At 40.5% G+C, this 72,089-nt stretch overlaps 1 protein-coding gene across 4 annotated transcripts; it reads right to left on the bottom strand.

Moving 5' to 3' along the window:
• Positions 1-15,896: 15,896 nt before the first annotated feature.
• Positions 15,897-62,319, bottom strand: LHX2 (LIM homeobox 2). 4 transcript variants are annotated; one of them, XM_073590700.1, is made up of 5 exons: positions 62,209-62,319; positions 51,196-51,398; positions 49,705-50,084; positions 20,082-20,287; positions 15,897-18,802 (listed from the first exon to the last, which is right to left on the bottom strand). In XM_073590700.1, the coding sequence occupies exons 2-5, from the start codon at positions 51,393-51,395 to the stop codon at positions 18,515-18,517; spliced, it is 1,074 nt and encodes a 357-aa protein (XP_073446801.1). In that variant the 5' UTR covers positions 51,396-51,398; positions 62,209-62,319; the 3' UTR covers positions 15,897-18,514. The 4 variants fall into 4 exon arrangements, with proteins under 4 accessions (XP_073446801.1, XP_073446799.1, XP_073446800.1 ...); XM_073590698.1 differs by lacking the exon at positions 62,209-62,319 and adding an exon at positions 54,065-54,975; XM_073590699.1 differs by lacking the exon at positions 62,209-62,319 and adding an exon at positions 54,140-54,974.
• Between the last annotated feature and the right edge of the window lie 9,770 nt (positions 62,320-72,089).

The raw sequence follows: 72,089 nt of genomic DNA, 5'->3' as shown, positions 1-72,089 counted from the left end.
TTCCAGTGGGTGAGGGGGGGTTCAGCACTGGAGTGCTGCTTCCAATGAAAGGTCCCTGGCCCTACTCTTATACTCACCCTCTTCACCTTTAATCGGTGCCGCTCTAGACCAGGTGAGACATCTTTTGACCGCAACTTCTCACTGGCCAAAAGTCTGAAGTTACATCACAAGCTCTCAATGCAAGTCTATGAGAGCCAGAACAAGGCTTTCATAGACTTGTAGTGTCCAAATTGCCTCTTCGGAGAGGAAAGGTCATGAACTCTATAGCGCCACTGTTACAGAACCCCCCAGCACCCCGGATAGGAGATGCATATATGATAGGTGCAATGTGAGATGCATACCCCTAATGCAGCAACCGACCGGCTGCGACCCCTGGGCAGAGGTAAACGAGATATCCCACTTCTGACCTCCCCCCACCTTTGTAAATCCCACGGTAAATGATCGGGGGGTCGCCGGCCACCTGCGGCTATTGTAATGTACGTCTGGCGTCTTAATTGGAGCCTGTTATCTACTGGCCCGCCACATATTGATTGTCCTGTTCTCTGTATGTATATATATTCTGAGACCGGTGAGTAAAATGTTGTCACACTGGAAATACATGGAGAAGCAGTGATCTTTTATATGTTCCCATGTTACAAAGCCTTTCGAGCCAGCGTCCTTCATCCAGAAGTGAGGAAAAGCAGAGTGGACCTCCTGAAACATGGGGTGGTAATGTAAAGAGGTATTACATCACAGAAGACCCCGTTACACTGGTGGCAGCGGCAGGATATGATACCCCGTCTATAGGAGGAAAGGACTGAATGGAAAACAACTACCAGAAGTTAAAGAGGAATACTTTAAAAGACCTGGTGGAAGCTCGAGGGATAATCACCAGCAGCAAAACAAAAGTGGATTTGATAGGGGCCATCATGGAACACGACAGTGCAGCGCCTCCTAATGTGATCGTGGAAGAGACTGAATTCCAGAGGGAGGTAAAGAGCAGTTCTATGGCCCAAACCCTGCAGTAGAGATCGTACGAGAGGTGATGGCTGATGTGCGTACTGATCTGAAGGAAAAGATGGCAGAGTGGACCAGGAACCAGGATAGAGCTAGCCAAGATGGAGATGGCAGAGCGGATCAAAATAGAGCTAGCCAAGATAGAGCTAGCCAAGATGGAGATGGCAGAGCGGAGAGAGGAGAGTCAGCGAGCAGGGAGAGCTCTGGCCTCCGCCCAGGTACCGTCAGCAGTAAGCCACAAAAAAATCCAGTATAATGCCTTCCGACAGTTGGGGGAGGCAGAGGAAGACATTGATGGCTTTCTGCAGGACTTTGAGCGGCAGTGTGCCCTTCATCAAGTGAAGCCGGAGGATTGGGTTTAGGTTCTGGCCAGCAAGCTGACAGGCCGGGCAGCGGACGCCAATCGCACGGTACCTGATGAGAACTGCATGGACTATGAGCGAGTCAAAGAAGTGATCTTGGCCCGGTATGCGCTGACACCAGAGGCATACCGCCAAAAGTTCCGCTGACTTATAAAACAGGTAACAGATACCCATGCTGAATGGGCCTGTAAACTACGGCAGTCACTACTACAGTGGGTACAAGGGAGCCAAGCAACCACTAAGGAGGACGTCCTCCAGCTCTTCTTGTTAGAGCGATTCTTTACTGGACTAAACCCGAGACACAAGAATGGCTTCGGGACAGAGGGCTAATGACTCTTGAGGAAGCCGCTCGTCTGGCCGATGAACATCATGATGCCAGGAGGTCTCAGTTGCCAGGATCAAAGACTGTCACTAGGGGCCCTCCCATGGGTCTGGAGGCCCCTAAACCACAGAAGATTGTCAGGGGACCAGCTAAAACACCGGCCTACCAGACTCCCCCTGGGGCGCGATGCTACACCTGCCATCAGCTGGGGCAACTGCAAAGACAATGTCCCAACCGGACTCAGCGTACCCAGTGGCCCAAGGCGGGAGCGGCTACCATCAACCGGGCCGCTGTACACTACTACCAAGGCGAAGCTGACCCGGCATTGGGGGCTAGGACTAATCTGGGGATCCAAGAGATGGAGGAAGTGCTGCATGAAGTAGACCCCGTGCAGGCAGACTGGGCAGATAATCGACAACAGCATCGACAGGTGGTGTGGGTTAATGGGAAACGTATGCAGGGACTAAGAGATTCCGGAGCAACTTTGACCCTTGTGAAGCCTCATCTCGTCCGGGACCAAGAGAAGACGGACCGGACAGTGGCCGTCCGTGTAGCCGGGGATGCCATACATAGACTGCCCACTGCCAGGATTCACCTGAACTGGGGAGTCGGGGATGGCCTTGTTGAGGTCGGCCTGATGGAGGATTTGCCTGCGGACATCTTGCTGGGAAATGACTTGGGGCCCATGTTATCTGGATTCTCAGTTGCCCCTCTGGCTGAGACCTATACTCTGACCACCCGGAGACAAGCTCGAGCTGCGGAGACGGAATCACTCTCAGAGGAGGCCCAGGTAAGACACCCCAGCCATACACGCATTCCCATAGCCAGACACATTTCTTGGGCCACCCCAGCTGAGTTTAAAAGGGAGGTACATGAGGATCCCTCATTACAGGGGTATCGTGGAAAGGCACAGGAGGGGTGAGGAGTACTGGAAGGGGAACAGTTTGTATGGCATCAGGGACTCCTCTCCCGGGTTACAGAGCAGCACCACACAGGGACGAGCCCCACTATAAAACGACAGCTGGTAGTGCCCAAGAAGTATAGGCAAGAGCTACTGTGAATCTCTCATGACATACCCTTGGCCGGGCACCTCGGCGTCAGTCGCACCAGGCATCATCTGACTCAAAAGTTCTTTTGGCCGGGAGTAACCTATGATGTTCGTCAGTACTGCCAGACCTGTGACAGTTGCCAATGCATTGGCAAGAGGGGAGATCGCTGCAAGGCCAAATTACACCCCCTGCCCATTGTGGAGGAGCCATTTAGCCGAGTAGCGGTCAATCTGATAGGGCCGTTAGCCAAATCCAGTCCGTCAGGGAAAAAGTATATATTGACAGTGGTAGATTATGCCACACGGTATCCAGAGGTCGTTGCATTACCTAACATACTGGCAGAGACAGTGGCGGTTGCCCTGCTCTAGGTTTTCTCACGGGTTGGATTTCCCCGGGAGGTTATCTCGGACCAGGGTACCCAGTTTACAGCAGAGGTGACCAATCAACTGTGGAAGCTGCGCGGCGTAAAGTCCATTAGAAACGCCCCATACCACCCACAAACCAATGAGTTGTGTGAACATTTTAAGGGAACATTACAACAACTCATTGGGACTTTTACCAGGACCTACAGGAACTGGGAGAAATTCTTGCCACACCTCCTGTTTGCCTATCAGGAGGTGCCCCAAGAATCCACAGGGTTCTCCCCATTTGAACTGTTATACGGGAGGCGGGTAAGGGGACCCCTAGACTTAGTGTGAGAACACGGAAGGGGAGGGAACCATAGAAGGGATACCTATTGTGCTCTATGTGCTGGAACTCCCAACAGCGCCAGTGCGTGTGGTACGATTGAAGGGCCAGAGAACGCACCTTTGAGATAGGACAGAAGGTCCTGGTGTTAGAACCAACTAGGCAGAACAAGTTCAAAGCTGCATGGCAGGGGCCCCACCAGGTAGTGGGGAAAATAGCCGACACCACCTACAATGTCGCCGATTGTGACGACCCCAGGGTTATCCACGTGTTCCACGTGAATATGCTGAAGCCCTACCGGGAGCGCCCTGAAGAGGTAGTGGTCATCTGTGCACCCGAAGCAGAGGATTTAGCAGGACTTGCCTTATGTCTTAGGGAAGAGGACTCAGTCTAAAACATGGGACCAGGAACACTTTGGAGAAAACCTAGGGCCCCGGGAGAGACAGCAGGCGGAGGCGTTGTTGAGGCAGCGACAGAGGATGTTTTCAGAGAGACCGCGATAAACCCGCCTGGCACAACACAAGGTTGAGACCCAAGATCAGGCCCCCCCTGAGACAACCCCCCTTCTGCGTCCCTGAGTCTGTACGAGAAGGGATGCGACAAGAGATACAAGAGATGTTTCATTTAGGGGTTATTTAAGAGTCAGATGTCCCTGGGCATCCCCCGTAGTGTTAGTACCCAAGAAGGATGGGACTACCCGGTTTTGTGTAGACTATCGCAAGCTAAATGAGAAAATGATGACGGATATGTATCCCATGCCGCGTGTGGATGAGTTGTTAGACCGGCTGGCGGGGGCAAAGTATTTGACCACCATTGATCTATGCAAAGGCTATTGGCAGATCCCCCTAAGTCCTGACGCTATTTCCAAGTCTGCATTTGTCATCCCGTTGGGCTTATTCCAGTTTTGTGTTATGCCATTCGGGATGAAGAATGCCCCTGCGACCTACCAGAGGCTGGCTGACCGGCTTCTGGATGGTCTCTAGGACTATGCTTGTGCCTACCTGGATGACATTGCCATCTACAGCGTGACATGGGATGAGCATCTAAATCACCTAGAGACAGTATTGGACAGGATCCAAAAGGCCGGAATCACCTTGAACCCCAACAAGTGTCACGTGGGCAAAAAGCAGAGGTTCAGTATTTAGTACATTAGGTGGGAAGTGGGAAACAGCGACCAGTACCAGCCAAGATTGAGGCCATAGCCAAATGGCCCACCCCACGCACTAAAACCCAGGTCATGGCGTTTCTAGGGACAGCAGGGTATTATAGGAAATTTGTCCACAATTATAGCAGCATAGCCAAGCCCCTCACTGATCTGACCCGTAAGAACCTCCCCCGCCAGGTAACCTGGACCCCTGAGTGTGAGGAAGCCTTCCGCCAGCTAAAGGACGCCCTCACAAATACCCCGGTATTGGCCGCACCCAATCCAACTAAACGTTTCCTTGTTCACACAGACGCTTCTATGTTTGGACTGGGGGCAGTGCTGGGCCAAGTCGGGCCGGACGGTCAAGACCACCCGGTAGCTTACCTGAGTCGGAAACTACTGCCCTGCGAAGTAAGCTATGAGGCCATCGAGAAGGAGTGCCTGGCAGTAGTATGGGCAATCAAGAAGTTACAACCATATTTGTATGGATGACAGTTTTCCTTCCTAACAGACCATAATCCCCTATTGTGGCTTAATCGGGTCTCTGGAGACAACGCCAGATTACTGCAGTGGAGTTTAGCCCTACAACCTCTAGACTTCACCATCCACTACAGACTCGGCAAACAAAATGGTAACACCGATGGACTAAGTCAACAAACGGAACTTGTACCAACCCCATAGACTTCTGTCTTCTCCAAGCCGATCTGTTAAGGATCAGACTGTGTATGCCGATCGCGTCGCTGAAAAGGGGGAGCCGTGTTACAGAACCCCCCAGCACCCCGAATAGGAGATGCATGTATGATAGGTGCAATGTGAGATGCATACCCCTAATGCAGCAACCGACCGGCTGCGACCCCTGGGCAGAGGTACCCGAGATATCGCACTTCTGACCTCCCCCCACCTTTGTAAATCCCACGGTAAATGATCGGGGGATCGCCAGCCACCTGCGGCTATTGTAATGTACGTCTGGCGCCTTAATTGGAGCCTGTTATCTACTGGCCTGCCACATATTGATTGTCCTGTCCTCTGTATATATATAAATATTCTGAGACCGGTGAGTAAAATGTTGTCATACTGGAAATACATGGAGAAGCAGTGATCTTTTATATGTTCCCATGTTACAAAGCCTTTTGAGCCAGCGTCCTTCATCCAGAAGTGAGGAAAAGCAGAGTGGACCTCCTGAAACACGGGGTGGTAATGTAACAGGTATTACAGCACAGAAGACCCCGTTACAGCCACCTCTCTGAATACACAATTTGCATATTAAATTTCCCAGAGAAGCATTGCACGGCGAATAAGCCTCCTTACCTTGGCATGCCAGAGCTGGTATGGCACTATCCACAAGGAGAAACGTTACCCCTTAGATCAGGGGTCCTCAAACTACGGCCAGCTGGCCACATGTGGCCTGCCAAGGACTTTTATCCGGCCCCCGCCAGGCCGACATTGAACTCATGAACTGCACTGCACTGCATCACGCCGCCTGTGTGCCTGTGCAGGAAGAAGACTGAGATGAGCAGCGGGGGACATAGGTGAGTACTTTTTTTTTAACGCCAGGTCCTATTGGGGTCATTTACCTGCCTAATAAGGACATTTACCTGCCTATTGGGGACCTGTGCTGCCTAATGGGGACCTGTGCTGCCTAATGGGGACATTTACCTGCCTATTGGGGACCTGTGCTGCCTAATGGGGACCTGTGCTGCCTAATTAGGACATTTACCTGCCTAATGGGGACATCTACCTGCCTAATGGGGACTGTGCTGCCTATTGGGGACATTTACTTGCCTAATGGGGACCTGTGCTGCCAATTGGAGACATTTACCTGCCTATTGGGGACATTTACCTGCCTATTGGGGACCTGTGCTGCCTAATGGGGACCTGTGCTGCCTAATTAGGACATTTATCTGCCTAATGGGGACATCTACCTGCCTAATGGGGACTGTGCTGCCTATTGGGGACATTTACCTGCCTATCGGGGACCTGTGCTGCCTAATGGGGACCTGTGCTTCCAATTGGAGACATTTACCTGGCTATTGGGGACCTGTGCTGCCTATTGGGGACATTTACCTGCCTAATGGGGACATATACCTGCCTATTGGGGACTTGTGCTGCCTAATGGGGACCTGTGCTGCCTATTGGGGACATTTATCTGCCTATTGGGGACCTGTGCTGTCTAATGGGGACCTGTGCTGCCTATTGGGGACATTTACCTGCCTAATGGGGACCTGTGCTGCCTATTGGGGACATTTACCTGCCTAATGGGGACATTTACCTGCCTATTGGGAACATGTGCTGCCTATTGGGCACATTTACCTGCCTATTGGGGACCTGTGCTGCCTAATCGGGACCTGTGCTGCCTATTGGAGACATTTACCTGCCTATTGGGGACCTGTGCTGCCTATTGGGGACATTTATCTGCCTAATGGGGACATCTACCTGCCTATTGGGGACTTGTGCTGCCTAATGGGGACCTATGCTGCCTAATGGGGACATTTACCTGCCTATTGGGGACCTGTGCTGCCTAATGGGGACCTGTGCTGCCTATTGGGGATATTTACCTGCCTATTGGGGACCTGTGCTGCCTAATGGGGACCTGTTCTGCCTATTGGGGACATTTACTTGCCTAATGGGGAGATTTACCTGCCTATTGGGGACCTGTGCTGCCTATTAGGGACATTTACCTGCCTATTGGGGACCTGTGCTGCCTAATGGGGACCTGTGCTGCCTATTGGGGACATTTACCTGCCTATTATGGACCTGTGCTGCCTAATGGGGACCTTTGCTGCTTATTGGGGACATTTACCTGCCTATTGGGGACCTGAGCTGCCTATTGGGGACATTTACCTGCCTATTGGGGACCTATGCTGCCTATTGGGGACATTTACCTGCCTATTGGAGATGTATGCTGCCTATTGGGGACATTTACCTGCCTTTTAGGGACCAATGCTGCCTATTGGGGATTCTTGCACCACACCAGTCTGAGCCTGAGGTAAAAGTGGAGTTCCACCAATATGGGCACTGATCAGGCTGCGCTGATGGGCACTGATCAGGCTGCATTGATGGCCACTGATCAGGCTGCATTGATGGGCACTGATCAGGCTGCATTGATGGGCACTGATCAGGCTGCGCTGATGGGCACTGATCAGGCTGCATTGATGGGCACTGATCAGGCTGCATTGATGTGCACTGATCAGGCTGCATTGATGGGCACTCATCAGACTGCATTGATGGGCACTCATCAGGCTGCATTGATGGGCACTGATCTGGCTGCATTGATGGTCAGTGCAGTCTGTATGTCTCTGTGTGGGCAATTTTATTGCTGGTATATTGTTTTTGAAGTGCTGTATATATGTTGGTATTTTACTAATAGCAATTTTGAATCCCTAGGAAACAATGATATCAAGAAAGAGAAAAAATTTACTCGAATTTTATGATATTCGAAGAACCCAAAAATTCGGTAAGTTTGATGATTTAACTTCATTTTTAATATTGTATTTGTTCCTATTTTGTTTTATTACTTCTAAATAGGATATGTGCAGTGTGCACAAGAATTTATTCATAATTTTTTTTAAACTATATTCCGGCCCTCCAATGGTCCGAGGGACCGTGATCTGGCCCCCTGTTTAAAAAGTTTGAGGACCCCTGCCTTAGATCATAGACTTGTAGTGAATTGTGACTTTCGGCTTGCTCCTTGAAAGACTGGAGCGATCCGGCAGGTCACAACTTGCTAGAGACTGGCTTCGCCAATGCAATCTTCATTTTTATAGGACTCCTGGCAGTTTAAACGCTTGCATGAAATTTCCAGCAGTCCTACCAAGGTGGGAATTACATCAAGAATGTCAATCACACTGAAGGAGGCATTATTAGAAGTTCCGAGGCAGGACTAGTCCTGGGAAAGTGTTGCAATTCTGGACTAGTCCTGCCTCTAAAGCATATATGATGCTGCAGATTGTAACTTCATGTTTAAATGATACAGACTTCTACCTCTTTCCAACAGTGACGTTATTTTTGAAAGGCAAGCATTTTCCAGATGATGAGACTCTGATTTCCGAACTCACAACGTGGCTTTTGGAGCAACCTGTCGACTTCTACAAGTGAGGTGGTTACAGATGCTTAAAGAGATGGGAGAAGTGTGTGGTACCTATGTAGAGAAGGACTAATAACTGTGCCAAGTTTCATTGCGCTCAGTCCACAGGAAGAGGGTCAGGGGAAATCTTTAATGAATGCCCCTCGTAGTACCAGTATGGTGCCACTTAAAAAGCTAGACGATTTGGCATAAGTACCAATATAATAGTGGTTGTGAACAGTTATGAGACCTGACAGATTCCCTTTAAGTGCAGATGAGAAATGCATCAATCTGTAGCATGAAAAAGAGAAAAAACAGTAATAATGGTGACCCTTAGAAATATGCCGAATGGGGATTTAATTTGTGGTGCCTCTAGTATATGTACTTAGATTCAAAATGTTGCACACATACTGTATATGCATAAACACATCGCTAAGGAGCACAGCTAAGGATTAGTAATCAGGATATACAGTTCTGGACGAAAGTGTGGGCATCGTTGAAATTGTCCCAGAAAATGAAGTATTTCTACAAGAAAATTATTGCAATTACACTTGTTTTGTTATACACATGTTTATTTCCTTTGTGTGTATTGGAACAATACAAAATACCAGAAAAAAAGACAAATTATACATAATTTCGCACAAAATGTGCCAGATAAAATTGTTGGTACCCTCAACTTAATATTTGGTTACACTCTTTGGAATAATGAGCTGCAATCAATCGCTTCCTATAACCATCCACAAGCTTCTTACACCTCTCAAATGGAATTTTGAACACTCTTCTTTTGCAGGTGCTCCAGGTCTCTCATATTTGAAGGCACCTTCTCTCAACAGCAATTTTAAAATCTCCTCCCACGTGTTCAATAGGATTTAGATCCAGACTCATTGCTGCCACTTCAGAATTCTCTAGCACATTGTTTCCTTCCATTTTTGGGTGCTTCTTGAAGTATGTTTGGGGTCATTTTTCTGCTGGAAGACCCATGACCTAGGATGCAAACCCATCTTTCTTACACTGGACACTACATTGTGACCCAAAATTTTTTGGTAATCTTCAGATTTCACGATGCCTTGCACAGAGGCAAGGCATCCAGTGCCAGAGGCACCAAAACAACCCCAAAAACTTCATCATGTAGGTACTGTGTTCTTTTCTTTGTAGGCCTCATTCTGGTTTTGGTAAACAGTAGAATGATGTGCTTCACCAAAAAGTCTCTCTTGGTCTCATCTGTCCACAGGATGCTTTCCCAGAAGGATTTTGGCTTACTCACATACATTTTTGAAAACTGCAGTCTAGCTTTTTTATGTCTCTGTGTCAGCAGTGGGGTCCTCATGAGTCTCCTGCCATACCGTTTCATTTCATTCAAATGTCAACAGATAGTTCGTGCTGACACTGATGCACCCTGAGCTGGCAGAACCGCTTTAGTTTCTTTGGAACTGGATTGAGACTGTTTATCTACCATCCAAACTATCCTGCGTTGCAACCTTTCATCAATTTTTCTCTGCCATCCACATCCAGGAAGATTAGCTACAGTGAAATGGGTTGTAAACTTCTTGATTATGGAACATCAAGATCTCTGGATATGGACTTGTAACCTTGAGATTGTTGATATTATTCAACAATTTTGGTTCTCAAGTCCTCAGACAGTTCTCTTCTCCTCTTTCTGTTCATGCTTAGTGGGGCACAGACAGACACACAATGCAAAGACTGAGTCAGCTTCTCCCCTTTTCATCTGGCTTCAGGTGGAATTTTCACATTGCCCACACATATTAATTGCCACAAGTCAGTGTGAATGAACATCACATGTTTGAAACAAAGTTGTTTACCCACAATTTTGGAAAAGTGCCAACAATTTTGTCCAATTAATTTTTGTGGTCTTGTGTGAAATGATATCCAGTTTGCCTTTTTTTCTCTGCTTTTTTGTGTTGTTCCAATACACACAAAGGAAAGAAATATGTGTATAACAAAACAGGTGTAATTGCAATAATTTTCTGGGAGAAATACTTTTCGGCCATAACTACATTCCCTGGCACAGCTAGGATTGAAAAGAGGACAATCATATAGGAAGACCTGTACAAATAAGGTCACCACCACAGATAGGGAAGATGTACATAATTAGATTACATAACCATATCTGTGCAGGTCCTAATGCTAGCAAATTTGGGTAACTGTCACGCCCTTTTCCCCAGGATACCTTAGATGGCGAAGATGCCGGGGCCTCAGGCCTTTCCTTATCTCATAAGTTAGCCCTCTGACTGTTCTCTTCCCCCTGCCAGGGAAGAGGGGTGTTACTGTGCCCCGCAGTACACCAACTCGTCAAACAGGGCAATAAAGACAAGGGGAACCTGAAAACTACACACACAAAAAATATACACACACATATGACAGAGGAATTCACCGGGGTGTGCAGGAGGGGGAAGAAAGCAAAACAAGGAAGGATAAAGAATTACCAAGCCTACAAACCAAAGAACAGTTGCCTATAAATCCTCCAGCACTCCTCATACGAACTTCTCTCCCTCCTTTTGTCATGCAGCATGTGCTAACTCTGACAAGGACTTGGTAATAGAGCCCAGATTTTATAGGGAAAAGGAGTGGCTAACTGAGCACAGCTGAACACAGGGATTTCCAACATGGCCGATTAACCCCTGTTCTGCTGGAAGAAATAAACATGCTTAATAAGCCGGAGAAGGGCGTCTTCTCAGCGGCGGAGTAGGAGCAAGCAGAGGATGCGGTCTTCTGGCTCCACTCTGTTTCGGTAACCCCGTGACAGTAACAGCCCACAGTCTATTTTCTCTTACATATCACTGACCTACCCATTGAATAGGGCATCAGTATGAGATTTGTGGGGGTCCACAGCTCCATACATTGCTTAATGGCCGCTGCCAAGTACTGCTTATCTCCCATTCATTGGAATTGGAGATAGTATTTAGTGCTCTGCAGTAGACACTAAAGAAGGTACAGAGCTGCAGACCCCCACAAATCTCATACTAATAACCTATATGTTATCCATAAATACGTCCAGGACAACCACTGTAAGATGACTATTGCCCATAAGCTGTCACCCACATTTACTATTGTTTGGATCTCTGCAAACACTTGAATGAGATATACTGTAAGCTGCACTACTAAAAAATGCACAGAGCTGCTACGTAAATTGCTTTCATCCGGCTGTTGTGCTTACAGAATAGACATCAAATTTGTATTCTTTTTAGCTAGCTAAATCAAATTATTAGGATTGGTTGTATTAGATTTGACTGGTGAATAAATATTTTCTGTGGGTTTGAGACCCCCAAAAGCAATCAACAAGGAATTATTGGCAACAGCCACAATTTTAATGAAAGAAGTTCCTTGTCTGCCTAAAATGGGTACGGAGTGGAGTTGAGCATCCCATATTTGTTGGTGTTTTTCCATTCTATCCCCAATTTCCATCCTCTTTTCCTTTGTCCTGCCCATCCCCAGCCTTTAGAAATATATGGCCAACATGTGAAGTATCTTTTCTACAATACAGCTTTTTTAACACTGGCTTTATTCATTGAAAAGCAGCGGATTACAACAGTCTTGTACTAAAACCTTATTCAAATTGACATTGTATGTTATGTTTGCATTCACACTGAATAACTGAAGTAGGTCTGAAACAAATGCACTGAGTGTGAAAAGTGTTATAGCAGACTTTTCTTGTTCCCTAAAACTTTCGAATGGAAAAGGAACACGTAAATTCATTTCACTGTATGAAAATAACATTGTATATGACAAATACAAGCCGGTATTAACAAACATCTAAAAGGAGAGAAGACAAATAGACAATGAGACTCATAGAAGAAAAGGAAATGTATGAATCCTCATTAGCAACTTTCTCTGTCATGCTTTTAATATCAAGTTTTAAGGACTTTGACATAAATGGATCTCCTTTTTATGAGAAATAGCACCACTCATGTCCACTGGCATTGTTGGGTATTGCAGCTTTGCCTCATCCGAGTGAATTGACAGACTAAATATTAAATATTAAATATTTTGAAGAACATGTCGGGCAGTTTTACTCAAAAAATTTACTACTGTTCTCTGGTTTAAATAAATTGGGCCCTTATTAATAAAAAAACATTATTTTTTAAATCCCAGACAAATATTTTAATTATTGAAGGAAGATATAAATATATGTTTATTAAATCAATGAATACAGTATATATTGAAATACTAATTGCAATTTTGCAAATAGTAGTAAAGATGTTCTAACGTAGAAAATATCTATATTTTATTTGATATTTCATACCCTAGTGCCCTATCTGATCCCCCAGGCCATCTAGAGAACAATACTTATGTATTATACGTTTAATGCCTATAGGTGCAATTAGAAATTTGATTAATGTGTTCAGCAACATGAGAGAAATTTCATGCTCGAGTGGTGACACTGGTGTAGCACACAATATAGATCACTTTATGAAAAGGTGAAGATTCAACATTTTAGGTTATAGGTAAGCTGTGCTTAAAGGGGTCATATCTAATATATAAAGCTCAAAGTGTGTTTGTATGTATGTATGTGTGTATGTATGTGTGTGTGTATGTGTATGTGTGTATGTATGTGTGTGTGTATGTCCGGGTTAGGCATCCGCACCGTCGCAGCTACAGTCACAAAATTTGGCACAGTCACACGTCTGGACCCCGAGAGCGTCCTAAGCTATGTTGTGAGGCGAAATTTTAACCCCGCGCGTTCCAATTCACCAAGCACTTTTGCCCCTATCTACATACTGGGGAAAAAGTGTATGCGCGTCAAGCCCCGCCCCTCATTATGATGTCATAATGCCCCTATCTACATAATGGGGAAACAGTGTGTGCGTACCAAGCCCCACCCCTCATTATGATGTCACAATGGTTGCCATAGCAACCCTGATGTCAAGCCCCGCCGCTCATTATGATGTCATAATGGTTGACTATGGGATGAAGGATGTGTGATGAGTATATGGGCACTGGACTGTGGGATGGAGGATATGTATGACGGGTATATGGGCACGGGCCTATGGGATGGTGGATATGTATAATGGGTATATGGGCACGGGACTATGGGATGGAGGATGTGTGATGGGTATATGGGCACTGGACTATGGGATGGAGGATATGTATAATGGGTATATGGGCACAGGACTATGGGATGGAGAATATGTATGACAGGTATATGGGCACGGGACTATGGGATGGAGGATATGTATGACGGGTATATGGGCACTCGACTATGGGATGGCGATTATGTATGATGGGTATATGGGCATGGGACTATGGGATGGAGAATATGTATGATGGGTATATGGGCACAGGCCTATAGGATGGTGGATATGTATGATGGGTATATGGGCAATGGACTATGGGATGGAGGATTATTAAAATTTGTTATAACTAACCACAGTTAGTTACTATGCCCGGGCAGTAAGTATGATGGGTATATGGGCACGGGACTATGGGATGGTGGATATGTATGATGGGCATATGGGCACGGGACTATGGGATGGAGGATAATTATAATTTGTTATAACTAACCACAGTTAGTTACTATGCCCGGGCAGCGCCGGGCTCTTCAGCTAGTTGTATATAAAAAACATTTTCTAATACCCTATCAAATAGCTGTCAATTGTACCGGTTATACTTGGAATCATAGGTTAATGTTGGGTTGGTTTCAGATAGGCATCAACTGGCTCACAGGGGAGGAAGTAAATCCCCAGGTAGGCTCCTATGCAGCAGTGGGTCCCACACATGAACAGTGCTTGGCACATTACACTTGATAGAGTATACCGTATGCAGACAAAGGCCAATAATATTTGCATGTAGCTAAAGAGTGGGCTCCCAGAGTCAATGTTACTGTTGGACCCTTGGTACACCAATCTGACACTGTCTAGAGATCTCCCATTTAGGACCATGATCTAATAGCCAGACTTAGGAGAGACTACAAAGAGCATCTCTTACTCTGAAGATCATCTGCAGCCAGGACTACTTTTTCATGGTCAATTTGACAAAAGGTGGGGACAGTGGCGGCAGCGCTGATTGGACTCTAGCCTCATGTGTCACAACAACGGCATGCAAGTGCCGGGACCGCGAGTGCCGCCACTTCTGGAAATGCACCGGCACAGGAGGTGAGTATAAGCTCTCTTATTTTATCAGGGCTAAACATTTAGATCAATAAGATGTTGTCATTGTAGTGGACAACCTCTTTAATTTGAATGCACCTGAAATGTGTAGTGTCATTAAATATCAATTCTTTCTGCAAACAGGCTGGTCTCCTCCATCGCAGTGCCTGGATCAGATCCACCCCTTTCTTTTCTCTTTTTCCTTTCCTATGTTGGATTGGCACTCTCCAAAAGCAGAAGAGTTCCCACTTAGACCCCATGTCGAAGGCCAAATAAGATCTCCTGCTTTGCATTGAAGAAGGGCAAGCACCCTGAAACAAGTGCCTGCAAATGGCGCTTCAGGTTTGGCTTTTTATTCTGCATGGGGTAAGGCTCATTAAAGGGTTGATATTGACTTTTAGGGTTGCTATCCCAACAGGTATTACTAGAGTTCATGTCCTCTTCCGCTCTGAAGAGGATATTTCACCTTATCACCTCAAGTAGTGCAGCAAAAAAATTGTACACTTGCTGCTCAGTTCCTCAAAAATAAAAACTAAAAGTTATGGGTCCCAGAAACCTGACATTCTTGGATGCATTAATTTTCATTGAATCCATTCAACAGATAGCCTATTTAAAGCACCACTCTAGTGGGGAGGTTATTTCACTGCCGGAGTGGTATCACTAATGTTTGCTACGTACATGTTAAATACTTACCAGCTGCCGTCTTCTGCTTTTCCTCACGCTGCTCCAGCCCCATTCTTCCATCTCATGAGCGCAGATTCAGACTGACCAGAAGTAGGAGGTTGCGGTCACAAGCTCTCATAAGTTTACAAGAGCCTAGTTCTGGTTCTCGTAAAAGTACATTGAGAAACTACCTCCACCAAACACACAACCAGCAGAAGACAACCAGAGAGGTGCCGAGAACAGAAGAAGACTACGGTTGGTAAGTATATTATGAGGAGCAGGGAACTTCCATTAAAGATACCACTAGAATGGTGCTTTAAAAGATTTCTAAAACATTATCATATACAATATTTCTAAAAATTCTGAGCTATATAATAAAGTGTGTAACCAACAAATTTGAAGACCATAAGTTTTCCAGCATTTCTTTATAAGTTACAAGTTTTGTAAAATTATATAAAATGAAAATGGGTGAAATAATAGTAAATCCACTTCCTTGCAACAATGAATTATGTCACGGACAAAATTTATTCTTCATATCAAGAACACTAACGTTTCTGTATTAAACAAGAACAAAAAAGGCATACGTTCATTCTATCTTAAAAATTACGCATTGCTGAGGTAAAGTTATCCATCCAAAAGATGCAACAACATCTCAGAATTGTTCTGACCTTATCCAACATTACAAATAAGGGGAGAATTTTCACAATATTCTAAAGCAGCTGTACTGTAGTCTTGGCTCACGTCGTTGTTGGTCTACAGTCTCCACCATTTATTTTTTATTGAACCACTTGCCAATCAGGTGGTAAACAATTTTAATGAAGACGATAGATCAACATCTGAAAGTAAGCCAAACTCAGAGTACCTCTGTGCTAAGAAATGGAATGGGCCCAAAACAAAATAAATGAAGCAGCTTTTATTTATTAATATATTTTTTCCTGCTTTATACCTTTTTTTTAGAGACCAAACATAACTTTACAAAAAATTACACACAGGTCATCAATTTATACAAAGTTGGTTTGAATTGACTTTCTCAATATTATTAATGAACACTAACTAGGAGTTTAGTCATAAAGGGCATCATTTCTAAATACTTCTGGAGACTCTCAGAGTCAGAGTTGGCCTGTAACATATTCCAAAGTGTTTCGGGCACTGAACGGGATTTGTTTTAAGTTGAGGAGTGGTATTATGTGCCTATTTTTAATTTCCACATCTGCATTCTAGGAAATTTTGTGGGGTGGTTGTACGCAGTTACTACTTGATTTGTTCAAAGTCCGAAAATTTACAGGTCATGTATTCTTAAAAGTGCTGTAAAATGACCAAGTGCAATTTTTTGCATGATGTCGCTTAGCTGAGCATGTCAGACAGGTTTACTGGAAAATATAGCTATTGCATTCTGGTTTAGCCCGTAATGTTGCTTAATGAGGATTGTAGACAATATAATGTTCTTCAAATCAATATGTGGGTTTCTTATCAAGGCCTCAAGGAGGAATCCCTGAAAAAAAATCTCAAAGGGGTCTTTCAGGATTAGAATGACATAGCTGCTTTTCTTTTTTTACCAAAAACTCCTCCAAATCTGTCTACAGGTTGTGAGCTGTATCATGCTTGTTTCCATTGAAGTGAATTCTGTTCCACAATCAATCTGGATATTAGTTGCACTATTTTTGGGAGAGAAAAAGCATCCCAGTTTTTCTAAATACTGAGCAACGGTTTTAGTCTGAGATGAGCAATTCGAATTGTCCACATCCTATGGCCTGTCCTTCATGGCAGCTGATCTTCAATTTTGTGCATGGCATCCTTGGCCAGGCAACCTGGGTGCCTGTGGCGCTTAGTAGGACCTGACATCACATGAAGCCTAGTAAGTGCACCAGCCTTTACTAGGTTATGCTACCTATTGACTTGAAGTGCTGGACCTAGTAAGATCCAGAGGCACACAAAATGCAAAACCAATGTCAGGTGCAGATAAGAAGACCATGCCGCAGAGGACCGGACATAAAGCCAGAACAGGGCAGTGCCAATCAAATGTTCATCTTTAGTTGTAAGGGAGACTTTAGTGGATCCTCGAGTGGTCGGTTTTATGGTGGTTTGAAGATTAACTTTCTTGCAGTCATGACCAACACATTCCTAACTCATGGGTGGATTTCTATTCTGAAATGTATGTAAACAACTAATACTGTATAGCTTGACAGCTCATTTGTAGATCACTGGTGGCCTGGATATATTTCAATAAATGCAGAAAATAACTTGGTTTAATCCAATTAGAAAAAAAAAATTTCACAGTGAACAATGTTGCTAATCTTAAAAGCAAAATAAGTGAACTTCCAATAATAATGGGACAACTCATTTTCATTGGGCTTTTAGGTTTTTTTTTCACTACCGGTAATTTGTTCTCTTTTATCAGTGTTCATCATGTTTAATATATCTCTCCAACTAGCTGATTATCTTCTGTCATGTATTCTGCATGTTATATAAGATTATGTACTGGACTGGAAACAGGTGGGGTCAAACCAATGACTTGAACATCATAGAAATGCCTTCTAAGATGTTCTAGGAAACATTTCAAACCTCAAAAATTCAAAAAGCTCTATGAAAACCCTTTTTCCCCCTTAACTAATGTTGTCCCCCAAAATCCCATCTGGATGTAGGTACCAGTGCAAACTTTGCAAGTCATTGACAGAAACCACCACATCATCTATAAACGCTGAAATTTTACACTACTCACTCAGAGCAAAGTTCTGTCCAAAAATGTCTAAAACAAAGTAACTTTTTTTTAGGACTAATTGAAAAGTAACAAACTTTTAACAATTTTGTTCTGGTCATAAATATACAGAGAGAAAATGTATGTTGATAAGACAGTATATAAGGCACGTAACAGTCTTTGAGAATACAGAAGATTCAGCCAACTTAAATTAATGGTTCTTTCCCTTGTTTAGTCCACAAAACTGTATAGAGACACAAATGTTGTGTTGCAGATACATCTTCCAAGCAATCCTTCAGTTTATCAAAACATCAGTACAATGAATTCTTCTCCACCAAAAATGTAAATTATTCATTGAACAAAGTCTCTAATAAAATACACTTGGAAATCGACTAAAAATATTTTTTTCTTTAAAGAAACAAAGAGTCATCAGAAGAGATTTGTGAGTGTGGTCTGTGGAGGGCTTCGAGATTCATGTATGTCCAAGCTGCCAGGCACCGAAGTCAGTACGGAGGTCACAGTTGGCATGGTGGGGTTAGTTAAGTCTGTTAATGTGGTTGGGGTAGTAGAGGGACTCATTGAGGCATTTGAAATTTCAGAGGCTGGTCCTGATGGAGTCCCGGCTTGAAGAGTAGAATCTGATGTTTTGTCCACACCATTATTTTCTTGCCGCAAAAGGTTCCTTCTGAATTTGGCTCTTGCATTTTGAAACCATACCTAGAAAAAAAAAAAAAAACATTAATATATGTAGGTCTTGGCTAAGAATCATTATTATAATACACCAAATCGCCACATTATTAGAGACACTAAAGAGGAGTGAATACATTTTCAGGACTCTTGTCCAGCAGCCAGGTCAGCATCTAGTGGTCACTACTCACCTCCTACCTGCCAGCATCTCCAGCTAATCTTTTGATTAGCTGGACTCGCGCGGTCAGGTGTTGGTCATGTCGCATCACTAACATTGCTCCAGGTCAGCTAATCAAAAGAAAAGCTGAAGATGCCGGCAGAAAGAAGGTGGTTCACAATGTTCCTGTCCAACAGTCATGAAATAATGACCTGGCCGCTGGATTCGGATCCTGTCATTCGATTTGCTCATCTCTAAGAGAGAACCTTCTTAAAGGCTGTTAGACTGCTTTTGGCCTTCAGAATCGCAGCAATAATTTTATTCTCATGTGACCTGCTTTGTTCATCAGCTGTTTACTCAACAAGATCCTTTCCTATGGATGTTGTTCCTTGGTAACATTACTTTTATGATCGTATCGTCAGAGTTTCATGAGAAAATATCCAAGATTATCATGGTTGATAGACTAGCCTCCACTAGTCTTGTACCAATGATGATGCCTCATTTGAAGTTGCTTAGAAAGCTCGATTTTCTCATTCTTATGTGGATTCATACTGTGACAAACCCAAACCTTGCTCACCTGTCTAATTTCTATACAGAGAAGATCTACTCAGAAAAGGGCAAGTGTCTCTAATAAAGTGACCAGTCAATGTTAATTGTGTTGGACAACTGGAATGACCAAAGGAGTAAAGCAAATAAGAATACTGTAGATCAATAGACCATATTGTACAGTAAGAGCACCCATTCATTCATACGATATAATAAATATATATATAGAGAGAGATATATAAAAGTAGAACTTACAAAATGGGGGCTGCACTTCAAAATCTGTTTTCTCACCATCTGACTTTGATCAGCCCATTTGACATTTTGGATCTAAATGGCACAGCCTTTCTCAAGTCTTCCTTTCTTGAGCCAAAACATCGCATGGGTTGATTCAAATCCATTTTCTCACCATCTGACATTAGGATATTCAATTCCAATATATACGAAAGGTGGTCCAAAATTCTAATTTAACATTTATCACCAGTATATATATATATATATATATATATATATATATATATATATATATATATAATTTATTTTTGCTGGTTGTACTATTTCTATATAAGAATTACATATCATGGTATTTTGTATATATTCTATATATACCTGTAAAACTCTTTTGGTTAAGCCTGTCTTCTGTGCTAGTTGCTTTAAGTCCTTGGCATCTGGATTGTGGTTAATAGCAAAGTAAGATTTCATTGTCCGCAGCTGATGGTGTTTGAAAGAGGTCCTCATGCGTTTGGTTTTCTGGTTGGGGGTGTACTGTTGGTCTCTGTCCATGTGGTCTCCATCATTTTCATTGCAGCTTAGAGCTAGCAAGAAATAAGAGAGGGGATGTTATTAACTGCAGTAACAAAACAATACTGTAGTTCTCTTACAATTCATTGCACCACTAATGTGAATTGGAAAGAAGGAAAATCTTGGAAAGTTTTGGTTGGGTAATTATCTGCATACGCTTCAGTTCATCCACCTGTGACACATGAGGAATAAATATCATGTGACCATAGTAATCAAACTAACTACGCAGGACACATCCAGGGAGTAGGAAACCACAACAGTGGAAAATCAGCAACGATACAACATCTTGGACTTTTGCTTTAAAACACCTTTGGTGGATAATGAAATTCATAAATACATAATGACATTTCAATAGTCACTCTTCAGATTACAGTTCCCACCCAATTTCCATATGCCTAACCTTGCAAAGATGCCAGGCCATGAAAGGCCGAAACTGGTTAAAATACAAAAATCTACACAGAAAATACAGCCTGAGAAATGTTATCCTCAAATTCTGCCCTCTATCTCCTGTAGAGCTAGGACACTTTTGCTTGAGAACCTTCCTGCAACTAGATTCTACAGTCAATTAAGGTTTACTTTCAATGCCGGATCATTGTTTTGTTTTATAATTTTTTATTCTATTTCTATTGTTTCTTTCATAATTATCCCCATAATATATAAAATTAAGTATACTAATTGGGCTGTGGAAGAGGAAGGCGGTGGGCGGTGGGGGCATTACATGTTGCGTTTACTTCAGGTTCTATTATTTCTAATGATGTCCTATATTGATGACCTTTTATTGATCGTGTTTCCAAAAATTAACTATAGGTCATAATGCTCTGTCCACAAAATATAAAATTATAACTGCCTTCTACCTTTTGTGAGCTATAAATTGATAAAATATAAAATACTGGAACAGCACCAAATATGCCATTGAAGGTTGCAAAGCCTCCCAGACAATTATCCCATTATCAGATAAATGTAATATAGGAAAAGCAAGCAGCACTTCAAAAATAAAGTGAAAGAGGGACTTTATTAGCCCATCAGGTGGGAGTGCTGCCTGCTTTTCTTAGATGATAGATAGACGGATAGATAGATAGATAGATAGATAGATAGATAGATAGATAGATAGATAATAGGTAGGTAGATAGAGGGATAGATAATAGATAGATAATAGGTAGGTAGATAGATAGATAGATAGATAGATAGATAGATAGATAATAGACATATAACTAGAGATACTATTATACTATATGATACACATAAACCCTTAATAAAAATAAAGCAGTAAATGAAATGGCCTTCATTGTTACTAGGGCTTTGTACTGAGGTAGACATGCTCCAGTACTATCACGGTAAATTTCTCGCTCAGTATCTAGGACGCTGGCCTGTAAGATCTGTACATCATTATCATTTCTCGAAGCAACGAATCTCATTGTTTTTTGAATTATGCAAAAGAAATGGGGCAACGTCATTACTGCAGAGGTAACACCAACAGAGACTGGGAACGCTGCATACTTGAGAAGAAGCTGTTTCACGTTGTAAAAAGATCCTATAGTGTGATATGTAAATGCTGCTGGCATAGCTCTCCAGCAAAATGCAGAATAATCTTCTAATTCTCTATGCCAGTGCCAAAAGCGTTTTACGTTAGTTAGGACCAACATGCCAAATCAGAAAAGGGATGTGGCGTTTACTATGTGCACATGCATACTCAGATTAAAGTCAAAATCGGAGCGGCTCGTTAGATGATTACTGGATGTGCATTATTACTATTCATCCGACATAACCGTTTCTTCCCCAATAGAAGATGATACTGAGAAGACTATAAAGTGTAACATGGTAGCAAATGGTCATTTTAATTCAGATGTAGCAGAGCTGAAGTCGCCATTGTTTGTTCATAATACATCCAGTAAAACTACAAGTTGGCATTACAGTGAATTTACATTAAGGGACAAACTCAACAATTGCCAAGAAAATAGGTAAAAAGGTTATGAGATGGCAGCCATCAGCTTTGCTGGGCCTCGTTTACTAAAATTATCAGAAATAAGAAGAAAAGGTCTCGTTGTCCATAGCAACCAATCAGAACTCAGCTCTTATTGCTAAAGTGTTGTGGAAAAATGAAAGCTATAATCTGATTGGTTACTATGGGTAACAATAACAGATCACTTTTCAATTATCTGAGGTGACTAAAGCCAGTCAATCTGGGGACTAGTAAAGGTTGGACCCCTAAGAGACAGACACTTAACATTCCGTTAACCACTCTACACACCCTGCTGTACTTGTGCGTCACAGCTAGTGTGTGTGGGGCAGGTTCTGGAGCTGTATACTCTCCATATGGGGCAGATGCCGGCTGTAAAACACTGCTGCTGTTTAGCTAATTAAATGCTGACTTCAATCAGCCTGGGACCTGATGATGGCCTAATCCACCACCAGCTTCAGAGGAGGCTGCGATACATACTATATACTGCAATACCACACCATCAAAAAAAAAATCACGGGTTAAAGTCCCCCAATTGGACCTAAAACATAAAGTAAAAATTAAATGTGTGTGTGTATATATATATATATATATATATATATATATATATATATATAGTTAAATGACCACCACCTTTTTCACGATTTTAAATTAAATAAATAAAAGAATAATAATATTTGCTATCGTCACATCCATAAGAGTAGTCTATCAAAATGTTGAATTGTTTAACACATGCATTGTACACCAAGAAAAAAATCAAAATGCCAGATTTGTATTTCTTTAGTCAACACAATCCCCCCCACACCAAAATGCAATGAAAGTGATCAATATGTAGTTTTTGGGGTTTTTTTCTTTTAAGGGGCCTTCATTTCAATCTTGAGCCATGGTGACTTGATGGATGAATGCTCTGTGGGAAGATCGATCTTGGGTAAACCTAGATAAGTCCAGTGTCTTCTCCGCCATTCAATACAATATGTAGTATATATGCCAAAATGTGATCAATGAATAATACAGCTTGGTGCGTAAAAAGAAAAGCCCTCGACCAGCTCCATTGATGTAAAAATTGTAAAAAAAAATTAGGGGTCTCAGAAAAATGGTGACGCAAACGATTTTTTTTTTTTTTTTAATTTCTGAATTTTTCTTTCACTCCTAAAATTAAAAAAAAAAAAAACAATACAAGTTTGGTATCACCAAATGTACCTGGATAATCTTCTAGCCAAGTCATTTTTACTACAAAATGGACACAATGGCAGAAAAAAATGCATTTCTTCACAATTTCACTCCACTAGGATTTTGTTTCCCCATTTTTCAGTACATGATACGGTAAAATGAACGGTGTCATTTTTTGTGCCAGGAGAAAAAACAAGACCACATGGCTATATCGATAGAAAACCAAAACTGTTATGACTCTTGGAAGAGTCATTAAAGCGCAAAAATTAAAAAGCAGCCGGTCCTGGAAGGGTTAACATGTAACTATAAATAAAGAAAAATAAAATGGATTATCCATTGGGCGACCTGTCAAAAGCCAACTTTTATTTTCCATAAAATTGTGAAATAATAATCAAATTGAATGTTGTGGGCAATGGTTTCCACTTTTTAACCTTCTCTCTATTTTCTAAGCTTGGCCCTTTATATTTAGAAGCCCTTACTAATCATTACTAATCAATTGAATTACTAGCTAAATCCTCATTTCTTTGTTTCCATAGTAAAGACTGTACAGGGTTCCTCTGCTGCACAGATTGGTTACATATAACTGACTACTATTGATAATGTGATAATAGCTCTTTTGACTGAAGATCTTCATAATGGGAATATTATAGAATTTGCTAAATAGTAATGCTGAAAAAGTTTTCATTGTAGAAATCCAAATAATACATCTACGCTAACTGCTGCAATTTCTCTCTCTGCTTGGTTTGTTTTCATTCACATGTGATCCATAAGTCTGATGAAGGTCTGTGTTGTAGAACCAAAACTTTGTATATATCTTGTTTCGGATTGCTACAACTTTCTCAGTAATCTTATTTGGAGTGTATTTTGGACTTGCACCCTACCACAGTGCCCCTACATTAGCATTATCATGGTCTTATATATAGTCATAATGATGAGATACCAGAGTAGACCCAGAGTTTCATCTCACCCCATTGTGTGATTTGTTAAGGGGGACTCTAGGAAAATGATATCGTCACGGATCATAGATGAGCTAACCTGAACTTAAAAGTTCAAGGTTCATACTTGACAGTTAGGGTACCGTTACACCTAGCGACTCACCAGCGATCCCGACCAGCGATATGACGCGGTCAGGATCGCTGGTGAATCGCTGGGTGGTCGCTAGTGAGCTGCCACTCAGGCAGCTCTCACCAGCGACATCGCAGGGGACGGGGATCGCTACTTACCTGTCAGACGCGGCGATCCTGCGTCCTCCCGCCCGGCTCCACGCGTCGCTCGTCGTCACAGCAGGAAGCGCCGCAGGAAGTGGACGACGAGAAATGGTCCAGCAGCTTCTCGCGCGATCAGCGATAACCAGCGGGGGAGCCAGTCGGAGGTAAGTATCACATGCAGTGATATCGCTAGCAATATCGCTGCAACGTCACAAAATCGGTGACTTTACAGCGATATTGCTAGCGATATCGCAGTGTGTAACGGGGGCTTTAGTGTCCGATGCTAATCACCTCCCTGAAGTTCTGGGGTAAGGGTCCTGTTACACTAAACGATGCAACAGCGATCCCGACAATGATAGGACCTGGTCAGGATCACTGGTGCGTCGCTACAGGATCGCTGGTGAGCCCTCAAACAGGCAGACTCACCAGGACCAGTGAGGACGCTGGTAACCAGGGTAAATAGTGTGTAACTAAGCGCATTCGTCGCTTAGTTACCCGCTGTTTACCCTGGATACCAGCGTGCTCGTGCTGGGAGCTGGTATCTAAGGTAAACAGCGGGTAACTAAGTGCACGCGGACATTCCTGCACCCAGGACATTCCTGCATGATCAGCGATACCTGGCGGGGGGGCGGTGACTGATGCATGCCACACACAGCGAGATCGCTGGCGAGATCACTGATGCATCACAAATCAGTGACGCATCAGCGATCTCGTTAGCGATCTCGCTTAGTGTGAAGTACCCCTAAGTCTAGGAGGAGAGAGAGAATTTTCCATCTCAACAGTTCGGGTCCCTATTCTTTTCAATGCGGACTGAGTTCAAGTTCAGGTACAGTCCTGGTCCCCAAACTGAACTTTGGAATAAAGGTTGGGTCAGGTAACAGAACCCGAAATGCATTTGGTCTGCTCATCCCTATTGTTAATCTCTTATCCTTAGGTAAAGGTCTGACACCTGGCACACCCACTGATCATCTATTTAAGGCCCAATATGTCTGGCATATAATCTGTAAGATTTTAACGACAGTGACTTATCATGTTCATCGTTTGCAACTGAACAATTTGTCCAAAGACTATTGATAAAATCGAGCAAAAAAAAAATCTCCTTCTTTTGAAGATTCTATAATGTACATGGAGACTGTGGACAAATGGAACAATAACCGTTCAACCAGTTCATTCACAAATCTCGTCCTGTATAAACCTTTGCCTGACATGGTTTGCTCGCTATAAATTGCAACTCCAAAGAAGTGGATAGATTATAAGTATAAGAGAACCACAGAAAATATCAAACAAGCAGACATACCAGATGAATAGGGAATAACACAGGATGCTACACCCCAGGACTCCGACGTACGTTTCGCCAGGTGGCTCTCTCAAGGAGTATAACTTGGAATTTTTTGTATATTTAACGATCCTGCTGCTATATCTATATACGTATTTAAAATTTTGTTTTGGGAAGATAACCTGTCAATTTTATTACAACATCTCTCTATACGTCTCATTATGACACTTCTTCCCCCCCACCACATTTATTTTTTTAAGTATTTTTATCCTGATGTGCAATTAAAAATATATCATTTATCGAGAAAACCTTTTATGGTTTGTGGTAATTCACATAGGAACAAATGTCTAGTTGCTACATATTGAACAGAGCTATGCAAAGTGTCTCTTGCTCTGGAGGACTTGCCATATCTTGTATTATTTATTTATTATGCTTGCATAACACCAACATATTCCGTAGAGCTTTACTGTCTCCATTGGGACTCACAATCTAGATTCCCTATCATCGTGTGTTTGGAGTGTGGGAGAAAACCCGTGAAAACAAGGGGAGAACATACAAACTTCTCACAGATGTTGTTTTTGGTGGGATTCGAATGCAGGACCCTAGCGCTGCAAAGCAACAGCGCTAACCATGCAGCCATTATTACCCATTCATCGCATTGCCTTTAACTGCCATTTTTGTAATACTTAATTTCCCCACTGGCGGCTCTCTAGGGAAATTGAATACTATTAAGCCAAGCGTTCCCACAGATCACAGCTAACTGCTGGGGGTCCCAAAAGGGGCACAATTTGTGATCCAGTATATATATTGTCATATGACTTCTCTCCCTTTAGGACAAAAGCAAACGATGATAAGAAAAATAATTTAGAAGACAAATGATTTTGTTATTAATAATAATTACTGGAAATAATGGATGGTAGTGGTATTCCTTGCCGAAGAGTAAACCTGATATGGCACTTGATAGGCTGCCAGACAGTTTAGCAGCTGGCAATTGTCCATGAAGATTTGTACTTAACTCATTAAACGCCACACAATATCTGATCACTTCACATTCAACAAGACGCAAGAAAACGAGTAGCTTGACACAGCGTACATTACATAAGCTTGTAGAAGCCATCCTCAATCACAGATGATCTTCCAGGGGGCTCCTATTACTAAGGTCACATTTGGAATTTTCGAAATAAAAAAGAAAAACTTTCAAAAACTTTCGTCAAATACATTTCTTGCTTCACCCGGGCATTTTTATTATTTTATTTTAGCATTATTTTTTAAAAGATGTTTAAAACACAGAGTCAAAGAAAACAACCTGGAAACCAAAGTCTATGTGGTTTTTAAAAAAAAAAATGGTTTCAATTTTCAGCAGTTCTTTGGTCTGGCTTGAAAAAAAAAAAAAAAGAAATCAATTGCTTTTGAAAATAAAGCTAGCTTTAGCCGCAGCCAAAACTAACTGACTTGTCTCCAAAGGACAGCAAAACTTGTTATTGTAATAGTGACACATGAAATCTGTTGATTGCTTGCAAAGTACTCTGGCACAGGCCTACGCCAAATCATTTCATTTTGCAACGCGGAGAGAAGGGTGTTCACTCCCAAACTATTCTGTGGAATAAACTCCAAAGAATCTGCTGCTTCAACTAATGATTTTGTTATGTCAAACAGAGCAAGGAAAAATGGTTGATAAGTGCTGCATTCACACATGTACTTTCCATTAAGGGAACATGCTATTATGTCATTGTGAATAAAGAAATGACAAACTCGGATCTTCTACATCAAGAAAACATTAGGACAATTTTCACCTATGATATTTGATTATTTCAGCCATAATTTGCAGTTCTTGGACCCCAAAGCAAATAATCTACGTTCACGGATTTTGCCAGAGATTCTGCATCAAACTCAGTTCTAATCTTACGATAATCTCGATCCCGACTGTGACATCGGCGGCCGTACCCGCCGATGCCCCTTTAGCGGCGGTGCCCGCCGCAGCTTCCTCTCACCTGCCTCCCCCTGCTCGCGCGTCCTTCCGCGCTGCTTGCCGCTCTGCTGCGGGTAACCGCGCCGGCCTTAGGCCGCGCGCGCGCGTTCCTCCGGCCTCTGTTGGCAGGGGGCGTCGCTAGGGGAGGGTCTGTAGGGCGCACTTCCGGTCTCCGCATATATCAGGCGCCCGCTCCATTCTGAGGGCGCCTGATGATTGTTTGTGACTCGCAGCACCCATCGGCCTCACCTTTTTCAGTGTTCCCTGCCTATCCTTGTTGCTCCGTTGTCTGCCCTGTTCCTGGTCCTTGTCCGTCAGCCTGTCTCCTTCCGTGGTCCTCCCTGTACCTTTCCTGTAGTCTTCCTGCCATCACCTTCTGCCTTCCTCCCCGCTACTCCTGCTCTGTCTGCCAGTCCTCCGAGTCGTCCCTGCTGGCTCCGGCTGTCGCGGTTCCGCCCCCTGTGGTCCTGCCCCTAACGATCCCTGTACAGGGGTCGGTCTTCACCAGGTGCGCTCGGCCCAGGGGCTCCGGATCCGCGATCCAGGGGGTCCACTCTTGGACGTATTGCCAGAGGCGTCACAGTATCATCAGGCCATGGATCCCGCCGGTGCCGCTGCCACCACACAAAAGGAATTACTTTTCCTTCGTGAAAATCAGAGCCGGATAATGTCCTTTATGAAGTCTATGGACACCCGGTTGTCCGCCCTGCAGACCTCTGACCCCGGACACGCTCCCCTCTTAGTCAGCCTTCAGCAGGAGCTCGCGCAGCAGCGCGACGCCCAATCCCACATCTTGGGTTACATGGCATCCGTGGATGACCGATTACAGGCCCTGCAATCCTCTGCTGCCGCTGCAACTTCCTCCCCGGATGTAGCCTCTACCCCGGCTCCCCGTCTGGGCAAACCCCCCAGGTACAGTGGAGATCCCAAGTTATGCCGGGGCTTTTTAAATCAATGCAGGCTACATTTTGAGCTTGCCCCCCTTCAGTACCCCACTGACCGCGCCAAGGTGGCGTTCGTTGTGTCCCATCTCGAGGGTGAGGCCCTGTCCTGGGTAAACCCCTTATGGGAGAGAGATGATCCCGTCGTGTTAAGCATACAGACCTTCTTAGAAACCTTTCGCAAGGTATTCGATGAACCGGGTCGCTTAGCGTCCTCCACTGAGGCCCTTTTTAACCTCCGCCAGGGTTCCCTCACAGTGGGGCAATATGCCATCCGCTTCCGGACCCTCGCTTCTGAGTTGGGGTGGAACAATGAGGCTCTGGTAGGAGCCTTTTGGAGAGGCCTCTCCAGTAAGATCAAGGATGAGCTTGCCGGGCGTGACACTCCCACCACTCTGGAGGACCTTATTTCGCTAGCCACTCGCATAGACCTCCGCTTTCAGGAGCGCGCTCGAGAGGCAGTCGGAGAGAGGAGGTCCTTTAGGCTGTATCAGGCCCCTGTCCCCCGTTTCCCGGTATCTCCCGTTAGCACCGCTCCTGAGCCTATGCAGGTCGATCGTGTCAGGCTGTCCGAGCAACGCCGCAGGGAGAGGATGACCAAGGGTCTCTGCCTGTACTGTGGGGGTGCCAACCATTTTGTGCGTACTTGTCCGGAGAAGCCAGAGAGATCGGGAAATGCCTCCACCTAGGTCAGGTAAGAGAGGACCCCCTAGGTGATCAAAATTCCTCTCTTCCCCTTACCCTTTCTGCTTTGCTAATTACAGGTCGGGGGCGTGGATCTGTGGAGGCGTATGTGGACTCGGGTGCTGCCGGTAATTTCATCCGCCAGGAGGAGGTTGATAAACTCCAGATTCCGGTGTTGGTATTGAAGAACCCTCGCGCTATTTCCTCCGTTGACGGTAAACCTTTACCCGGACTCATCACCATGGTTACCGCCGAAGTAGACCTTCAAATCGGAGCTCTCCACCTCGAGAAGATTGCCTTCTATGTCTTGCCACAACTAGCCCATGCTGTTCTCCTAGGGCTTCCCTGGCTCAGACGGCACGAGCCTGTGATTGACTGGCGCTCTGGGGAAGTTCTCCGTTGGGGGCACTCCTGCCAGGAGCACTGCCTACGGGCTCTCACGCGTCCCCGTCCATGCTTGAAGCCTGCCGACCTCCCGGGTCTACCCGCACCCTATCACACGTTTGCCGACGTGTTTAGCAAGAAGGAGGCGGATTCCTTACCCCCTCATCGCTCCTATGACTGCCCTATCGACCTAGTTCCTGGTGCCACTCCTCCCAGAGGGAGAACTTATCCTTTGTCCCCAGCAGAGACCTCGGCTATGTCGGAATATATACAGGAAAATCTGGCCAAGGGGTTCATCCGGAAGTCCTCGTCCCCTGCGGGCGCAGGCTTCTTCTTCGTCCGGAAGAAAGATGGGTCCCTGCGACCTTGTATTGATTACCGGGGCCTGAACAACATCACGGTTAAAAACCGGTACCCGCTCCCGCTGATTCCTGAACTCTTCGACCGGCTGAGGGGGGCCAGAATCTTCACGAAGTTGGATCTGCGGGGAGCTTACAACTTAGTCCGAATCCGAGCGGGGGACGAGTGGAAGACGGCCTTCAATACCCGGGACGGCCATTATGAATACTTGGTCATGCCGTTCGGTCTCTGCAATGCTCCAGCGGTGTTTCAGGAATTCGTAAATGAGGTGTTCCGAGACCTACTCTATTCCTGCGTGGTGGTGTATTTGGACGATATCCTCGTTTTCTCGACCGACCTCTCCTCCCATCGGAGAAGTGTACGCATGGTCCTGCAGCGCCTTCGAGAAAATCGTCTTTACGCCAAGATCGAGAAGTGCCTTTTTGAGCAAACAGCCTTACCCTTCTTGGGGTATATCATCACGGAGTCCGGTCTTAGGATGGATCCGGAGAAGCTGTCCGCGGTACTCCAGTGGCCTCGTCCAGTTGGCATAAAGGCCATCCAGCGTTTCCTCGGCTTCGCTAATTATTACCGGCAGTTTGTACCCCACTTCTCTACAGTCACCAAGCCCATTACGATCCTGACCCGTAAGGGGACGAAGCCTAACGTCTGGCCTTCTGAAGCCGAGGACGCCTTTCTGACCCTGAAGCGCTCGTTTGCCTCTGCTCCGATCTTACACCGTCCAGTGGCTAGTAGGCCCTTCATCCTGGAAGTTGACGCCTCCTCCACTGGAGCTGGGGCAGTTCTCTCCCAACAGGCTCCATCTGGACGTCTTGTCCCCTGCGGGTTCTTCTCCAAATCCTTTTCTCCCGCGGAGTGCAACTACTCCATTGGGGACCGGGAATTATTGGCCATTAAGATGGCGCTGGAGGAATGGCGATATCTGCTCGAGGGGGCAGTGCACCCCTTTACTATCTTCACGGACCACAAAAACCTGGCCTACTTGCAATCTGCCCAGAGACTCAACTCCAGACAAGCCAGGTGGGCTCTGTATTTTTCCCGTTTTGAGTTTAAGCTCCATTTCCGGCCCGGCAGTAAGAACATCAAAGCTGACGCGCTTTCCAGGTCTTTGCAGCCACCAGAGAAGGAGGAGGACCCATCTTATATCATCGAGCCGGCTAAAGTTATCTCCGTGGCTCCCGTGAGGTTCTCTGACCCTCCGCCTGGCAAGACCTTCGTTCCTCCAAACAAACGTCTGGAAGTACTGCGCTGGGGTCATTCTTCCAAGGTTGCTGGGCACGTTGGGATTAAGAAGACTCTTTTGCTTCTGTCCCGGTATTACTGGTGGTCCTCTCTCCACCAGGATGCAAAGGACTTTGTAGCCTCCTGCAGGACTTGTGCTCAGAACAAGATTCCAAGGACTCTGCCCTCCGGCCTCCTTCATCCGTTGCCTGTGCCAGAGGCTCCTTGGCAGCAAATCGCCATGGACTTCGTGACTGATCTGCCCCGCTCTGCAGGATGCACTACCATCTTGGTCGTCGCTGACCGCTTTTCCAAAATGGCCCATTTTATTCCCCTGGTCGGACTGCCATCTGCTCCAAAGTTGGCCGAAATCTTTATCCACCACGTGTTCCGGCTACATGGTCTCCCTCTGCGAATCGTGACCGATCGTGGGGTCCAGTTTACTTCCCGATTCTGGAGGGCCCTCTGTCGGCTCCTGGGCACGTCTCTCGACTTCTCCTCAGCGTATCATCCTCAAACCAACGGCCAAGTGGAACGGATTAACCAAATTCTGACCACCTACCTACGCCACTTTTCTAACGCCCATCAAGATAATTGGGTCTCTCTTCTTCCTTGGGCGGAATTCGCTCATAATAATCATTCCAGCGAATCAACGTCCAAGACACCGTTCTTTGTGGTAACTGGGCTAAATCCTGGGGTTCCATTGCCCTTTTCCGCATCATCCGGAGTTCCTGCAGCAGACACTCTCGCCAAGGAGTTTTCACAAATTTGGAAGGAGACCAGAGAGGCGCTCGAGCTGGCCAACGTCCGAATTAAGAGACACGCGGACAAAAGACGAAGGGATCTACCCCCGTACCAGCCCGGGGACAAAGTCTGGCTTTCTACCAAACATATCCGCCTGAAGGCCCCTGCTTACAAATTAAGTCCTCGGTACATCGGGCCTTTTGAAATACTTGGGCGCATTAACAAGGTAGCCTACAAATTGAGGTTGCCGGCGTCACTCCGGGTCCCTAACGCCTTCCATATCTCGCTCCTCAAACCTGTGGTCTTGAATCGGTTCCAACCAACCTCCATGTCTTCTCCCTCGCCCATTTGTTCTAACAATGTCTTTGAAGTAAAGGACATCCTGGCTATGAAAAGGGTCAAGGGTAAAACTCTTTTTCTTATCGACTGGAAGGGTTTTGGCCCAGAGGAGAGGTCCTGGGAGCCCCGAGAAAATGTCGATGCCCCCCTTATCATGAAAAGATTTCTGACCAGCCTCAGAAGGAGAGGGCATATGGGAGGGGGTACTGTGACATCGGCGGCCGTACCCGCCGATGCCCCTTTAGCGGCGGTGCCCGCCGCAGCTTCCTCTCACCTGCCTCCCCCTGCTCGCGCGTCCTTCCGCGCTGCTTGCCGCTCTGCTGCGGGTAACCGCGCCGGCCTTAGGCCGCGCGCGCGCGTTCCTCCGGCCTCTGTTGGCAGGGGGCGTCGCTAGGGGAGGGTCTGTAGGGCGCACTTCCGGTCTCCGCATATATCAGGCGCCCGCTCCATTCTGAGGGCGCCTGATGATTGTTTGTGACTCGCAGCACCCATCGGCCTCACCTTTTTCAGTGTTCCCTGCCTATCCTTGTTGCTCCGTTGTCTGCCCTGTTCCTGGTCCTTGTCCGTCAGCCTGTCTCCTTCCGTGGTCCTCCCTGTACCTTTCCTGTAGTCTTCCTGCCATCACCTTCTGCCTTCCTCCCCGCTACTCCTGCTCTGTCTGCCAGTCCTCCGAGTCGTCCCTGCTGGCTCCGGCTGTCGCGGTTCCGCCCCCTGTGGTCCTGCCCCTAACGATCCCTGTACAGGGGTCGGTCTTCACCAGGTGCGCTCGGCCCAGGGGCTCCGGATCCGCGATCCAGGGGGTCCACTCTTGGACGTATTGCCAGAGGCGTCACACCGAGTTTACGAATGGCCTTCTGGAACCCTATTTACAAGCAATGGAAAATATCAAACCGTGGGAAAAAAAATCTGTCAAATTGATTGATAATTGGGCAAGCTTCGTGCAAATCTGCAGCAGTAGTCATCATAAGGTCAGCCTCAGAAATACATGTTGGGATTTTAGTCTACGAAGTGAACGTGCCCTAATAGACTCACAACTATCATGTGTCATTTGTAGCATTGGCCTTCGCATATGAGATAGTGGTGCCCGGTGCAACTCCAGTCGTACCCCTCATAGCTATGCCCGTTTATTTTTCTTCATTTATAAGTATATTGCTTTTTTTAGACAGGCAGATTGGGGAACCAGCACTCTTAGGAACCCTCATTCCCGTCTATCAGACAGTTTAAACAGGTCAACAATCACCCGACAAACGAGCGAAACGATCATTTCTTTGGTACAATGATTTTTTTTTAATCTCTCGTTCTCGCCAGCACATCCTCTTGTCCTATGTGAACAGATGTGCTGCCGAGAACAATGCTATTCAATGTGCAACCATTTTGTACACATGGAAGTTTATCCAGTATATGCCTTTTACGATTCACTGTGTCATCCTCATGATTGATTCCCAAGTAGTTTCATACAGATACAAAGGAAAGTTTGATCCAAATTACAGGGGAAATACTTAGGCTAGGACTATATGACAGCTAAGACTACAACATAGGCTGCAAAACCTAAAATCGCTACTTTGCAGTATAATGCAGGAGAATGGGGTCGAATTGCTACCCGCGACAGTAACATTTAGTTACGACTTTTTGCAACTTGCTAGTCGCAGTCACAACAGTCTGCTTGTCGCATTGCAACCCAACTCACTTGTATTATGCTACGATGTAGCAGAGTAACAGACCGATCGTTGGCCATGCAACTGAGGTTGTGACCAATGATGCCATTTGGCCTCAGCTTCAGGACTCACAAGAGCATATAACTCAGATGAGTGCTATCCGATGTTTTATTGGATAGCACTTGGCCCAATATTATACCATGGACAGTGCAGATGAGCGTTTTTTTACTCATGCTGAATCGGGATGGGAATAAAAATCACTGCACGCTGGAAGTGACTCCGCAAATTGGAGCACGTGCACCCATACAAGTCTATGGGTGCTTGTGAAACATCGGAATGCACTCTGATGTCATCATCCGAGTGCAGTCCGGTTTACACGGACAATGGAGAAGATGGAGAAATTAAGTTCTCCATCATCTCCGCACCTGTGATAGGATTCTCTCAGCCGAGAGAATGGGATCACAGTAAGATCAAAGTTTGAGACGAGTGTCATTCCCATCATCAATCCAATTCTTTCAGAAGAAAAAAATCAACATTTGTGTGAGCGAGCCCTTAGGGCTCACTCAGAAAAGCGTGTAAGAAATCATCCGAGTTTCATCCAAAAAACTTGGATGATTTTTTCCTAATTTTCATCTGTGTGCCCCTAAAAAAATTAAATGATCAAATACAGCTTCCTAGGTTTATATTAGAACTGTATAAGTGAAAATCAGATGCTCTCTGTGGGATCCGATTTTTTAATGAACCCATAGACTTGCATGGATGCGTCTTATCCAAGACTTAGAAGAAAGCAGTGCACACTGCGATTTTCTACTTACAGATACTCGGACCAAGAGGAAAATCATTAATCTGAGCAGCCCTATTGAGTAACACGGGTCCGTGTGCTTCCTGGCAAAAATCAGATAGCACACATCTGATTTATACGTTCGTCTGCATGAGTCCTTAATGTTACTCCTTCACTACAACAGCAATACTTAATCGGAAAAAAAAGAAAAAAAATATCTGAAGGTTTTATAAGATGAAAAGTAACTACGGTATGTTAACTCATTAATGACTGTTGTCACAAAGCAGACATAATACATTTCCAAATATATAAATAAGTCGAGCTCCGCTATATCTAGTAGTACCATTGAGTATTGAAAATTGCCCATATTGAATTTCATTTTACCCTAGATTTTCTCAGCTAGTAAGAAATATGTGGCCTAGGGATACAGGCCATTCTGATACAGCAAAGAGTTAAGATTCCTTTTCTCCCTATTTGGATATTTGGTTGGGAATTACTCCACAGAAACAATAAGTCCAGCACTTGTAATACAATGAAGCACATTGTACACCAGACTGGGTTTATCCCTCTTGTCTGAGTGTGTTGAATCTCTTGAAGTACTGCAATGGGGTAAATCTCTTTGGGAAAATAAGCTAGAATTTCTATGACAAACCTTCAGTGATTGCAGAAGTAGTGGGGCTGAATTTGTTGTTTCTGCCCTATGTAAAATCACTGCTAACGCACCATGATATCATGAAACGCGTTCATAATACAAGACGCTCTGCTACAGCCACATTTTATTTGTTGAAATACTGCAACATACAATATACACAGACATCTCAGCAGACAAATAATCTGCAAACATGGGGTTTCAGGAGATTCTATTAGTTTATAATATGTATAGATGTAGCAGAGTCGAGTTGTGTTAGTTATGGTTTCACATAGCACTGCTTTTTCTTACAGTACACAAAATAAGGTAAAGTAATACAATATTGTGATAGAAACATCAAATATATGTTATTGGTAGAATTTATGGCGATGTGTAAGCAGCCGTGACTCTGTTTTTCCAGAATTGTTTAGATTATGTAAGCGAGTGATGAGTTTACGTTTATGGTGAAATATGAGAAGATATTTAACACACGTAAAACAAATCAAAGCTCGATAGTACAAGTAAAAAAGAGTATATTAAATCAAATAAGTTCTTTCCGAGAGCAGACTTCGTAGGGCTTAATATAAAGTGTCATTATTGCATTATTGCACCATGAAATTTATGGAAAAGACTTTCATGCAGCGCTGCAGAATCATTAATAGAGATATCAATAGGTCGTACACAGGTGGACACAGGCAGACTTGGGTCCCCTTACAAGAACATTATATGGGCCATTTGTGGTCCAATAGTTCTGCTAGGCCAGAAGCTCCTTGCTGCTTTGGAGGTGGAAGAATGGCCCCTTAAATCTGGGGCCATTGTGCGGCCACATAGGCTGCACCAATGATATATCCACTCCTGGTCCAACATACAGATATACTGTAAGTATCAGGGTTAGGTTGCTCTATGGAGCAGCGATAAGCTAAGAAGCATATCATAGAGATGTGAAAGAATCACTTAGAGCAATACTTAGTTGAGTCCGCCCCCACGGATCTAGCACAGGCCGCTCCGCAGGTCGTTACAGAAGTATCTGCTGACTCCAGAAGTGGTTTCTGCCTCATTCACAGGTCAAAGCACCGCTGCAACCTGTGATTGGCTGCAGTGGTCAGGTGACAAGAATACTTCATCGGATGACAAGCCCTTTTAGACACCTGACTGCTGCAGCCAACTGTAAACTGCAGCAGTGTTAGGATTTCCAAACAGAGAAGATACCTCTTCTGGAGGTGATGGAGACCTCCGGAATGGCCTGTGCAAGATCTACTGTAGCTCTGAAATTAGAGTATGGCTCCATTTATTTTTAACCACACAATAGACAAAAAATATATACAGGGGCTTCTCACAAAATTAGAATATCATCAAAAAGCTCACTTTTTCAGTTCTTTAATACAAAAAGTGAAACTCATACATTATATACAGTGATTACAAACATAGTGATCTATTTCCCGTGTTTATTTTTGTTAATGTTGATGATTATGGCTTACAGCCAATGAAAACCCAAAAGTCATTATCTCAGTAAATTAGAATACTTTATAACACCAGCTTGAAAAAATGATTTTACAATCTGAAATGTTGGCCTGCTGAAATGTATGATCAGTAAGCACACTCAATACTTGGTTGGGGCTCCTTTGGAATCAATTACTGCATCAATGCAGTGTGGCATGGAGGCGATCAGCCTGTGGCACTGCTGAGGTGTTATGGAAGCTCAGGTTGCTTTGATAGCAGTCTTCAGCTCGTCTGCATTGTTGGGTCTGGTGTCTCTCATCTTCCCCTTGAGAATACTCCATAGAGATTCTCTATGGAGTTAAGGTCAGGTGAGTTTGCTGGCCAATCAAGCACAGTGATACTGTTGGTTGTAAACCAGGTATTGGTACTTTTGGCAGTGTGGACAGGTGCCAAGTCCTGCTGGAGAATGAAATTTCCATCTCCAAAAAGCTTGTTGGCAGAGGGAAGCTTGAAGTGCTATAAAATTTCCTGGTAGACGGCTGCGCTGACTTTTGTCTTGATAAAACACAGTGGACCTACACCAGCAGATGACATGGCTCCCCAAACCATCACTGATTGTGGAAACTTCACACTAGACCTCAAGCAGCTTGGATTGTGGCCTCTCCAATCTTCCTCCAGACTCTGGGACCTTGATTACCAATAGAAATGCAAAATGCACTTTCATCTGAAAACAACACCTTGGACCACTAAGCAACAGTCCAGTTCTTTTTCTCCTTGGCCCAGGTAAGACGCTTCTGGCGTTGTCTATTGTTCATAAATGGCTTGACACAAGGAATGCAACACTTGTAGCCCATGTCCTGGACACATCTGTGTGTGGTGGCTCCTGAAACAATGACTACAGCAGCAGTCCACTCCTTGTGAATCCCCTCAAATTCTTGAATGGCCTTTTCTTAACAATCTTTTCAAGGCTACTGTTATCCCTGTTGCTTGTGCACCTTTTTCTACCACACTTTTTCCTTCCACTCAACTTTCCATTAATATGCTTGGATACAGCACTCTGTGAACAGCCAGCTTCTTTAGTAATGACCTTTTGTGGCTTACCCTCCTTGTGGAGTGTGTCAGTGACTAATTTCTGGACATCTGTCAAGTCAGCAGTCTTCCCCATGATTGTGGAGCCCATTGAAACAGACTAAGGGACCTTTTTAAATGCTTAGGAAGCCTTTTCAGGTGATTTTTGTTAATTATATAATTCTTTGAGATAATGACTTTTGTGTTTTCATTGGCTGTAAGCCATAATCATCAACATTAACAGAAATAAACAGATGAAATAGATCACTCTGTTTGTAATGACTATATATAATATATGAGTTTCACTTTTTATATTGAAGAACTGACATAAATTAACTTTCTGATGATATTCTAATTTTATGAGAAACACCTGTATTTTATTGTCGGACAACCCGTTTAGTTGATTTTTCAGACAGTCCAGATGTCCAATACTCAAATAGATATATACTGTAGAAAGATATATGCGATAGAACCCTGAGCTACAGGACAGAGTGAATGGCAGGAAATTTTACCATGACTTAAATTGCAAAAGTTATTAATTTTTAAAGATTTATTAATTGAAGTTTACTTTTAGATTTGCGACTAACCCTTAAAAAAGCCACTCATTTATAGCTCGCCAACAGTCACACTACTGCAATAGATAGATAGATAATAGATAGATAACAGATATACAGAAAATAAATGTTTATTTATTATATTATTTTTCAGAAGTCCTGTTAACCCATTACATCCTGGTAGAGATAGGAAGGAGTTTAATACCAAGAATGACCCAATAGGTTGAATGCTTCACTCTACATTGTGCATGGAAGCTATGGGGACACAATCCAGGCTTACACCTACCTATAGAGGGGCAGCCCCATCATGGAGTCAGCACTCAGGAGCTCATTTCCTCTTACATTAAACCGCCCCATTGTCTTGAAGAAAAGAGTAAACTCACAATAGTCAGAGAAAGCTAAAGCCAGGACAATGCAGCACACTCTCACAATAAACTTTCTCCATGCAATCCATATAGTTTCTTTCCACCCTGGGGAATTAAGTCCATGTAAGGACTCAGCCTCAGCATTCACCCCAAAGACTGCTCTCCAGGGGGGAGGGTAGAAATCCCCCTGCTCTCCATGTACCATTGCTATGTAAACAGCTTGTCAATAGCCTATTAAACAAACAACATGTATGGGATCATAATGTAACTCACTGGTCAGTGCTAGAATAGGCTACATGGAGCAATACACTGCCACAATGCTGGAGACAAGAAAGGGAAATGCATACTTACTATACAGTATTTATTGGTACGACTTCTACCACTAAGTAATTATTACTGCAAGTTCTAGTTTTTACACTAAATTTCAATACTAAAAGCACCAGAATTATATTATTATTATCGTTATCATTACTATTATTACTTTTGTTGGAATGATGATTCTCAGTTATTATTATTATTATAGCGCCATTTATTTGATGGCGCTTTACATGTGACGAGGGGTATGCATAATAAAAAACAAGTTCAGTAATCTTAAACATCACAGGTCACGACTAGTCCAGGAGGAGAGAGGAGTTAATATATATACAGTTTATAATGTTTAAAAATATTCTATGTAATATATATTCAGTTAAAGTATACCATTACTATTGATATTATTTTAAAATAATTGTGGGATTCTACCACTTTCATTACTATTCCTGCATATTTTAATGTTTGTATAATATATTTAATTGTGTAATATATTTTAACAATGTATTGTTTAGTGTTCACTTTATTTTTTTGAGCAGTATATATGCGTCTATAAATATATAGAGAAGGATATAGAAAAAAAAAAATATATATATATATAATACCAAAAAAGTGGGTGGCACTCAACAGCAAAGTATGCAAAAAACTGATGTTTTCATTGGCCCATGTGAACAGGTGGCAATCTTTTCGCTCATGAACAAATGAGCCTTTATCAAACAAAATGCATATTATAATGTATAATACAAACATACATATACATATATATATATATATATATATATATATATATATATATATATAGGAAACAGCACAGTACTTAGCTTCGGGTGCACGGCCCCTGGCAGAAAGTCCTATTTTCAGCCACAATTTCAATATTCATTCCAAAAAAAGGCAGCACTCCATAGTAACTTTTTTCAAAGTGGTAGGTGAGTTTTATTCAGCCCACATATCAAGGCAACGTTTCGGCTCAACTGAGCCTTTCTCAAGAAAGGCTCAGTTGAGCCGAAACGTTGCCTTGATATGTGGGCTGAATAAAACTCACCTACCACTTTGAAAAAAGTTACTATGGAGTGCTGCCTTTTTTTGGAATGAATATTATATATATATATATATATATATATATATATATATATAGTAAACTTCTAAGCCCCACCCCCAAAAATAACTGTATTTCAGGCCTGACAATAACATGGGTCTAAATGGTAGTGCATTATTAGGATGTATGTTCTGTCCGCAATAATAATAATAATAATAATGCCATTTTTACTCTGATCATACACGGATTGATACAAGAAGACAACAATTTGATACAATGACAGCTGGCCTCATGGATTTCAGTCACAAGGGAAGGTATAAAGTGGCTACAAGTGAAATGTTTATTGGGTGTAGCTGGTATATAACACCTTAGCCTTTTAAATGTATTTTATCAGTATCTACGTTCTAGAAGAAAACAGGCGAAGGTATAAAAAAAAAAATCACATGATCGTCATGTAAAGGATTTAAGAAAGAAAATACAAAAGGAAGTTTACAGACTGAAAACTTGCAGAGTCACTCAACTGCCATGCCAAGCCATTAAACCTCCATCAAACGTGGCAGAGTTAATTACAAGTCCTAGTGTAAGAATGACAGCTTGGCAGCAATGATACTGCATTATGTCTGCCACTGTGGGAACAGATATAATTAACTCATTAAATAGCCTCTGATAAGGTCATGCATAATGGATTGCCGTATTTGGGGATAATATTAATATTAGGTGAAGAAAAAAATGAGATTCCTTGCAACGACCTTGAGACGGTTTTACAGGAAACACTGATGTCGATTTTAATGAATTAATTGTATTTTTAGATATCAAGTCCTATTGGTGTAATCGCAAGCACCGAGCATAGCTTCAAATCTGTAATTCATGAATAATGGTTTCAGAACTTATTTTTATGATGGTTGCTATTTACAATTGTACATTTCTTTATTAGTGAAAATGTAATTTTGTTCCATGATGTCACTTCGATTAATCGCCTACAAATTTAGAAACTTGAAACATACTTTCCCTTACAATTGAAAGAAGTATTGATACATTTAGATCATGTGTGTATGCATTAATAAGTTTTTGTATGACTTTTTTTAAAATTTTGTGCCTTAAAATCATAGAACTAATTTATGAGTGATCATTTCTTATTCCTTATCCTTGTCTTCCTATTTCTTATTTTTATGATAACACCATGTTTGTAGCATTTCGTTAAAAATAATAAGTGAATAAATTGCTCCTCAACTCAAAGAGAAAAGAAAAAAATAACATGGATAGATGGGAAAAAAAACCTACTTTTTTTAAAAAAAATGACAATTTATCTGCGAAAGAATTTTAAAGACATCTCACCAATGTGTAAAACTACACTGCCTCAGTTTGCCTGGTATACAATGCATTGATTTAGTTATTTTATAAGAAAAGTTATAACAAGAGTTTTTTTACACACAAAGGCGTTTTTGTTGGAATTTTTTTAGTTTATAAATTTACAAAAAAAAAAAACATTAGTGTGGAGATATCCTGGTGTGTTCAGATCCAGATGCACAAAATTCATGGAAGATCTGATTTAAATGAGGGACACATTCACACTATGGCTTGATGCACATCAGTATTTAAGAACTGATTTCATTTAATGGGTTAAAAAAAAACCACTTCATGGACACTATCAATTTCGAATGTTTTTATTTCATTTTCTATACATAATCCAGTTAAGTTCCATGGATGGAAAGAAACGGGATCCATTCAGCCAAAGATCCACTCTTTTATGGGGGGTTTTTCTCACAATTTTCTAAGGGCAAACACTTTTTTGAATTCAGCTTTCTATCATACCACCACTTGGATCAAGTTAAGAAAACTTGAAGAATCCATCTGTTATTATGATTCCAGCCTTAATTTTGGAGGGAACATATACTTCATTTCACAAGTCAATATTTTAATATTTTGAATATGTTTCTTCTTCTATGGGTATTTTTTAGTTTTGCACACCTAACTTTTTAGTGTTGAGTGAGATTGGTGTTTTTTTGTTTGTTTGCCTTTTTCTTTTTTTTCTGATTTAATTTTCTAATACACTCACATACATAATATCTTTATTTTAATGGATTAGTCATAGTATATATTCAATTGAGTGTGTATTATTGTACATATGTTAACTATAAATTATATATTTTTTATTGTTTTCTTTTGTGTGTTCTTTAACCTTTTTTGTTTATTAAAAAGTATAACATATTAAATATACTATCTAGTTATGACTCATTGAAGCCAGGACACAGTAATCTACATATATAATACAGGATGCAAGCATTAGGAAACTAGGGGAAGAACAGGGCAAGATATTCAGGATGGAAGCTATCAAATTGGAAGGTGTAATTATTATTTTTCGGCTCTTGTCTTATTACATGCAATGTGTTCAAGTGGAATTTTAGCTAAACGAACTTCGTGGTGATGGCAGATCACCTACTTGGCAGCTTGACCCTGTAGGATGGAAAAATTCTATATAAAAAAAAAAAGCAAAATAATAAATGTAATAAAATAATAATACATAAATAAATTGAAAAAACTAAATGAACTGCAGAATATTGAGAACTGCTATCACAAAGTATAATTTATTCTTATGAAATAGTTTTGTATTATGAATACTAGACAGAAAAGTTATCATTCAGGGACTTACTAATGTCAGCAGAACTCAGGGGACCGATGCTGAATATGGATATTGGACCACATTGCAATCAGTTAACATTTCCTTATCAACCTTCCTATAAATTAACATTGAATTCCATTTATATCACAAGCTAAAATAAGAGTCGTGGCAATAATATGATTCTCCTGGGAAAACGTTAATTCCATTTAACCGTGCGCGCCATAGATTATGTTAACCCTTCCTTCTCCAAAGCAAAGAGATGTGATGCTATATAGTGTAGAGAAGCCATAATATTGTAAGGGATCCTAATAGGACATTTAAAATTGTAATTCATATTAACTGAATGACTTCTTGTGATTTTATCAGATATTCCAAATCGCCACATTGTAGCAATCCCAATACAAATGCGATGTCAGCTAATTTAAAATAATGATTGTAAAAAAGGCAGGCTGTATAATACAACAGGAAACACATTTAAAATAGATTTGAAGGCCTCAAGGCTCTGTGTATACTAGTGGAATTTTTCTATTTTTTTATAGATTTTTATATAAAAAAAACATAAGAAAGGATAATTTGGCTCTGTACAAACAGAAGTTTTTATTTTCATTGATTTTTACAGATGTACTTCATCAGGTCAAGTCTGGTAAGTTGGTTTCACTGGTAGCATTTTTTTTGTAAAACAAAAAAATAAATAAATATAAAAATAAAACTGCATTTTTGCTGCAGTTTTTTCAAACAAAAACAGCAAATAAAAAAAATAATAGTAAGAAATATAAGGAAAATAATCATATCTATTTTGATAGAAATGCTTTTGGCTTTAGGTAAAATAAAAAAAACTGCATCAAAAACTTCATAAGCGTTTCCCCCCCCCCCAAAAAAAAAAAAATGCTGTGTGTGAAAACGCCCTTGGCGTGGGCAGAGTTTTGACTGATACCAATAATTTCTAGAAGAGCCAAACACACATGCACACCAACAACAACAAAAAAAATCTCAGTTTATATCAGTTCAGTCAGGGTATTGGGGGGTTTTTTTTAGGATCTAGAAAATGAGAATGTGATCTAGCAATAATTAATAAAAATAAATAAATATTAGACCTATCTGCATCTTTTGGGTTCTGAGAATAAAACAAGGAATTGATATAAATAAATAAATTAATAAATAAACAAATAAAATAAATAAAAATGATAATTAGTTTAAGAAAATAAAAAAAATCTTAAAAAAAACAATAAAAAGTATGAAATTGACTGCTACACCAGTTGTTGTTCTTTTTTTACTTTACAAATGGAGTTTTTTTTTTTAAAAATAATACGTGTGGTTGTAACTATAGTAATTTATTAATGTTGCTGATATAGCGCCAACATATGCTGCGGCACTGTACAGATCGCATCACTGCCATCATCCCCTGTCCTAAAGCCTCGGTTTATGTGCAGTGCACTGTATATTGTTTACATTGTGCCAATTGTGTCAAAAGAATATCACTGATACAAATTACTAATGACTATTGTTTAAAACAATATGGTCTAATAAATCTTATTTAGATTCACTTATTGTATTTAGAACATTTATATTGATAGTATATAAATCAGATCATCTAAATATATGACTTGAATTTTAGGTGGTAATTGTTTAATTTGTGTTCTAGAATCTAGCAATCTTCTCTAAGCCTCATGGACACTGATATTGTTTGCACTGCACATGCCCTAACGTGCCTCTAGGGGGAGCTGGAGAGCTGCAATTCTCAGGCAGGCAGCATCACCAGGAGAACATTAAAGCATTGTCACTTTATAGCAGGAGCTCAATTGCTTCTTTCAATCCTATTTATTGATTTATGATAAATAAAAAATAAATAGATTTTGCTTAATATAATATATTTAGATTATATTCATTTTTTTATTTTTAGAGGCTTTAAGCACAGAGGGCACTGCCCTGTCCTACAATTAATGGAATGTTATACTTCTTGAGAGTTGTGTAATATTTCTGTTTTAACAGCTCTCTATTACCTATTTAATCTAATACACATTTACCAGTATAAGAGAAGTTATTAGATTCTAAAGATTCTCCATTAAAATTCATAGAAGTCCCCATTCGTTTTAATCGTTTGTGTAGTATTTTAGTTCAGTTCTTAGTATTTCTTTCTTCTCTATCTTTATTTGACTGTGTTAATTATATTTCCATTATCTTCCTGGGTGTCATAAGCCCCATGTGACAAAATGATTACAGGGTATCAGATTTCCGACCAACAATAATCGTTGTGTAATTATGGAATTTCATTGGGAATTGGTATTAAAAATGTAATAAATAATGAAAAAAAGCTCAGAAACAGCAATGTTTATCATTCTTGAGTGTATACTTGTCTATTGTTAGATTTAATATGAATGTACTATATCATTATGTGTTTAGATAGATAATAGATAATAGCTGATAATAGATAGAGAGATAGATAATAGATAGATAGATAATAGATAGAGATAGATAATAGATAGATAATAGATAAATAATAGATAGATGATAGATAGATAGATAGATAGATAATAGATATATAGATAATAGATAGATAGGTAATAAATAGATAGATAGATAGATAGATAATAAATATATAGATAATAGATAAATAATAGATAGATAGATATTTTAAATAAAAGAAGCATTGACAATATTCTTATTAATGTTAGAATAAGTCACAATATTATGGAATTCCCTTAACCCATTACATCCTGGTAGTGAAAGGAAGGAGTTTAATACCAAGAATGGCCCAATAGGTTGAATTCTTCACTCTACATTGTGCATGGAAGCTATGGGGACACAATCCAGGCTTACACCTACCTCTAGAGGGGCAGCCCCATCATGGAGTCAGCACTCATTTCCTCATACATTAAACCCCCCATTGTCTTGAAGAAAAGAGTAAACTCACAATAGTCAGAGAAAGCTAAAGCCAGGACAATGCAGCACACTCTCACAATAAACTTTCTCCATGCAATCCATATAGTTTCTTTCCACCCTGGGAATTAAGTCCATGTAAGGACTCAGCCTCAGCATTCACCCCAAAGACTGCTCTCCAGGGGGGAGGGTAGAAATCCCCCTGCTCTCCATGTACCATTGCTATGCAAACAGCTTGTCAATAGCCTATTAAATAAACAACATGTATGGGATCATAATGTAACTCACTGGTCAGTGCTAGAATAGGCTACATGGAGCAATACACTGCCACAATGCTGGAGACAAGAAAGGGAAATGCACAAGGACTCCATCATAAGCTAAAGTAGCATACTATCATTATTACCATTAATATTACCAACACAACAGCTACAACTATAATTACTGGTATACTAAAAAATCTGTTGCTACTGCTACTTCTAACATTACAATTTCAATTGTTACTGTTGATTCTACTCTGCCTACTGAAATAGTTCCTCTGTTATTTACATCACCTTTACTGTTAGGCCAATTATTATTGCAATCATGATGATTCTCATAAATATTATAATTATTACCACTCTTGTTTCTGCTGGTTTTACTACTCTTCCTATTACTATATTATAGGATTAATCATCACAACCAGAGATGAACACTTCTACTGCTACTAGTGCTACAATTAATGTAAGTTCTAGCAGTGATCAGATAGTTCACAATCACCTGTATATTGTTTGGAGGCTATAAATGAGCCCTGGCATTAACAGTTTATCGTCACAATCATTGGCAGGACCCAAATCTCCAGCATTGTATGAGGACACCAGGGAGCCTTCTTTACATAGAGAGGCCATGACCAGAAGGAATAAAGGGTGCCAAGTAATGAGAAACGTTGGCACCAGTCACAGGTAGTATTATATATCCCACTTTCTACTTTACAGGTGCTCCTATATTACAACTATCCCAGGTCTTGATTTACTGACCTAAAAAAGCTTATTAGCCCCCTATAGTAGAAGCTGAGGAAGAATTCCGATCACATAGAGGGAGAGGGAGAGAGGCTTTTTGAAGTCCTAGTTCCCTTCTGAGCTATTTTCTGCTTGTCAAGATCCATCCACATCCAAATTGCCCCTGCTAAATCTCCTGGACCCTGCACAGCTATTGGGGCACAATGGCAGCCCTTTACCCCCTTCACAAAGAACACAGGGACTAAACAGGATTAATACAGATAGTGCTGTGTTCTCTAAATGGTTAATCGTTAACCCCTTTGGTGCCAACTGGACCAGAAATACTCCTCTAAAAAGCTTCTGACAGAAGCAGATTTCCGCCTGAGAGGTGACATTATAGACTAAATAATTACATCAGCATGGGAGGAGAATGTGGGGGAGTATGCAGGGGTATTATAAATTCACCCAAAAATAATGTATTCGAATATATATCATAGAAATTACATATAATTAAAGCAGTTCATTTCATGATATTTTTTCCCATACTATCTCTTTGTCATGCCATTTCATCTTTATATATATATATATATATACTTTCTACTCATCAATTTATCTTTCTGTAGAATTTGTATGTATCTCTATATCTCTATTACATATCTATTTATTATCTATATATCTATCATCTATCTATCATCTATTATAGATTATCTATTATTTATCTATCATCTATCTATCATCTATCTATTATCTATCTATTATTTATCTGTCATCTATCTATCTATTTATTATCTATCTATCTACTATCTATTTATCTATCTATTATCTATCTATTATCTATCTATCTATCTATTATTTATCTATCATCTATCTCTTATCTTTCTATCTATTATCTAGTTATTATCTATTTATCTGTTATCTATATATTATCTATTATCTATCCTTCTATCTATCAATCATCTATCTAATATCTATTATATATTATTATTTATCTATTATCTATCTATCTATTGTTTATCTATCATCTATCTATCATCTATCTATTATCTACTATCCATCTATTATCTAGCTATATATTATATATCTATCTATTATCTAATATCTATTATTATTTATCTATCCATCTATCATCCAAAAATGGCAGAACTCCAAAAGCTAAATAAAAAAAAGTAAAGCTGATGTTATTAATGTATATCTTGTAGGAGATATAAGAACATCTTGCCTTTTTCAATGAACTTTTGAAGTGCTGCCATTTTTGGATCATAATTACTATAGACATGGTTGAGGTCTAAAAACAGATTTTCACCCATTATTGCACCGATGCTGTTTCTGTTTTCTACTTTTCTATTTATCTAATTTATCTATCATCTCTTACCTCTATTGTATACTTCTATTAATACCCACTATTATGTATACTTACATCTCACTCAGCTGTGTAATCTACTAGTATATATATATATATATATATATATATATATATATATATATATATATATATATATATATTATTTATCTCTCTAATTCTAGCTCTATTCATTCTATCAATGGATCTATATAAATTCATTTCTTTTTTTCAATCTCCCATTCTAACCAATGTCCCGCATATAAGGACACTCCAATCATTTGGAAAGCAGTATATCCGATGAGTACAATAAGCACACAAGCACTCCAGCATGAAGCAAAGTGATCCAGCTCTGTGCAGGCACACACAACTCTGCACTATAGCACACCATTGTAGTGCCACTTATTATGATCACTAAATCGGGTCATGGAATGTTCTCTTACTTTCGCAAACCCGATTATTAGAATTGTCTATTCTCCATTCACTTGATTCGCTTGCTCCACCAATATAAAGCTTCAATTCATGGCGGATTCTATAGAACAGACCCATCGTTAAGAATAGCAATAATTAGAATCACTAATAACAGACCTTAGTGCAATCCTGCCAGTGCCACCAGCAACATATCATGTGCCCAGACTGCCATTCTCTTCTTATTCTACCTAATGAACTTTTCCTAGAAGACATTGCCTTCTGCCCACCATAAATATAAGTATACAGGTATACCTTCTAATGAGCAGCTCGCATGGGGAATAACATACAATTAATAATCATACGTGACTCATAGGCTGCTGGGCATGATTTTAGAGGGGAAATTGGTCTGCTCTTTATGAGGTGATGCATAAAGCAAGGGCCAGAATTGTGTTACTGGGTGCAATTATTAACACAAATACAGTCAGGAAAGCCGCAATCACAGCCTATTTCTGTTATTTATTGAGCTTCTGTGCAGCCTGGAAGCTGCTGCAGGACCTGCACTGCCACTCACATCTCATTACCCAGCACTGCACTCAGGCCTGGCACCTGCAACACCTGTTTCATCAGCATTTCTAGGGTTAAAAGAGAGCTAGTAATATGGCTTTCTGAGTGTGTTACATTGCATTTTTATTTTGTTTAACCCTTGCAATGCACACACCCTTATATCTAGTGAGAGTGTGTTACATTGCATTTTGTATTTCCTTTTAACCCTTGCAATGCACACACCCTTATATCTAGTGAAGTTGTGTAGTTTCATTAAGAGAGTCAGACATATGTATATTTGACAGCCCTTATATTCTTGATCCACTGATCAGGTGAGCTCCCTGATGAAGCTTCTTCCCCTTCTCCCTTAATTGCCATTCACTGCATTCCTACCTGAAAGATAGAAAAGCTAAGATCCCAGCTCCTGCAATTATCAGCTTCACAGCACTCGATGCAAATAACTATCCCCAGCCAGGCTATTATTATCAGTTGAGATTTAATAAATGGAAGCTGTTTGGTGTAATCAAGAGGAAAACAGAACATTAGGAATCCATGAGAATGGTGCTGCTGTTCCTTACCTGCATTGTAGGCTGCCAGGTCTGCACCAGGCCCTGGACTCTTCCTCTTCCTAGGCCTGCCCTTCTGCACAGTCCCCACACCATTGTAATAAGGCAGCCCCAAGGAGGAAGCCCCAGACCCCAGTCCTGAACCCTTCCCTGATGTCACATCCGAGTGATTGAAATGGACTTGATACTCTCCCTGGATTAAAGTCTCAAAGTGGAGCCTGCAGTAGACCAGATTGTCCTTCATCCCAAAATGGTCCCCAGTGGTCAACATTTTGTTGCAAGTGTTGCAGGTAAAGCAGTTGAGGTGGTAGACCAAGTCCCTGGCTCTCATGACCATCTCAGAGGCTGAGATCCCCAAGTGACATCTGGCACATCTCTGGACTGAAAACCTCCTGCAAAGACAGAGCAAGGGTAGAGTTATAGCCAATTCAATGTGGACAGCTGAACTTTCTCTTGGCTGATGACCAATATGTAAAACGAAAAGGATCAGAAAAGCTGCTAATATCATTGTCACATCTATGTTAATATTTAAGAAGGTTTTCAGAACTGCACCTATAATGCTGTACTATAAATGCCATATATATATATGCTTACATGGTGCTACAAATTACAAATCCCAAGTACTGAATATACATTGGGATGTGTGTTGTATGAGATTAGATTCTACATACCATCAGCACTTTATGCAAAATCCATAAAGAAAAATTAAACTGTGATTGTACCCCTTTTGTATGCAGATAATGGTCCCCAAATCCTCTGAGCAAAAGCCTCTATCCCTGTGAGGAGCAACCCTTATTATATGTCCTTATGGAAAATGCATGAAAATAAAATAAAAGTAGGTTTATAAGGAATGAGAGGATTCTGTTTTATTGTAGAAATATTATTTTTTAGCGGTTTCTGGTGGCGGTGGTTGTATTATTGTAAGAGAAAGTGATATAATCACAACCTGGTGTGGGTTTGGCTTTTTATAAGTGGAGCACTTGTTGTTTTTAATATTGTAAGGGGTGAAGGTCGGTATTAATAAAAAATATATGAAATAACAGAGACCTGGGATGTGTATAATGTTATTTTTTCTTATTAATATAATTAATTTCAATATTATATATTTTTTATTATATATATATATATATATATATATATATATACATGTGGCAAAGTTGGGGAGGACAGATAGATAGATAGAGAGAGAGAGAGATAGATAGATAGATAGATAGATAGATAGATGATAGATAGATAATAGATGGAAAGACAGATAGATAGATAGATAAATAGATAGATAATAGATAGATAGATAGATGATAGATAGATAGATGATACATAGATAATAGATAGATAGATAATAGATAGATGATAGATAGATAATAGATGATAGATAGATAGATAGATAGATAATAGATAGATGATAGATAGATATATATAGATAGATAGATAGATAGATATAGATAGATGATATAGGATAATTCCTATTAACCCCTTGCAAGGCATGGAGGGTGGTCCTCGTACCTGTAGTAGTCCTCTTTGCAGTAGATGCTGCCATCTTTACTGAAGCAGGTGAGCTCAGATTCTAGGTTCAGTTTACATTCACAACACTTCAGGCATCGCATGTGCCACTGTTTGTCCACTGCCAGGAGGTAATATCTGTCCGAGATCTTCCCCCCACAGCCGGCACACAGAGCAGCCCTGTCACTGCTGATGGAGGGCATCGTCTGGGGGGTAAATATGAAGACATTAATATCAGCACAGTCACCTTCCTCCAAGAGCTTACAATCAGGACCTAATGGAGCACTCTGCAGGGAATAGGAGCACTATCTACAGCCAGGAGCCTGAGATCAGTAACAGGGCCACGAATGAAGATCTCATTGGACCGGCATCATCTTCATGGGAAAGATGGAGAAGGCATAATCACTTTTATACAGACCTATACAAAATAAATAGGCATTTATACAGTGTGGTAATAAAAAAAACCAGGGAACCCCTTCTATGTCATTGGCATCAGTGAATAACAGAAAGCACAAAGTAATGACAAGAAAATGAATGAGTTCAAAATATATACAATATATACACAATTCCTCTTTTTTATTCAATTTAAAAAACTTTGGGGCATATATATATATATATGTGTGTGTGTGTGTGTGTAAAATCATCTTTTTTCCTATTACAGAGTAGTATATATATATATATATATCATAATATGTTAGAGCTGGGAGGGACCTCTAGGGTCATTGTGACTGAACCAAACCCCCGCTCAATGAATTGTTTATGTATATATATATATATTTATATATATATATATATATATATACACACACACACACCCGGCCTTGACTTCTGTTTGCAAAGAATTATGCTTCTATCTATTAATTTGCATTTAATAATCCATATCCATCTACTGTGCACGTGGAAATAACACTGAGAACAGTCACTCGCTTTACACTGGAGACACCGGCTAATCACAGGAAATACCGATCAGTGGACTGCTCTCACTGGCAATAATTTTATAAGTAATTACCTGGAAAGCCACAGCACCAGGAGTACAAACTGAATGCAAACAGTGGGCAAGATATAGGGAAAAATGTAAAAAAAAGGCCTGTCTAGGTACGTTAAAGTGTGTGTATATATATACTTTTTATTTTATCTTTTAGGTATATTTTTAATACCTCAATATTCTGAACCAATAATATTATCTAAATGTTATCAATAACAGGAAATAATACTCACCATGCCTATTTTTTTAATTAATTGCTTTTAGCACACATACATATTTATGTATATGCCGAAAAGTAACATTTATTTCTGATATATATTAAAGTTTATATATATATATATATATATATATATATATATATATCCGCTGTAATATGTGACTTACTTAGTTAGGGTTACATTTTCTTACTTGGATCTATACTAAATTGCATATTCTAACTGAACCTTTAGCTTCTGATCCTATTATTTGTAGCTACAGCTCCAATCATTAGATCCATGCTAGTTTCCTTTGCTGTGCATGGCTGTATATCCTATTAAAAAATACTTAATAAAATAATCTAAAAAAAAATACAAATTGTAACTTTTGGTCTCGGATCAGAATTGATATCATAGTTTTTCTCTGTCTTCTATTCTAATAAAAATGTTATCCTTTTGCTCTTTTTTTTCCTTTAAAGCTGTATGCACATTTTAGAGTGCAGTGTCTAATACTGAGATAGTAATAGTATCAAACATAGGTAAGAGAATTCCACACAGATATTGCTTTTCTCTCTCCTGATGTCATGATTCCTGTGGCATGTAATAGAAGTATTCCTATCCCTAGTAGTATCACCAGTTATCACTGTTGATTTGATATAATTGTAGCCTGCAGACCTGGGCCCCTCCCAAACCCGGGCTTGAACCCCGGCCATGCCTTACATCTTGCCTATGGCAGAGATGATTATTGGGATATATAGATGCAAATTGCGGTCTTACCATTTATTAAAATAAACAAAATCTGCCCCTAAAAATAAATGTAGTAAATTTTTTTTGACAAATAAAATTTTTTATTTTTTTCTGGAAGAAAGTTATTAAACAGTAATATTTTAAATACTCAAACAAATGGGCAAACTAATAAGGCAGTTTTGTCATACAATTAACCTACGTTCCTTATTTCAGGTTTTACTGTGCACAATGTAGATGACACAGAATAGACACCGGTAATCGCAGGACAACAGATCACTGGTCTGAACTCACGCTTAATCATTTCACTGGCAATTCCCAGAAAAGTCTCAATCATGCGAATACAAACTCTCTATACAGCAGGCATTCATGGGTAAAATAGAAAAAAAAATAGGGGAAAAAGTATCTTAATTAAGTAAAATAACATATAGTGCGGAGGGCTCTTTTTTAATACTATTTCGCATTTATAAATAACTTTCTAAATAAGTATCTGTAAATGGAAAAGAAAATGAGAAGACACATTTCTCCTGAATTACTATCTGATATATATATATATATATATATATATATATATATATATATATTTGTTTTCTTCTCTGTCCAATAATAATTTTTGATTATTCTGTATATTTTGTATCTTGGTGTCTACTTTGCATTCGTTTTGCAATGCAATACATATCATAGCATAAAGTATGAAAGTGTTTGTTTTTTTAAATTCTAAATGTTTTAGTATAAAGTTGCTTTGTTTATTTTACTTCTGAAGTTTCAATGATAGGAATCTCTATAGATCTGTTTCTATTAGCCATTCATACACGTTGCATCCACACATTAATTCCACAGATTCTGCATTATTGGAGTTATGGCAGTGAATATTGCAGCATTTTCTAGCATTGCTATTAATATTAGCAGTAACGACATTTATTATTAATTATTATTATGGTTTGTTTACCACGGATTTGATAAATTTGCAGCCTTCAACCTTGGCTTCTCCCCACCCCAGCCTTGAATCCCGTCCGCTGCCTACCGTCTCAGTCTCCCCTCTGTCTATGGCAGAGCTGATGGCTGAGGCTTCAGTTTTAGATCTTCTGTCCATCTCGTCGATGACCCCATGCATCTCCCCCCCTGACAGACTGTGGAAAAGCATCTCTGGAGCGTGGAAAGAACACGTGTGGTGGGAATCTTTGCGGAGGCTGTGGTAGCTGCAACCTACTTCCATAAACAGGAGTCCTAAGCCATGCATTGACCGTCTCCCCTGTGGAGCAGACTGGTTCCTGGGATGGTTCCTCGCAGATGAAACCACAAAAAAACCCACTGGTGTTAAAAGTCAATGTCCTAAGAAGGTGTCCTTCCTCAAAAATGTCATGTGATGATCCTGATAACTAGAAGGCTAACCTTGATGACATTGCTGCTGCTGCTGGTGGAGGTGGAGATGGTGGTGATCCTCAGGTGGCCTCTGGAGTTGCAGGACTTCTCAGTGTGGTCACAAGCACAACTGTCCTGTAGCTTTAAATACTCTGAAGATCAGATGAAAAAGATGCAATTAGACATCTAGGCCTTACACAGTGCAGAAGGGACAGGGTCCAGTCGTCACTTGCAACATCTTTCAACTCAGTCCTCGACCTTCAAAAAGGAGCAAGAGGTTTGGGCAAGGAAGAAATAAAATGTGTCATTTATTGATCACAACTACATTCCCCAAATCAATGTGAGAGTGGTGTGTGGGTCCTGTGGATCTTCCTGCAGGCAGGGCTGAGTAATGGGGGAGGAGGGTCTTCTGCATGGACTTGGTGTAATCCCTTAAAGTGAGAAGCTCTCTTCTTTATTCCTGCTCTGCAGTCCTGTGTGCACTGAGCTCTGCACCTTTTCTACAGGGCCTGTGATGTCACCACAGGCCTCTCCCTATTGGCTGCTGCCTGCCACTGGCTGCTTATTATAGCTGAGTGTGTGGGGTGGGGGGCACAGCAGCCTGCATGCAGCAGAGGGTCTGCACAGCTCTCCCTGGGTCACAATCTTAGAGGGGACACATGGGCACAGCTTCATTTTTCTGGAAATCATCCATTGTTTCTAATAGCAAGTACTACATACAAGGACATTTCAACTGAGTGCAGCAACATTTGCATAAAACTATATGTTATAAGCACAGTATGGCATATAATAATAATAATAATAGCAAATATTATTTCATTATTATTACTGTTTTGTGAAGCAAATTGAATAACCTTCTTCATAAATATAAAGAAGAGTTATACTGGGTAAATAAAGTTAATCTTTTTTTTTTTTTTAAGTACCCCCCTTGTCATGTCTTATAAAGTATCAATGACTTCCACATTCACTATCAAGGAGAATACACGAGGTCTCTCTTCTAATACAAAAGCATTTTGGAAATGTGGATGGAATTTAAAAACGCAAGGGGAAGAAAAAAAAAAAGATGGGAGGAGGTGGGGGAAGAGGGGAGGGATTAACTCCATCATTACCACAGGCTCCTTGCAAAACGGATGGAATAGTACGCAGCTTTCCAGCGGCAAGAGGGTTAACTGAGATCAATTAGAAAAAAAAAAGAAGAATAAGGTTTGTTGATTAGAAAGCCAAACATTTAGTCTAACAAATTCGGAGGTTCGGTCTCCAAATCCATCAGAGACATAGCACAGGGTGTATACTGTATATATATATCCTCCCCATCCAATTGGGGTATGAAATATTTAGTTATACATGAAATAGATCCAATGATACAACATAGCTGCTAACGAGCTACTGACACACTGCATCAGCACAGGCACAAGTGGACGCGAAACATGGCAATCCTCCGCTGTCAGGTAGAAAAGAGGGATAGATAGATAGATAGATAGATAGATAGATAGATAGATAGATAGATAGGTAGATAAATCGATATTAGATAGATAATAGATAGATAGATATAGATAATAGATAGATAGATAGATAATAGATAGATAGATAATAGATAGATGATAGATAAATAGATAGATAATAGATAGATAGATAATAGATAGATAGATAATTGATAGATATATAGACAGATAGATAATATATAATAGATAGATAGATATTAGATAGATAATCGATACCGTGGATATGTACATGATATAAATAATTGATAGATAAAAATAGTTGATAGATAGATAAATAGATAGATAATAGATAGATGATAGATAATACATAATATAAATAATTGATAGCTAGATGTATCTTGACAGATATATAGATAGTAGGATAGATATAGTAGAGAGATGGATAGATATTGATAAACTAGACAGATAATTATAGATGATGTGGAGTATAAGTTAGAGTGATAACATAAATGATACAGTATATAATAATTATTATTATTGTAATTGATACTTTTTGCACTACTGTGGATTGTAATTCTGATAATGTCCCTTCTCCGATGTAAGCCAAGAGAATATTGCAGGTTTTCCCACCCTCTCCCTCCATCCTCACACACTGAGCCCCTTCCCTGCACACTGTGCACACATATATATCCACTCTACAGTTAACCCCTTCGCTGCTGGGGACCCCAACACACCCCATGTGTGCCTGTGCAGGGTGCCTGTCGGATAGTGGGTGAAAGAGTGCCAGCTATTATCCTGGGGAGATTTCCTTCTGAAACACAAGGAACCTTTCAGAATGTGTAAGTAGCTGCCTAATCTGGCGCCTGTGGGATCTGCTCACACCAGCCCAATGCAGAGGAGGCTCCTGGACTATTTGTTCTGGCGTCTTATGATTTATTTTTTTTTAACTCAAAAGGAAATAAATGTTTAACCTTTTTCTTGTCAAGGGGGAATTAAAAAAAAACCAAACAAACAAAAAACAAAAATGAATCAGAATTATTAGAGTTAACTACATGTGGTGAACATTTTCTATTATTTATAAACTGAATTCCTTCAATTTTAGGTAGCAAAAGGTAACCAAATAATATACAACCTGGGGGAAGATATAATGCAACCTATTAGGATGATATTAGAATATGTGTAGATACTGAATACAGCCAACATGGGGCAATGGCCACACATACGGGGCAGCAGCTAATAACAAGCATGGATTCCATACATTTCTGACGTAGGGTCTGTTTAGTAAATAGATAAAGCCTACATCTCTCAGCTTTATACTGACTGGTTGCTTCCAAGCCTTTGTATAGATGTTTATCCCTGTTTCTAGGGTTACACCTAAAGATTGCTGACAAGCAGCATCCTAGGGTCCAGGGATGGTCCTGCAACCTCTGATTCTGCACTAAGATGACAGGTGAAGAAACCACAAATGCTGAGGCTCCCCAGCCTGGATGTAGCCATCATCTATAGTATGCCATCTGCTAGCTGCTAGGAGCCCAGAGCCTGCACCAGCTCAGCCTAGCTAGTGTGACTAAAGCCCAACAAAGGGACCTTCCACAAGGCTGGGAACCTGGGGCACCATCCATATCACCAGCTCAACCCTGGATCTGTCATGTTAATAGGCTCATCAACTCTGCTAGGGTTGGCTGGACCATGGGATGGCACGGGGAAGTAAGGGGTTAAAGGCAGGAACCAGTGGGAAGAAGTGAGGAGGAGGATGTGATTGATCTGTCATATGTTTCCCAAGTCTCATACGGTCATTAAGTCTTAATATATAGCACAGCATACAATAAAGCAGGAATTAAAACCTGGTTGTAGCTGGAGGCAGCCTGCACACTGTCTGCTGTGGTGTTATGTCTTCATAGATCAGCCAGTGACATTGGGTAATTAATCATTTTACTCACATGGAAATGGGGCCCAATCCATTCATTGCCTGCACTGGAGTAACCAGCAGCAGATCACTCTCCCCTCCACATCCAGGAGGGAGACAATGATGTATGTAGAGCTGATGGGATGTGGGGTAAGGACCTCATGCTTTGTGCTCATCACAACTGCATTGTTTATGCTCTGTGGATGTGTTCTTCACTTTCCAGGCACTGATGTGCAGCTAACACATGAGGCACTTTGCTTTTTGACAGCAAGATCAGATCTACAGTTCTTGCTGTCCCTGGAGGATACCTGTACACTTCTTCTGTAGAAAGAAGCTCTCATTCATATTACACCCAAAGACTGTGCATGCCATAAATAGGCTCAGATAATACAGCACTAGGATATTAACTACATTTACTGAGGAAGGGACCACCGCTGGATTTATCACCAATCTACCAGCTGTGGGACCCAAGCAGGTAACTGGGGTCACTGGAAAGTGGGATGGTACATGTGCCTGGGGAAAAGACATGGAGAGAGAGATAACAGATAGATGCTATGGATGATGATGATTAGATGCATAGATAGATAGATAAAAGATGGATAGATAGACAGACAGACAGACAGAAAGAATAGATAGATGATAGATAGATAGATAGATAATAGATAGGTAATAGATAGATAGATAGATAGATAATAGATAAAAAGAATAGGTAATAGATAGATAGATAATAGATAGATAATAGAAAGAATAGATAATAGATAGATAGATAATAGATAGATAGATAATAGATAGAAAGAATAGATAATAGATAGATGATAGATAGATGCTTCATATGCAGTAGGGCTGAGTCTGTCACTGTAATCGAAGGTAGCTTGTTACTTAACACACATTATAGTGATATCACAAAGTAATACATTACTTTACATAGAACACACATTTAGTAAATAAATGAGTTTATAGTGTGTGAATTACACTGAAAAAAAAAAGTAAATTTTAATCTAAATTATTTTATTTGTACCACAAGCCAGGGAATACTGATAATAACGGATTGGAAAGGGTTAAGGACAAATGAAGAAAGTTAAGTTTAAATATTGTGATTTAAACTTTCTGCATTTGCTTAATTAAGTAGTGCATAGATAAATGAAAAATCCAGCTCAGTCTCTGAATTTCTTTGTCGGGGAGAATATGCTAATTACACTGAATGGAGAAAGGTGGGCTGTAAGCAGAAGGGTGCAACCCAAACTATTTACTTCTCACGGTGGTATTATAACATACACTAGCTAAATACTGGGGAAACTAGTCAAAAAGTTGTACAAGAATAGGATACTGAAATAAAATGATATAACTAAAATTATAAATAGATAATAAGGAGATGATTCAGAGATAGATAATAGATAGATTATAGATAATAGACAGATGATAGATAATAGATAGATAGATATGGGATAGATAGATAATAGATAGAGAGATAGATAGATAGATAGATAGGATAGACAGATAGATAATAGATAATAGATGATAGATAGATAATAGATGATAGAAAGATATGGGATAGATAGATAAAAGATAGATAGATAGATAGATAATATATAGATAGATAATAGATAGATGATAGATAGGTATGGGATAGATAGATAATAGATGATAGATAGATAATAGATAGATAGATAGATAGACACATTACTAATGCTCTGCTGGTGGCTGGAGTTTATCCCCATCATATAATCTCAGGGCATTCCTGACATGGAGCTCTCCAACAATTGATGGAGATGGAGACTAGTTTGGGTTTTATAGTTGTATTAGGGGGAGGGGGTCCTGCTGCTGGAAATCTGTCTACAGTTGATTTTCTTGTAAGAGAAGTGTTGCTGAAAACCTTAAAACATCCGCATTCTTTATTACAACAGTATCCAATTACTGTGCAACCAAAGCAAGAGCTGCAAGTAGCCATGGAAATGGGGGGTTAATTGCTAAAGCCCCACTTAACACATTTCATTCCTATCCCCCCTCCACCTTCCATTTTCGGTGTCCCACAAAATATCTTCCACACAGCAGCAGGCAACCCTCTACAGAAGGATCAGGAGCTGCAAATCACCCTGACAATGGGAATAGCTGCTTAATGCTTCACATTCCATCCATCTCACAACAGTCTGCAGGAGCTGTGCACTCTTATCATTATTAGCATTGGAGTAATAGGCTCTGCTGCACAATATGATATGTGGTGTGCTGTGCATTAACCACTGCAATAAATACACAATTCCCTTACTCATCCTGCCTGACCATCACTCAAGTCATCACATCAGCTACTACAAGGGAGAAACTAGTAGGCTGGGAAAATGCAACATATCTGTCTAGCCATCATTAGCCATGTGGTATTTACATTATCTATCCATCTAAAAATCTATCTAATTCATAGCATTAGTTTTCTTCTACTTATATTTCTATCTACATGTATAACATATGTAGACAGATACAAATTTAATTCTATATACATTCTTTATCTATCTATACATCTATCTATCTATCTATGATCTATATATATGTCTATATATGTCTATTATCTATTTATATATATCTATTATCTATCTATCCATTTATCTATCTATCTATCTATCTATCTATCCATTATCTATCTATCTACTTATCTATCTATCTAATGCCTATCAATAAATTATGTGCATTTTTTATTTGTTAATTGTCTATTTAGTTATTTATTTAATTTAATAATATTACTAAACTTTCTTGCTATTCAAATAGAAAGAAACAAAAACAGCTATAAAGTAAACAAAAAAAAATAAAATGAAATGAATGAGAAAAATACAGAACAGGTAGATATATATGCTTTTCATATAAATTAAATGGTGGATCAGGCATATAAAGGCAAAGGTTACTTTAGGCTACTCACAGATTATCCCCTCCTTATATAGAGAACTCTCCATGCTGTTGAGCAAAACTAAATCATAGAAAGATAGCTATGTCTATATGTTACAGTATTAGTTGCTCCTAGATAATTCTTCTGAAACCTACCTATATATATAATTTACACCAGGACAATGCATTATAACAATCCAGTTCCAGTCCATGACTTTCCTAATAAGCTTCTGATTACTAATATTATTCCAGCCATGTCTTTGTCACTGAGTGATACACAGGAGATCTGTAACTTGGACCATTACAGAACTAACAGGACTAGTGTGATTTATTTGGGTGACTTTATGTAAAGGAAATAAATAATGATATTATTATACAGGAAAGATAGGTATCAACCACTGAGGACTCTCAATTCTAAATATTCTTCTAGTGATATGATTGTGATTTATCAGATTGCATTATACTAATATCATGTTGGTTACTATTATATGTTATGATTAGTTAGGCAGCCTAAGTCGAGGTCCATTTCCTCCATGAAGGCTCAGGTGTGCAGGGTTACTAGGAGCCAAGCCCCCCTTTCCTTCCAAATCTGGGCTGTTTGCATTATGCTGCCATTAATTAGACAGGTATGTGTTTAATTACTTGGGCTAGATCTGCATTCTACAAGGGCTGCACACCCTTCTGCCAGCAGCTTTATGAATTATACAGGCAATACTCAGGATTATTCTGATGCAAATGCAGAAATCTTCACCTCCTAATGTCAAAATCCCTTCCTATATGTATAGGGAAAAAAGCCTGCCATCCTCCCAGCATCTGCTGGACCCCACAAGCCTCTTTCTCTAAGAGGGACCATTTTCATATGATGATATTGTAATATGATCTGCAATGACAGAATGCATGACAGTTGTCCCACAATACATGGCAAGTCAGTCAAAGGACAGCAGCGACATTTGGATAATTAGCACCCATTGGGCAGTCAATCAGGCGCAGAGGACAAGCTAAAAAAAAAAATCCCACAGAGGACCTGGAGACAAAAGGTGGCCAGCCTGCCCAGGATTAACTGCTCCAAAGCGATCTAAATGCTTTGTATTCCCTGCTCCCAGGGACCCCACTGAGGCAGCGCCAGGGTTAAACCTCCTTTCTTTCACCTCTTCTGTGGAACTACACAAAAGCTCTAGATATATCTACTTGTTCTAAGAGCATGGAAGTTGGTTTTTCTTGATCCCTGCAAATAATAAAAAGGTGAAATCCTTTATTTCCAGTTTATCTAGCTCTAAGTCATAAATTAGCAAAATTCTACTAAACACTCCAATAATTGGCTCTCAGGGAGGAATTCATACAGCACTGAGACTTTATGACCACAGTCAGTGCTCCTGCAACTAGCAGGACCTGGCAGCACAAAGACCATGGTCCCTATGGACAGAAGGGGGTGAGGGATTGGGGTGCTTTAAGACCAAATCATACTCCCTTGCCATCTCATGTCATAGAACAGAGGAGAAAGAAAGGAGCTCTTACCTTGCTGGTCCAAAGAGTATGGGCAGGGTAGACCTGGAGGCTCCTGTGTGCTGTGCTCTGGGTGGGGTATATTCTGCTATATGCATATGTACAGTAACACACAGAGCAGGGAGTGTGTGTGAAATCAGCCCTAGTCTTCCCTGCATGGTACAGTCTGCACTACTGAGCACATCTTCACATAGTTGGCATACATGCCTTGGCACATAAGGGGCTTCTCTGCAAGAATCCCATGGTAAGGATTGTCATCAGCACCAGCTCTCCATAGCTCCATAGCAAAAAGACCCAGGTGGAGGATCAAGCTTTACACAACTCAGGTCACCATCACTGCTATGTGGTGAATGACACACACACTATATATATACACACACATACATACATTTTATATACACACACACACATACATACAGTATATATACACACATATATATATATATATACACATACACACATACATACAGTATATATACATGCATACATAGACACACATACATACATTATATATACTGTATATATATATACACACACACACATACATACAGTATATATACACACACATATATATATATATACACATACACACATACATACAGTATATATACATGCATACATAGACACACATACATACATACATTATATATATACAGTATATATACACACATACATATATATACACAGATATACACACATACACATTATATATAAACATACAGATACACACACATATATATATATACACAAACACACATATTGATACACACACATATGCACACACACATATACACACACAAACACACATATATACACACACACACATATATACATACATTATAAATCTAACATCTGTCATATACTGATATATATTCCCATACTATCAACCTGTTGTGACTGCTGAAGATAAGGGGAGCAGATTGAAGCCTTTACAATCACATACTTTAGATAATCATATAAATTTATAATAATGTATAAAATAATAATAATAATAATAATAATAATAATAATAAATAATTAAATAATGTATTAAATAGACGTTCCCAAATCATAAGTATGAAGATACAACAATGAATTAAGATATTGGAGCCTAATCATCCTTATGAGTGTAGACATTATAATGATATTGTGGAATTATTTTCACTAGTCTTTTTTTTTAAATATTAAGAAATGTTTTGAAATGATAATATAAATATGGAAACAGCATTACTAGATGGCAAAGCAGAAAGGTCAGTAAGCAAAATACTGTAAACTTGAGAGTGTCCATTTTTTTTTAAATGTTGAACTATTCACTGGATATATAGTATACATACAAGCAAAACATCACTAATATGTTTTACAAGTTTTTGCAATAAATACAACTCATTTATACAATGTTGTCTTTATTTACTTATTTAAAAGTGAAAGCAACAAACAAAAATTCAAACAATGCGATACAAATATATGCAGATAGATATATAGATAGGTAATAGATAGATAGATAGACAGATAGATAGATAATAAATAGATAGATAATAGGTAATAGATAGATAGATAGACAATAAATAGATAGATAGATAGATAATAGATAGATAATAGATAGATAATATATAGATAGATAATATATGGATAATAGATAGAGAGATAGAGAGATAGATAGATAATAGATAGATAGAGATAGAAATTTAGATAGATAAATAGATAGATAATAGATAGATATATAGATAGAAATATAGATAAATAGATAGCTAGATAATAGATAGATAGATCTATAGATAGAAAGATAGATAGAAAAATAGATAGCTAGATAGATAATAGATAGAGAGATAACAGATAGAGAGAGATAGACAATAGGTAAATAGATAGAGATAGATAACAGATAGATAGATCTATAGATAGATAGAGAGATAGATAATAGATACAGTTGTGGCCAAAAGTATTGACACCCCTGCAATTCTGTCAGATAATACTCAGTTTCTTCCTGAAAATGATTGCAAACACAAATTCTTTGGTATTATTATCTTCATTTAATTTGTCTTAAATGAAAAAACACAAAAAGAATTGTCCTAAAGCCAAATTGGATATAATTCCACACCAAACATAAAAAAGGTGGACAAAAGTATTGGCACTGTTCTAAAAATCATGTGATGCTTCTTTAATTTGTGTAATTAACAGCACCTGTAACTTACCTGTGTGTTGGCAATAACTAAATCACACTTGCAGCCAGTTGACATGGATTAAAGTTGACTCAACCTCTGTCCTGTGTCCTTGTGTGTACCACATTGAGCATGGAGAAAAGAAAGAAGACCAAAGAACTGTCTGAGGACTTGAGAAACCAAATTGTGAGGAAGCATGAGCAATCTCAAGGCTACAAGTTCATCTCCAAAGACCTGAATGTTCCTGTGTCTACCGTGCGCAGTGTCATCAAGAAGTGTAAAGCCCATAGCACTGTGGCTAACCTCCCTAGATGTAGATGGAAAAGAAAAATTGACAAGAGATTTCAACGCAAGATTGTGCAAATGTTGGATAAAGAACCTCAACTAACATCCAAACAAGTTCAAGCTGCCCTGCAGTCCGAGGGTACAACAGTGTCAACCCGTACTATCCGTCGGAGTCTGAATGAAAAGGGACTGTATGGTAGGAGACCCAGGAAGACCCCACTTCTTACCCCGAGACATAAAAAAGCCAGGCTGGAGTTTGCCAAAACTTACCTGAAAAAGCCTAAAACGTTTTGGAAGAATGTTCTCTGGTCAGATGAGACAAAAGTAGAGCTCTTTGGGCAAAGGCATCAACATAGAGTTTACAGGAGAAAAAAAGAGGCATTCAAAGAAGAGAACACGGTCCCTACAGTCAAACATGGCGGAGGTTCCCTGATGTTTTGGGGTTGCTTTGCTGCCTCTGGCACTGGACTGCTTGACCGTGTGCATGGCTTTATGAAGTCTGAAGACTACCCACAAATTTTGCAGCATAATGTAGGGCCCAGTGTGAGAAAGCTGGGTCTCCCTCAGAGGTCATAAGTCTTCCAGCAGGACAATGACCCAAAACACACTTCAAAGAGCACTAGGAAATGGTTTGAGAGAAAGCACTGGAGACTTCTAAGGTGGCCAGCAATGAGTCCAGACCTGAATCCCATAGAACACCTGTGGAGAGATCGAAAAATAGCAGTTTGGAGAAGGCACCCTTCAAATATCAGGGACCTGGAGCAGTTTGCCAAAGGAGAATGGTCTAAAATTCCAGCAGAGCATTGTAAGAAACTCATTGATGGTTACCAGAAGCGTTTGGTCGCAGTTATTTTGGCTAAAGGTTGTGCAGCCAAGTATTAGGCTGAGGGTGCCAATACTTTTGTCTGGCCCATTTTTGGAGTTTTGTGTGACATGATCAATGTTTTGCTTTTTGCTTCATTCTCTTTTGTGTTTTTTTCATTTAAGACAAATTAAATGAAGATAATAATACCAAAGAATTTGTGTTTGCAATCATTTTCAGGAAGAAACTGAGTATTATCTGACAGAATTGCAGGGGTGTCAATACTTTTGGCCACTACTGTAGATAGAGATAGATAACTAGATAGATAGATAATAGATAGAAAAGCAAAAAAAAGATCAGCACTTCCTAATGTGAACACGTGTAAGCTGCGATAACTGACCCTAACGAAGGCAACGCAAAACATGCGTTAGGGTGGGGGCATCCTGGGGACTCCATCAGCACATGAGATAATAGCACTATGCGATTCACTTTATCTCAATTTTTTTGCTCTTATGTGATATAATTTCTGCTTACATTGATTCACTAGGTCCATTGTGATCTTTTTCTTGAGTGGCAAACTTCATTGATGCACTGATATTGCTTTATAAGCACTGGCACTTTATAGCTATTTTACTAAGTTCTATACCATTTGTTGCACATAGTATATATAATTTTGCACATAATCTTCCATGCATTGGCACTTTACTTGTACCTCATGTACTGCACTTAACTGTGCTTAATTTTGACATGTAGTCCAGATTTTGTTTCATTGGTATATTTTTGTATCCCCTGTGTTGCGCCTTTTTCCATGGCATTGGTTTCCAGCCCCTTTTACATTTATTAAATACATTTTCTAATTATTGGACATTATTTCGGTTTGTTTCGTTGTTTTTTAAGTTGCGAAAACTGCATAATATAAACAAAAAAAGAGCACAGCAGCACATGTGCATGAATCTAGGCCATTAAAAACATTCAATTTAGATTAAACTTCTCAAAATTTTCCCAAAATTTAACAAAATTTTTTTTTACTTACAGTAATAGATGAAAAATGACGGTTCGTAGTGCACAAATTGGCCAATTCATGTAAGCCCATCAACCACTGGTTTGCAAAATTTTGAGAAGTGTAATCTAAATTGAATGGTTTTAATGTTTTTCTGTGCTTTCACATGGCCTAGATTCATGCACATGTGCTGCTGTATTCTTTTTTGTCTAGATAGATATAGATAGATAGATAATAGATGACAGATAGATGATAGATAGATAGATGATAGATAGATAGATAGATAGATAGATAGAGATAGATAGATGATAGATAGATACATAAATAGATAGATATGGGATAGATAGATGATAGATAGGTAGTTATATAGATAGATAGATATAGATAGATAAATAGATAGATATAGATAGATGATAGATAGATAATAGATAGATAAATAGATAATAGATAGATAGATATGGGATAGATAGATAATAGATAGATAGATAGATAGACAGACAGACAGACAGACAGATAGATAGATATGTGATAGATGGATAATAGATAGATAATAAATAGATAGATAATAGATAAATCCATTAAAAACATAAGAAAAAAAGGATCTTACGTCGCCAGCTGGAAATACCACTCACAATTCTTAATAGTTATCCACTGGTTCACAAGCCAAAACATCTAGACACACAGCTGTTCCTTAGTATGAAAATTTAAGTATGTATTAAGATATTATAACTTGGTCATATTCACGTGTGTGTGACCATAGAAAGATTTCTGCATTTCTTCCACTTCTCATCTATTGCAGAGTGACCTCCCGGTAAGCTACTCTGGTGCTGGCACTAGATGGACTCCTAGATAGTCTATAGGAATACATACAGGAGACAGATTAGAAGAAAACAGACCATTTCTATTCACACTGAATACAAACTCTAATCATAAAATGCTTGGCGAATAACTGAGAGTGAAGTCAGGAGAGTCAGGACACTGCCAATTTACATCTAGAAAGCTCATGTATTCCGCTGGTTTTATTGAACCAATATTACACGAAATGTAAAATAAGAGGTTAATTGAAATCTGCATTGCCTGCGCTGCTTGTACATGGTCCCCAATGCCTGATCCTTTACAGCTGACCTAAAACTAATTGAATTTATTATCTCAAGCATATGATTGTAGTAATCTACATCCCAATGTTAAGTGCCCTAATGCAGAGCCCTGTTAATGACAGCGCCTGCGCCTCCATTTATTGCTAATACCAGCCTCTTAAGTGTGATTTATCTGCCATACAATGTGTCACCTCCTGCTCTGGATCCTACAGGAGCTGGATTGCACTTAATTGCAGCAGCCATGAAAAGAGCCTGGGTGTTCATCAAAAGAAATTGAAGATAAACAATAAAATCATTAAATCTTCGCTGCTCTAAGTGTAACTAATCAGTTGTGACTGAGGAACACAACCCAAATAATGAATCTGTCATTGCATAGGCTCTCATTAAATGCAACCAACATCAGGGTCCCTCCCCAAGTGCTCCTAGGCGAGACGGAGTGTCCTGGTGAAGCCACCAGCATATTCTTCAGCTTCACTTTTCAATCTATGACTTAGGACTCAGTTTTTCATGTACAAACTCTGTCTTTGTTTTTCACCCATAGAACCAGTCCCCATTGCAATCTATGGGGCTGTTCACATATCCGTGTATTCTCGCAGCTCGAGCGGTCCACACCAAGACACGGAGACATGCCATTCTAGTCATGGATCAAATTCCCAATGCAAGTCTATGGGTCAAAGAAAAAAGTCAGACCGCACTCAGATGCCATATATTTCATGTCCGTTTTCACGGAAGGATAGGAGAAGCTGGGGAAACATCCATTGATTTTTTTTTTCTATGCAAGAAAATCGGGCGCACAGGCCAAACTTGATGAATTTTTTTTGCAAACGAGAAAAATCACCAATGACTCAATGAGCCATTAGGCTTCATTCACACTTTGCAGATTTTCCTGGTATGCAAAAAAAAAAATCGCCCACGTTTCACCAGTGTATAGCATCCAGTTTTAATCAGTGTTTGGTCCGTTTGTTGGGTTTTACCAGCGATTTTCACAAACCCGTAGACTTGTAGGGGGATTGTGATTTGGGAATCGAATGAAAAACTAAATGTTTTTCGTGATTTTTTTTTTGTGGGCTCAAGATCTGTGAAAAATCAGGGACATATGTCATGCTCCATAGATTATAATGGGCATCATGGGTTCTATCCTGGAAAAACATGAACGTGAAAAACTGACGTCTGAATGAGGCCGAAAACTTCTCATTGACAATGATTTTCCCGTTGTTATTAATCACCTCGTCTATGGTACAATATGATTGGATAGGATTAATCTACAACAATGCAAACACTGGAAAATATACGGATATTTTAACATCTAATTCATTGTAGAAGCTTGTAACGTGCTCTGTACCTTATGTTTTAAAGAGAGGAAATGTCAATGTGATGATACAGGACTCTTTAAACGTAAAACAATCATATAAACCTATGAATGACAGGGACACAGGATACAATTCATCAGTCTGCCTCTAAGAGAAATGGACATTTTGTGCACATCAGTTGAGAATTATAGGGGTTGTCCAGGTTATGAAACCCATTTTCATATGTCATGGTAAAAATGAGGCTTCCTCTGTTCAAGATCCTCATCTCAGCACAAAGAGCATGCCTCACTCAGGAGGATCTATCCTGTCTTATATTACACAGACTACCCTCTGATCTGAATGGAAAATGTGTAATACCCCATTTAACCAGTGAGGGCACTGCAGGAAAACTGAGCGCTTAAGGTACTGTCACACTTAGCGATGCACCAGCGATCCCGACCAGCGATATGACGCGGTCAGGATCGTTGGTACATTGCTAAGTGGTCGCTAGTGAGCTGCCACACAGGCAGATCTCACCAACGACATCGCAGGGGTCGGGGGTCGTTACTTACCTGTCAGACGAGGCAATCCTGACGTCCTCCCACCCGCGTCCACGCGTCGCTCGTCGGCGCCACAGGAAGCCCAGCAGGAAGCTGACGACGAGAAACGGTCCAGGACGTTCTTGTGCGATCAGCGATAATCAGCGGGGGAGCCGGTCGGAGGTAAGTATCAGACATAGCGATATCGCTAGCAATATCACTGCTGCGTCACAAAAACCAGTGAGGGCACTGCAGGAAAACTGAGCACTTAAGGTACTGTCACACTTAGCGATGCACCAGCGATCCCGACCAGCGATATGATGCGGTCAGGATCGCTGGTGCATCACTAAGTGGTCGCTAGTGAGCTGCCACACAGGCAGATCTCACCAGCGACATCGCAGGTGTCGGGGGTCGCTACTTATCTGTCAGACGAGGCGATCCTGACGTCCTCCCGCCCGCGTCCACGCATCGCTCGTCGGCGCCACAGGAAGCCCAGCAGGAAGCTGACGACGAGAAATGGTCCAGGACGTTCTCGCGCGATCAGCGATAACCAGCGGGGGAGCCGGTCGGAGGTAAGTATCACACATAGTGATATCGCTAGCAATATCACTGCTGCGTCACAAAAACCAGTGACGTTATAGCGATATTGCTAGCGATATCGCTTAGTGTGACGGGCCCTTTACTGCTAGGCTTCCCTGCAACTTTTAGTTGATACCTGGGATGCCCAGCACGGGGACAATTTGTGATCAGCTATTTGTTAAGGGAACCTTCTAATAATAAGTAACTATTGTTCGAAGCAGGGAACCCCTTTAATTTAAGGCAATATACCTTTACTAATGTATGAAAAGCTGTTCCACTTTAGGTATTAAACATCTACATGCATTTTTATCATCCAAATTCTCGTGCATATTCTGACATCCAAAATCTCCATTTATAGGACATGTTGCAAAGTCTTTGATTTAACATAAAATCCAAATCTGAGTGTATGTGAATGGGATTGTGAGAAAACTCTCCATGGGCTCTCCATGCATGTGTTGTGACTGTCACAAAGCCGCGACACATGCAGCTGTGGCTCGGAACAGCAGATCAGCTGGCGTGCTCCATGTATCCGGGTTCCCTCTGCAGCTTATTCGGTAAGCGCTATAGCTTTGTGGATAAGCAGGGACCCAATCAAATTTGCTCATCTCTATTGCTAGCCACTAAGCCACCATTCTTAATGGGACGGCCAGAGATAGCCGAGCGCTGCGCTTCACTGGTCATAAATAGACCCGATATCGACATCCGCTGTACATGTATGATGCATGTCAGGTGAGGGTGTATGGAGAAATGTCAGAAGCTGAGCCTATTCCACATACAGTAAGAGCCAGCTGTGTTATACAGCCAGCACCCAGGGTGACATCTTCGTTACTTTAAGAAGTCCAGCCTCTGACTGGGATTTGTAAGGCATCGGCATTTCATCTATAGACTGCAATACTTTTGTATTGTAGCATATAGAAAAGCTATCAAACAAGAAAAATTCTATATAAAAAAACATGAGATTGAATGACATCCGTGCCCCCAAATTAAAATGAATAAATACAAATATTTGGGAACACCACACGTAAAAGTCAGATCTATCAAAATCTGAAATTATAATTGTGTAATCCATATGGCAACCACCATAAAGCCCCACAAGAATTACAATTTTGGGGGGTTGCAATACCTCTCCCCCCAAAAATGAAATGAAAGTGAGTCTAAATATTGTATGCACCCTAAAATAATATCAATAAAAAAATAAAGTTCGGCATGTAAATAAAACCCAGACATAGCCCCATCAGCATAAAAATAATATCAAAGTTACAAATCTAAGAAAATGGTGACAGAAACCAAAATTTGATTTTTGCAAAGTTCTGTATAGTTTTTAATAACTTACAAGTAATAAGTCACTCCATAAGAAGTATAGTACCTGGACACACTAAAAACTAAGTGACAAAAACAATGGCATTTTTTTTGTTACTATTTTACCCCATTTGTAATCTTTTCCCCTGTTTTTAGTACATTATCTGGTCAAATAAATGGTATTATCCAAAACAACAACTGGAGCCGTCAAACGGCTCATATGTGGACGGGAAGAATAAAAAATAGTTATGACTCTTAGAAGGAGAAAAACAAAAGCGTGAAAACAAACATTGACCTGGGTTGGAATGGGTTAAAATGAGGTTTAATGCTGATATAAGTTTTTATTCATATGTTCTATATTTAAATATTACAAATATTCAATATTTGTAAACTTAGGGGAAGGTTTACCAATAAGATCAATAGATTTATTGACGACGCTCATGCTGGATGATAAAACTGGAAAAGATAGAGGATAACTTTGCATCATCTGTGCCAAAATTTAGGTGTAGTTTGACGAACTTTGTTGTAAAATTTGCAAAATGATACTGGACCTAAATTTGGCGATCAACCTGATCTCCATGCTAAATAATCTCAGTTCACATCCTTTTATTTCTTCCGTAAAATTAGGTCCGAATTTCTTATGTAAAGAAAGCAAAGCCCTTCATAAAGAATCAAACCCCCCACCCCTTCTAACAATGAATGCTGAGTAATAGGGTTGGCCAGACAGGAAATGAAGTTACTTCCGAGTTCCATGCATGGGGTCAGATGAAGGGGTGCGCAGCCTTCACGCTGAGGGTTAAGCTGCTTGACGTGACTCATATATATATACTGCATGTGGTTTAAATGTAAATTGTTTCCCAAGCAAAGC

This window comes from Dendrobates tinctorius, unplaced genomic scaffold, assembly GCF_039654945.1.
Source record: "Dendrobates tinctorius isolate UK_male_01 unplaced genomic scaffold, ASM3965494v1 ptg000120l, whole genome shotgun sequence".
NCBI classification, from domain to species: domain Eukaryota; kingdom Metazoa; phylum Chordata; class Amphibia; order Anura; family Dendrobatidae; genus Dendrobates; species Dendrobates tinctorius.
Note: the sequence above shows the minus strand (reverse complement) of the source record. Positions and strands in the feature narration are given on the sequence as shown.

What these genes read in the sequence shown, in the direction of transcription:
- LHX2 (XM_073590698.1), bottom strand. Translation starts at nt 54,355, where the DNA reads ATGCATGGCTTAGGACTCCTGTTTATGGAAGTAGGTTGCAGCTACCAC. An exon ending in GCAAATTTATCAAATCCGTG is followed by an intron (nt 51,399 to 54,064) that starts GTAAACAAACCA and finishes TTTACCCCCCAG; the next exon opens with ACGATGCCCTCCATCAGCAG. An exon ending in CCTGGCAGCCTACAATGCAG is followed by an intron (nt 20,288 to 49,704) that starts GTAAGGAACAGC and finishes ATTTCTTGCTAG; the next exon opens with CTCTAAGCTGCAATGAAAAT.